The 71,164-nt window shown below is 43.7% G+C and overlaps 5 protein-coding genes across 6 annotated transcripts in view; 4 read left to right on the top strand and 1 right to left on the bottom strand.

The window, feature by feature from the left end:
• serinc1 (serine incorporator 1) overlaps positions 1-3,830 on the bottom strand; it is a 6,579-nt gene extending 2,749 nt beyond the window's left edge. Inside the window, exons 1-6 of the mRNA XM_023797175.2 lie at positions 3,693-3,830; positions 2,226-2,387; positions 1,283-1,476; positions 885-964; positions 248-385; positions 1-22 (exon numbers count right to left, since the gene is read on the bottom strand). The exon at positions 1-22 is cut by the window's left edge and continues 148 nt beyond it. Of these exons, the coding sequence (XP_023652943.1) occupies positions 1-22; positions 248-385; positions 885-964; positions 1,283-1,476; positions 2,226-2,387; positions 3,693-3,731 (635 nt within the window). The 5' untranslated portion in view covers positions 3,732-3,830. The remainder of the gene's footprint in view (positions 23-247; positions 386-884; positions 965-1,282; positions 1,477-2,225; positions 2,388-3,692) is intronic.
• A 7,740-nt stretch (positions 3,831-11,570) lies between these two features.
• On the top strand, positions 11,571-39,830 carry pkib (protein kinase (cAMP-dependent, catalytic) inhibitor beta). Of its 2 annotated transcripts, none has more exons than XM_072703032.1 (3): positions 11,571-11,778; positions 37,278-37,450; positions 38,812-39,830. In XM_072703032.1, exons 2-3 carry the CDS (start codon positions 37,306-37,308, stop codon positions 38,889-38,891), a joined length of 225 nt encoding a protein of 74 aa, XP_072559133.1. In that variant the 5' UTR covers positions 11,571-11,778; positions 37,278-37,305; the 3' UTR covers positions 38,892-39,830. The 2 variants fall into 2 exon arrangements, with proteins under 2 accessions (XP_072559133.1, XP_072559134.1); XM_072703033.1 differs by lacking the exon at positions 11,571-11,778 and adding an exon at positions 11,868-12,020.
• Positions 39,831-42,393: 2,563 nt separating this feature from the next.
• On the top strand, positions 42,394-44,355 carry fabp7b (fatty acid binding protein 7, brain, b). Its single transcript, XM_023797217.2, has 4 exons — positions 42,394-42,577; positions 42,800-42,972; positions 43,621-43,722; positions 44,098-44,355. The coding sequence occupies exons 1-4, from the start codon at positions 42,505-42,507 to the stop codon at positions 44,146-44,148; spliced, it is 399 nt and encodes a 132-aa protein (XP_023652985.1). The 5' UTR covers positions 42,394-42,504; the 3' UTR covers positions 44,149-44,355.
• Positions 44,356-44,893: 538 nt separating this feature from the next.
• smpdl3a (sphingomyelin phosphodiesterase acid like 3A) lies at positions 44,894-50,713 on the top strand. The gene is made up of 8 exons (XM_023797216.2): positions 44,894-45,097; positions 45,840-46,053; positions 46,739-46,883; positions 47,391-47,487; positions 48,405-48,568; positions 49,096-49,276; positions 49,473-49,597; positions 50,213-50,713. Exons 1-8 carry the CDS (start codon positions 44,902-44,904, stop codon positions 50,543-50,545), a joined length of 1,455 nt encoding a protein of 484 aa, XP_023652984.1. The 5' UTR covers positions 44,894-44,901; the 3' UTR covers positions 50,546-50,713.
• Positions 50,714-68,526: 17,813 nt separating this feature from the next.
• clvs2 (clavesin 2) overlaps positions 68,527-71,164 on the top strand; it is a 15,752-nt gene continuing 13,114 nt past the window's right edge. Inside the window, exons 1-3 of the mRNA XM_023797101.2 lie at positions 68,527-69,036; positions 69,351-69,889; positions 70,910-71,084. Coding sequence (XP_023652869.1) covers positions 69,501-69,889; positions 70,910-71,084 — 564 coding nt within the window. The 5' untranslated portion in view covers positions 68,527-69,036; positions 69,351-69,500. The remainder of the gene's footprint in view (positions 69,037-69,350; positions 69,890-70,909; positions 71,085-71,164) is intronic.

Genomic DNA, 71,164 nt, shown 5'->3' with positions numbered 1-71,164 from the left:
ACAGTCGTCACTGACAGAAGAGCTATAGATAAAAAATACATACATTATGCCACTCCAGAGTCAGCTCATTTCATCATGTTAATATAGAACAACAAAATACTGTCTATTCTTCCTTCCATCTACAGAGCAAACACAAGCCTAGATAGCCCAGAGCTGGTAGTCATCATGCTGTGTTATGATTACTTTCATATATACGCTTTATGAAGATATAGGATGCGTTCCACTTGCCCAGGGCCCGTCTGCATACCTGCATACCAACAGCGGGAGTTACCCTCCTCCATCTTCTCCACCCAGGACTCGTTCCAGGAGTGGGCGAAGTCGATCAGCAGTACCAGTTGAATGAGGATGAAGCAGAATGCCCCGGACATGCCCATGTAGAACCACACTGCGGCAAACGCAGAGACAGGTTTCAAAGCTTAGCCGCTGCGCGTGGCACAGCTCTCTACCTCCGAAAAGCACAAGGATGCCTGGGCTGGAATATGGTCAACCCCCCCCCCCCCCCACAAAGAACGGGGCATCAAGACTGCAGGCAGCCAAACACCTACACGTAACCCTCAAAAATACAGAAGGCAAGGAGAACTGCAAGCAGTCCATCCAGGAAACAATGGAATGTGGCCAAAAAATATAAAAACTAATTTAACAACCTGGGGGTGCTTGGTGGGGGGGGGAAACAAAATCATAATTAAAATCAACAAATTATCCCCGTCCAAATTTGCTTAATATTACTGGAGATATAGGTAAGATACACCTGCTGAAATGGGATCAGGTGTGGCAGCTTAATCCCAAATCATAAAGCTGCCACACCTGATCCCTGCTGCCTGCACAAAACCTAGGAGTCAGCATACCATGCCTGTAACCAGTGACCATCCCAGACGGTGCATTACCAGTCGTGAAGGGTCCCTCTGGAATGAAAAAGGCCCCAACGGTAATGGCGGTGGCAGCGGCAAACTTGAAGAACCAGAACCTGAAGGAGAGATCAAGCGTCTGACATGCAGAAAGCCCAGCACTGACTGACTGAACGGATTGCAGTAGCTACACAGTACATGCACATTCACAATACTGAATCTTTATTTTTTAATTCCTTAATTTTTTAAACCACTGATTCTCAATACCCCATAGACCTGCCATAACGTGTTTACTAATGAGCTTAAATCAATTACAAAAATTCCACAGAGTTCAACCTTTACGCAAAGCCAAGGAGCACAACAGAAGTAAATGTTTCACTGCCAATGACAAGCTAGAGGAGGCGTGACATCATCAGCGAGCAGGGCGCCCCGCTTACCCATTATGCACTGAAGCTCGGGGGTCTTGGCTACTCTTGACCTTGATCATAAGAAGCGAGAACAGTAGGAAGAACATGGCCATGCCGAAGCAGACGCGGTACACGGCCTTGTAGCCCACGAGGACGTCGCAGTTGACGTGACCCTGCACGCCCGGCAGGGATGTTCCCATCCCTCCTTCGCAAAACCCTGGAATCTGTAACCACGTACAAACATTCGTCACCCGTACCATTCAAATCAACGCTCAGGTCAGTCTGCACCTGTAAATACATGATTATTCATGCAAAATTAAGTTAGAAAAAAATCCACTTTATTTTTAAAAGAATGTTCTGCCTGGCCAAAAAAAGCCACACACTTTAATATTTCATAGGATCGCTTTGATCGTGGTGCACATTCCCCAGTGCATTATCTCCACGCGCTTATGCAACATCAACATTATTCCCCCATCCAGATTTGCATTTGCTTCTCGTTGAGATGTTGTATTGATGATAGGAGAGTTGAATCACTCCGTGAAGTCTTCCTCAGCACACCTAAGACTTTTAACGGGGTTATGGTCAAGACTCTGTGGTGGCCAAATGATGTGTAAAAACCATTCCTCATGCTCCCTGAAACACTCTGACAATCTAAGTCTGATGTATCTTGGCGTTATCGTCCTGGAATATGCCGTGCAAATTAGGAAAGAAAAAAATCCATTGATGGGACAACCTGCCATTCAGTAGATTCATGTAGTCAGCTGACTTCACTTCATCGCTGCATAATGTTGCTGAGCTGTATCAATGATCCAATCGTTGGCTCTTAAGTACTTGCTGATTTAAATTCAAATGGTAGCTTTTTTGGGCCAGGCAGTGTATTAGCCCTCTTTGAAAATAAAAATCATTTATATGAATCAAACACTGCCCTCTAAAGGGCTATGAAACTATAGCTGGACGTGACGCAAAGCAGGACCTTCTTGAGCTGCCCCTCCATTCCGGGCATGAGCATGATGCAGGCCACGGCCACTCCCAGCAGCATGAAGGCCGCGTAGATCAGCCGGGTCACCGTAGAATTGTTTCCGCTGGGGCAACACCTGCACAACAAGCAGGGGGCGCTGCCGCACAGGCAGGGAATCTGGGGCACAAACAGGTCACGGTTAACAGCCACAATAAATCCCAGACTTTGGCTACAGCACAATGTAGAAACATGTGACTAGAATAAAGCAACGGCAGGTGGGAACTGAAGTAAAGCACTGCAAATACAGAAATGCTATCTATGAGCACGAGGGTAGGGGAATTGTACAGATGCTGGGCCTAGTCACCTAATGTAATCGTTGTACATCTATTCATTTCAAGATGAACAGTGAATTTGGGACCCAGAATATTCAACTTAAATCTGCAATGATGTTAAGCAACTGCTTGTTTTTACGATCGTTAGCCAACAGTGGAAATGAGATCACTGTTAAAAGGACACTAATAGTAAATATAGGCCCACATTGGACGAAGATCAAACCCTGACGCAAAACAGTCAGTATATATATACACACCAAAAACACAGGTATATATACAGCCTGACACAGCAGCATGCTGTAAGACTAAATTAAGCACACAAGTGAAAGTCAACATGGAAAAAAAAAACAAGTTTTTTTTATCGCTTTTTTAAGCACTTATTTCGCAATGCCAAGTTGGATGACACTTGACGTCAGGCCTGAGCTCGCATCTGTACCAACAAGAGAAACTTCCCGAACATCTCAAGCAAGGGAAAGTACAGAGTACCTATAATTATACATTAAAAACACCATTAAAGTAAGGTCGACGGAAGCTGTGCTATGCTGCATCAAAAAAATAATCAAAGCCTCCGAGCCCGACCCAAGCCTTTACTGGAAACGGGGACCAAAAGCTGGTTTTCCTGTACGTCTGATTAGGTATAACCAGAACACAATGTCCCTTACTCTTAGGCACCATTTTCCACTTTCTGCCATTCTAACATATCGGGATGAATGCATCAGTCGTCAGTATATCAGTTTTTTAATCTTATCCACCAAGATGTCTGTGGTGATGCACAGCAGATAGCAGTGCGTCACTGTCGGCGTAGCGCAGCGGGGAAACACCCTGCTGCGGACAACAAGCTCACGATGCCACGGCATCCATTAGCGCCTTATATTACACCATGTGCATCGTAAGCAAGGACGCATTTTTGTATCTCTGAATCGCCATACAAACTACAGGAACATTTTAATATGACAATGACGATGTCAGATATGCTCTGCGAAAACGTCCTGGACATCGCCTCGTACGCAGCGAGTCTCCATTTTCATTTTCCCTTCGTCGTCACAAACAACAATCTTACAATGACTTCGCAATATACTACACTTGATAAAACAGGCGACGCATCCCGTAGCGTGTATCCATCTACCAAAGCAAGAATCATTTATCATACCCAGCTCGCCATAGAGCAGAGTCCGAGAACAGCCCCCATGATGGCTTGCTGTGCCGAACCTCTCTACAGAAATAAAGATGGATGCTGCTCGTCTGCTTATTGTTTACAGTCTCACCGCCACTTCCGGTGCAGCGCTTTTGGCCCCGCCCACAACGCGACGACTTCCTGTTTTATACACACAACGTTACAATTTAAATATGATTGTGAGGAGTATTTGCCACTGGGTAGCACAAACATATAATATTTTGACTACTTCAGCAGGACGGACACGTCACTTTCATACCTCACCTAGGTGTATATTCCTAACGCGATTCTTTATGTAACTGTTTTATTGGCTGATTGATTAACTGTGTTTGGCAGAAAGAAAAGAAGCCATCCATCCATGTTTGGGTTCATTTCGCATTTAATATGAATAATTAAAATCCAAATGTTTTTATATCATTTCATTAAAATAATGTGTGTGTGTGTGTGCCCTGCAAGAGACAGGATTTCTGTTCAGGGTGTATGGAGTTATATAGTACTGGTAGTATGTTATGTTCAGATGAGTGTTCCCCGAAGCAGGATTTCTTGGTTAGCTGGGTTACTTTAAGCTAGAAGTCATGATTGTCCAATAACAGCATCTCTATTGGACAATCACGACTTCTAGCTTAAGTTAACCCAGCTAACTGAGAAATCCTGCTTTGGGGGGACACTCCCCCTGAGGTATGCCTGTCACAAAGTAGGTAACGTGCCTCTTGTGATTAGACAATTTTATCTGGTTAAACATTGCTGAACTTCACACACGTCACACAGTGTATCGATTTGGAAGCATAACCTTGGGATTTCCTGCATTGAGAGGCTCTGTGTTGCTATGATTTTCTATACAATGAATAAGATATTTAGTTTCTGTGTACATTTTTTTTGTATTTATTAAATAATCTTTCATTTCTTCAGGCTCAATGAAAGTTATAGCCCATCTCAGGCTGCACATGGGCCTCCAGTTTTGGATTGGGGGTATACCTCAGTGGTAGAGTATTTGACTGCAGATCAAGAGGTCCTTGGTTCAAATCTCCTTTTTTCTAAGAATTGACATCTCATCATTAACTTTTGGTTTGAATGCCATTCCACTGCTGGGCATGCACATATTCTACAGGCAATTTAGAGACAATAACTTTTATAATTAATATTTTTGCACTATAGGCAGCATCCAAAGCACTCAGAGAAAACCCATTCATTAGAGGAAGGACATGCAAACTACAAACACAGACTGGTGGTAGGTGGTAGGTCTACCCCCTGAGCCACCATGTCACATAACGTTAGTGGAAACTTATGTCTCTTCTTTCAGTTCTACCTGCAATACATTAGATTATTTATTAACAGTTTATTGCTTCAGGGGCGCTGCATGCTGGCTGACCCTGAGCTGTGACCCCCTCGCTTCCATATGTGTCTGTGTGTCTCATAGAAAGCAAGATGGGATTAGCAAAAGGACAGTTTACCACTGGGGATCAATAAAGTATCACTGTTGTGTTCTATTATTCCATGCCAGGAATTTGACAAGCTGGATGCTCCCTTATACACATAAAATGCAGTATGACGTACTGAGACACAAATTAAGTAGTAGAAGCATTTTAAATATAGTGATGGATATAGCAGCAGCATGAAATATAAATAAATAGGCAAATGCATGGTGACATTACTAAATTACTAAATATATTACTTTTTCATATGTAACCTATTACCAATGCAGAGTGTTAAGAGAAAAATAATTACAATGTAGACTTCAGAGACTGATGAGTTGCCTCTTAAGGGAAAAGGCTATTTTTATGCCTTGTTGTTTGAGTTATAATCACTCTATATAGATTCCGTGTAGGGAGGGCGGAGAACATGTGATAGCTGGGGTGAGAAACATCTGCAATGATCGTTCCTGCACACTTGCTGGTCCTGGAGCTGCAGACCTCCTGGAGGGGGGGGGGGGGGGTTGCTACGCGTAGGTCACAGTCAATGATACTCTCTACTGACTGGATAATGCATTGTCATTTGGCCATGTACCATTAAGGATGCACTGCTGTTTGCCTGCAGTGGTGATTTTTTTTGTTAATTATTATTTACTGATGACTGGTCTTGTATTTATTTGGTATTATAATCTGATGGAGGTGCACAAATTAGAATTCCATTGCATTATTTACTTACAATAATAGCAAAAACCTGGTATATCATATGAGTTATTCATGTTAAACCACAGTATTTGATCATGGTCTCTACTTCTGATTTTCTGTAAATAGTTCGTGCAAAAGAGCAGCATTTAACAATAGCCTTTGATTTCAAGTGTACAGTATTTGTTCCTGTTGCATTCATCATCATCAGAGCCTGTGGGACCTAATGGGGCATAGGCTGCTAATGAGGTCTCTCCAGGCATCCAGTTGTACCGATAGTCCCATTTTCTTGATATCTGCCTCCAGGTCGCGACACAAAGTGCTTCTTGGTTGGCCTTGTTATCTTTTACCCGGCGGGTTCCAGGTAAGGGTTTGCTTTGCTTTCCTGGATGCAGGTATGCGAAGGGTACGGTCAATCCACCTCCAGGACCTTTGGAGAATATTTTGAAAGTCCTGTTACATTGTAAGAATAACTTAAATGGCAGGTATGTTTTCTGTAACTCCAGACTGCCACAACCCTGCAAGCGGAGAAGCGGGTGTAGAAGATGAATGGATAGATGGATGGATGGATAGATGGATGGATGGATGGATGGAAGGTTACTATAAATGTAGCTTGTTCTTCACACACTGACACATATGTTGCCCACCTCCAGCTAATGAGTGGAATCCCACAGTTCTGGCCAGATATCTAACACCCACACGGGCAGTTTGGATTCCTGCTTCGTTCCCAGAGCAGATGCCTCAGCAGAGCATGCCTTGTGAACAGAACTGGAGGACGACAGCCCAAAATGTAGAGGTCACTCAACAAGAACAGCACCAGAAGGAGAGCTGCCAGCCTGTTCTGGATAGATGGACACACCTGAACTGGGACACACTCTTTAACCAGTCAGCATCATGGTCACTGACCACAGTGCTTTCAACTTCCTGAAGTCCAGGAACCACCGATGGCCACAATGCATCGGCAGAGACTCAGTACAGTCACTGAGAAGCAGATCGTTTATGTTTAAGATCTTACACCATCATGTCTCTGTCAAAGAGGCCAATAAACGTCCTTATTAAAGAGCTTCCACGTCTTGCGGTGTTGTCACTTGTACTGGCAGTGCAGCAAAAACAAAATTACAATGGATAAGATTTACTGATGTAGCTCGTATCAGCTTTTACAGGTAATTGAATTTGGGTATATCACATATATCTGTTAAACAAATAAGCCATAAGAAGCTGTCACGTTAGCAAGCACGCCCAGTTATGTTAAGCAATGACATTTGTAATAAAATAAATATTGCTGTCCGTGTAGTTTTACATATGCATCAGGAATGTAGTATAAATTAGAATTTTCAGTTCTTTCAAATAAGGAGTTTTTGCTTGTTCAAGTCAGGTTCACATATGCTACCTTCAGGGCTGGGGGTTGAAATCCGACATCTGCTCCATTGGTGGAGGTTGTATGGTCTCCAAATTCAGTTCAATTCAATTTTATTTGTATAGCACAGTAATACATGGATACATTGTCTCAAAGCGCTTTACATCGTCCCTGCCCAAAGCCCCCAGTGAACAAGCTAGAGGCGACAGTGGCAAGGAAAAACTCCCTAGAAGGAAGAAACCTTAGGAGGAACCAAACTCAAAGGGGGAGCCCATCCTCCAGGGGCCGGCAGAGGAAGTCAAATGAGCAAGATGGCAAAACCCTAATTTATACAGTCCAAATTTTAAGATTCGAGTGTGAATGAGGAGGAGAGGAAATTGATGGTAGGCAGGTGATATTGCTGCTGTTGCAGCAGGATGAACGGTGGTACAGCAGGAAGGACACTGTGTGGTGCGGAGGGCATGTTGCATGGCTTTCTTTGTGCAGTCCAAAAATCATGCGGTATGGCTAGCAGGTATCCTTAAATTGCCAATTGTGTATGAGCCCGGTGGCGATCTGACATCCTAGCCTGGGTGTAGTCCTAGGGTGCCTGATAAGACGGATCATTCGTGGTAATAACATCAAGAAATTATTGATAATGCAACCAAAATGTACAAAAAACATATTGCTGCAATGCAATGTGTATAACCAAGATATTCCACAGCAAATAATCTTATTGACAATCATTGTCAATCCTAGTGGGACCAATCACATCTGACCCATCTTAAATATGAGACATTTGCATACATTGCATATCCCAAGTGTCCAGCTGTAGAGAGCAGAGGAATGTAAACAGCTCAGACACATCTCTGCAACTACAAGGTCATTTCTAGGGAATGGCTATTTATAGCTGTTGTCAAGGGGACCAGTAGGAGACTCCTGGAATCTCATTTCTTCCATAATAGAAAAGGTCCATTCTGTCACAGAAGACAAGACACATGTAATGGCACTTCAGATCCTCATAATAAGGTCATTAACCAATCTTCATAGGACTAGGAATTAATTAAGAGAATGCATGTATTTAACTAATTGTGCTACATTTCTATTATTTCGTAGCTTAATGACCTTGCCATGTTCCACCTTAATTTGCACAATTACATTAATCTCTGCTATGGTGAATATATGGTTACACTTAATATCATATCAAAAATATTAAAAAGTTGCCAGGGGAATATGAATATGCATGAATTTTTAACAAATTAAATAAAATTGGGTGCAGCAAGTAATATATGTGCACAGTGGTGGAACTTAACTATTTTTGCTTCTAACTATTTTTGCTTCTCACTATTTTTGCTTCTAGCCAACTGGGCCTGCGATGGGTTGGCACCCCATCCTCGGTTAGTCCCTGCCTTGCTCCTCTAGCTTCCAGGGTAGACTCCGCACCTCTACAGGCTCTGCATAGGACAAGCAGGTACTTGATATGGATGGATGGATGGATGGATAGACAGCCAACTGGGCTAGTTAAGCAAAAAATTTAGTCTAACATGCATTTTTTTGCCAGCCAGCCGGCTAGTGTTCGTTTTTTTGAAACTCATCCTCTGTCTTAGTGACTCACCTCAGTGAGCTTCATTTCTAGCCCATTATGCACACCATGCATTCATAATCGCGGAAACTGAGGGTGCGTTACGTTCCATGTCTTCCTACTAAGAAGAAAGGCTGTCCTGTTCTCGCCATGTTCCAAAACCCGCTTCCAGGCAACACTGCAATCGTGTAATTTACAGAATCAGTGAGTCGTGGCATAATTGCAGAATATCTACTTATCAAGAGGACAAAAATTATTTAATAATGGGCTTTTGAGCGCTAGAGTGTGAACCGAAAATTAAATTAAATTAGCTCAGATTACACATTTTTATCAGGCTGCATCAACAGAGAACGTAAGAGCAACATAAACAGCCACTTGCAAGAAAAGTAAAACACATAAAATGCAATAAAAAGGAGGCTTGCTGACCTGTCATAGTCAAGTATGCTTGCAACTAAACTAAGTGCCAATACATTATATGAAATATTATCACTCAATGAGGCCACAACAAAGAAATAAAATGGTCGTGACAGTGAGAATGTTTTACTATTCAGAAGCCTCAGACGACCCTTTTCTAATCAAATGTATAGACTCCACTTCAGCTCATGACAACTGCAACTGGTCCAATGCCAAATCTCCTGGAAGAACGCCCAGCACCTAACAATGCAAAAGTTTTCGACACCACATAAAGTTCACATTGAATTAAACTGTTGTAAATCATTTCCTGTCCATCTTCAGCTGGGACTGCTAAGTGCTTCAAACATAATGCTAATTATACTACTCAGATTAAGGTTACTAAAGTCTAATCCTGCCTTATGTATTATTTGTAAATTAATATGATATTAGGTCATTTTCCCCCCACCAAGCCACACCTTCTATAGATACATGTACAGAAACGCACAATTGTATGTAAGAGAACATAAGCCTTATATTAAAGTCCCAAAATAGAACATTTTCAAATATCCATGCACATAATAATGAGTAATTCACAAATGGCTGAGCTGAGTACAGGGACAGAAGAATGAAGGACAATAGTGAAATAAAGATGCAACCTTGTTTCATGTTTGCTGTGTGTCCTGGGAATCACTTTGAAAAAGATCCTGAAAAACGAAACAAACGACAACTCATAATTATTGAAAGTTACGTTTGTCTGCTGTCAGCTAGCTTGTCAGCTCTGTCAGCACAATCCCTTTCATTAGGCTCATCTGCCCACGACGCTGCCTCCATATTGATGAGCACAAGGGGTTTCTTTGTACTCGGGGGGGCTCCTCATCTTTGGGGAGTTTATACACAGCCCACTGGCAAGGGCTGATACGGAGGCTCGTACCCATCAGCCATGCCAGCACAGAAACACGGAGGGTTTAAAACAACACTTTCCTAACGGCGAAATGTAAGGGGCAACACCATGGTGAAATCTGACGGACATTGTGACCAAAATGCTATTTTTACCATGGACACAATATTTAAAAATGGAGCCTACATATATTTTTTTTGTACCACAGACACGGACAAATCTTACACATTCGTCCGTGTGCAGATGGATTGACAACCAATAGTGAAAAAAGATAATCGGAAGTAAAATATGTCTTAATGATAGCTTAAATATTTACTGTACATCTTCCATGTCTTTCTGGAAGCATACCACTTGCTATGAACCACCAAGGAATTTTTTTCCACTCAACCCAGAATACACTGCTGCGGACACTGAATCTTTCAATCACATGCAATACATAGGACAGATCTATGCTGTATTTCCACACCAGAATGCATCGCCTTTACGAGACAGAATGGCTGTATGTTTCCAGTATCATGGCTAGCAAGGATATATACTCAGAATATTTATTTTCTCTCAAAAATGTAATTCCACCAAAAGCCTTTAATCTCATTTTATCTTTCCTGACAGCTGGCAATCTGCTCTCCCAAGGTTAATTTCATGGTATGAAAAGCAAGAAATGATGAGGTAAATAAATTTTTCCACTGGAATAAGTCTGTAAAGAAACTGCAGCTTGTGTCCCTTTCCTGCGGAGGTCTCCCCTGCCTGTCACATTATGCAGCTTGGATTATGCTGGTTTGGTACATTTACTCCGTACTCAGGGACTCCTGCCACAATAAGAATTCTGCTCCAATGTGGAATGATAATCAGCATGGTCTGACAGATTTGGCTAATCTAACAGAACATTAGAAATGGTTTCTGTAAAATATTGGCCACCAAAATACTGTTCCCTATGAATTTATGCATTACAAAAACTTAAAATTGTCTCCATCTTCTTCACGCTGCTTTTCTCTGTGAGGCTTAATGGGGTTAGCATGTCAAGCAGGTCAGACCAGACCTCCTTCCAAGGCCATGGACTGCAGCTTGTTCTGGGGAATCCCCGCATATTCCCAAAACAGCTGGGTGATTTAATCCCTCAGTGATTGTACGAAGAGAGGCTAACACACCACAATATAATCAGGAGTAGGATCAAAACATTTCTTCAAAAAAAATAAAAATAAATAAATAATCAAAACCAGTTCATCTTTTTTTGTCAGATCTTTTTTTGTCAAATCAGGGCACATATGGCTCATGTGATTTATTAAGGACTGATGAAAGCCATAACATTCACATTTACAACTGAAGGCAAACAGATACGGCTTTTAACGTGAATAATTGTCAAAGCAAAAATAAAATCAAAATGAATATGTATTACCGGCACCAATCAGATATAGTGAAAATTACTATTATTCTGCGTTTTTTCAGCCTGGCATAAGCGCCGTTCTCGCGCAGGGTTCAGTTGCCACGGCGTACGGGAATCGCATCTCCGCGCGCCCTCCGCGCACTCGTTCGCGCGGTCACGGACACGGATCGTGCGTGCGTGATGTCACCGGCCGGGGGGAGCTGGGGGCGTGTGCACGCGCTGGAATTGGCGAGCAGCCCGTGCGTGGACTGAGATGAAAAGGATCCCAGCAAGTTCTCCCAATGGATAGACGGCGCATTCCCACATCCTGACCGCGAACTGCAGCACCTCGCCGGCGCCACCTGTTCCGTCTAGCGTGCACCGTGTAAGTGACCCATTCGTCATTCTCTGGCGCTGTTTCGGACCTAAATAAGGAGCCGGTGCTTCCAACTTCTTATCAGCTCCCGGGCAGGAATTGACGGCTGAGTTGCAATGCTTTGCAGTCGGCCGTTTAGCTGTTATTATCATAAAGGGCCGAAGCGTTGGGTCGTCGCGTTTAATCGCGCGAGTGACACCAGGGGACCGGTCACCGCCGAGCCGCAGCCCCCCGAAGGGTCTTACGGAGAGGTGCTGCACCGTTTCCCCCGCTTCGCAGTGCCGCTGCCCGAAAAGGGTCGCCTTGCAGTTTATTTGCTCTCCGCTGAAGTATCGTCTTGAATGAGACGAAAATGTGGATTTAATCCGGCAATAATTAACCGAAATTCAACAACGTCGACGCAGACGCGAGCTTCAGGAGGAAACGCCTGATAAGTCAAGGTTTTTGTGTAATTTTGCAGTAACCTTAATATATCCACCACACACGCAAAAAGAGTCGATAGTAAGGCAGTTAGACCATGTGTCCGTTTGAGGAAGTCTATTTGTTGTTTAGTAGCGTTCATTCCGGTGTATTGCATTATTATTTACGAAGGCACGACTGTTCAGAATTAAAATCATGATGATAATAATTGTAAGACGTTTAGTTATTATAAGCACATAAGATGTAGGTTATTGGTTTCTAGCTGCCCCTCGCAGCAGTCCTACTAGTATAGTATAGTATAGTATAGTAGTAGTCCTACTAGTGTAGTCGTAGTATGATCCAGTTACTTTACTGCTCAGATATTCACGTTGTTTTGATCAAGCAGACATATACACACCTCCGTAAATAAACACACACTCTAATAGCAGTGGGACTAGGCGCACAGTAATGGGAGTGGAGCTGTTAAAAATGAACACTTTTCCTGAAGAGCGGCAGGATTAGCGAACTGGTTAAGTATTTATTTCACCATTTTTGGTTTTCTGTGCAATAACGTATTATGAACGTAATAAGTCTTTACTGAAATACTTGTTACTAAGACCATGGGACAGGCTGTGGTATTGCTGTGGATGGTCTGCACAATGTTAAACTGCCCCGTTATGTCAGTGGAAGTGAGTGATTATGCTTGATGCAAGGTGGCTCTTCAGTTAGCAATAACTGGCTCACAGCTCCGGGGATTTGCTCTGGTGCATAATTGGATAATGCCCAAGTGGATAATTGTTTTCGCACTTATCACTAAGGACCCTGCTTTTTGGCACCCAGTGTGAAGGAATTCCTCTAATCTTTCCTACACCTGGTTGTATGGGGGATTTACCCCCCCCCCCCCCCCCCAAAAAAAAAAGAAAGAAAAGTTTCCAGCTTGTGATGCAGTGATTAAGCATCCATTGACCTCCCATAACTGCTAGTGTTACAGTAAGCTTGGTGTCCTACCAGGGGTCAATGCTGGGTCCACCCTGACTCTCTAAGGTGCTTTTAGAGATGGAAATGAACCAAAGAACATTTTTTTGACAGCAAGAGAAAAGCAGAACGCACAGAGGAAACCTACACAACAGAGAAAGCATGCAAACCCAGTTAATTTTTAATTTTATTGTGTTTTACTCGCTTTATGCGTTAGAACAGGGGTCACCAACCCTGGTACTGGAGGGCTAATATCCAGTAGGTTTGCTGTCCTACCAGGCTTCTGATGAGCCACACTAGTTCTCAGGTAAATACCAGGAGCAGGTGTGACTCATCAGAAGCGAAGTGGGATAGAAAACTTACTGGATAGTAGCTCTCCAGGACCGGAGATGGAGACCCCTGCGTTAGAACATGCTTTTATCCTAAATGCCTCACCTGATCATTTTTATGGTTTTTAAATGCTTGTGTATATTTCACAAAGCGATGATCTTGTTAAGATGTAGGTTGTTGGTTTCTAGTTGTCACTTGCAGTAATCCTACTAGTATAGTCGTAGTATGACCCAGTTGCTTTGCTGCTGAGATATTCACGTTGTTTTGATCAAACAAACATAGCTCAGCTAAGTCCTGGGATTCGAGCTTGCAGTGTTTTGATGATACATTGAGACCCCCCCCCCCCCCCAAAAAAAAAATAAATAAAAAAAAAATGCTACATACACCAGAACCATTATGGAGGGAAAAAACCTGCATGAGGAATGCTGGATTTTGAAATTTATTTATATGTTTATTTTTTTGCAGACTTTCCCTGTTTAACCCCATGTGCATTATTTGGGGGGAAAAGTGTGTCATGTAAGCCAAATTAGAGAATTCGGAGGATTTTCCAAACAGATATATTCCCCCAGTCCCTCCTTCAGCTGCCCGCTATCAAAACTGTCATCTTTGACTACTCACTCTGATTCCCTTTGATTATCACGCCTTCCTGTTTGTGTTTCCTTCATTTTGTGCCCTCTTCCATATCCAAGCTAAGAACTGACTCCGTTTGTCAGAATAATTAATTTGTTTTCCTGTTATGCTCCCAGTTAAAATGACTATGGGAAAGGAGATAATGATTGTGAAACACAATCTACAATCTCATGGCATTGTGTTCGTGTTTAATTTACACATCTGTCAGGACGGATATGCCGTTCCCTGCCTTTTACGTATCCCGTCGAATGCCTTGTTGCGGTTTGTCTCCGGGAAACAGCTGCCCGTTATAAAGCCTGGGAATTAGTCCTGACCCATTAACCTCCATTTTCTCTCAACAAAATGCAACAAGGCGAAACACAGCTGCGGTTGCCTGAAGTCAGAAAAGCAGTGCTCCCGCGGAAGGCGCTGCTCAGCCGGTCTCGCCACCAGTTAGCGAATGTACAATTAGCGATGTAATTAGTTCTTGGAATCCGAAGGTGCGCTGGTAATGGATTCATGTAATCTGTCGCCAAAGGTCTTCACTTAACCTTTTGTAGTCTGGTATACGGTCTCCAGTGAATTCCCTCACGGTGTCGGCTCATACGGAAGGTGAAGCATTGTTTTTATTTCTGCTCGGGTACGCCTACCTATGGTGACCTTCAGGAACACCTTACTCCCCACTGTCTGCTAGCTAAGCGTATACACACACACACACACACACACACACACCTTCACATGCAGGGAGCAAGTGGTATGTGCAAGAGTTTAATTTCCTTCTGTTACCCATGAGTTATCAGTGCTGCTGTGTAAAAGTCGGTATATCTGCCTTTCGAAGTCTCTTCTGTGCAGAAAATGAGAGATGATTCCGGCAATGCCTGACTGATTTTTGTAATCTACTCTGCCGGGCAGTTCAGTCTCCAAAGGTGAGCGGCATTAAAATTCAGACGGAGCTCCCCTGCCAACGCCCCACTGGGAGAATCCTTCATTAACAGCCAAATGTGGCCAACGGAAACGTGATGTAAGACTGCTCGGTGATGATGAAACTGAACCATCTGTTGTACTGAGGTGGCGCTGAACTGGCTTCCCCTGCTTCGGTGTAAACCAGCATTGCGGCGAGGTCTGATTTGATTTCCGACCTTTACCACGCGGCAGTGAAAGGTGTAATTATGGCTCGGTCCGTCTTGTGAATTAATAGCAACAAGCCTGATTCTTTCCTCCTATTTTCAGCTGCTGCAGCGAAAAAAAAGGAAGTCTTGGTGATATTTTTAGTCAAGACAAGGGGGCTTTATGGTCTTACTATGCATGTGCAGGTATAGAGTGACTTTGGATCAGCGCTTATGACGGATAATAAGCATGTGATTTTTGCAGCCTAAATCGGACACGCAGTGTTAAAGCTGCTTCCGTTTCATTGCGACAGCATTCTTCTCTGGATGTTACCCATGTGCGTTCAAGTGCATTATGAAGAGGATTGACAAGAATAGGGGGCAATTTGTATAATTTAATGAGCTTTTAGATGGTCATTATCATAGCTGTTGTTCTGATGATGATATGTTTTTAAGGCTTACAATCTCTTGACCTCAGAAATTGGCATTTAAATACACAAATAATCATCCAAATGGTACATTGTTATTGAATCTTAGCATCGATTTTATCCAATCATTGAATTCATTTGGCTGCTTTTTTTTGATGAGCGTTTCCATCATTCGTCCATTTTCTGTAATTGCTTATCTAGTACATGGTGACGGTGAACTTGGAGCCTATTTTGGGAGGTGCAGGGGACAAGGCAGGGGACACCCTGGATTGGATGACAGTCTGTCAATGCGCAATGATGCCTTGTTAAAATCTGACACCTTTGTCCAAGGTGACAAGGTGTTCCTTCACAGGCAAATGGCTCCCGCACATGATTAGCAAGTATAGTTCCCATTGTGCTACCAATATGAGATAATAAATCTCATCCATCCATGGCATTTATTTAGTACAGGATCATAGTGAGCTTGGAGTCTGTCCCAGAATGCACTGGGCTCAAGGTAGGGGGCACCCTGAATGGGATGGCAGACAATCACATAGCACACATTTGCACACATAAACAAGTCACATTATCGGCAGTTTGGACACACCAGTTCATCTATCTGCTTGTTCTTAGCCTATGGGAGGAAACCAGAGTATCTAGAGGTAATGAGTGAGACATGAGGAAGAACATGTATGATTCATATATGGGGGGGAGGGGGGTAACTGAAACAGCAAAATACCGACATATGAAGCATATACCAGTAACGACATATTGCACCACAAATGATTGTGCAATAGTGCAGCCAGTGACTGTAGCTATAGTCATGCATATGGGTAAAGGCCCCAAGAATTGTGTTGATGAAAATGCACCTGTAAAGTATCAGGAATGTGCACTGGTCGGCACTGCATTGTCTTTGTTTGTGTCACTGTTTTGTCTAATTGCACTGTCCTGCAGTGTTTGCGCATATTTGCACAGACATGCACTTTATGTCATTCTGTGTAGCTTTGTAGTCCTGTGTTGTTTTATGTAGCACCATGGTCCTGGAGAAATGTTGTTTCGTTTCACCGTGTACTGTACCTACTGTATGTCATTGAAATGGCAATGAAAAGCCGCTTGACTTGCCTTGAGGATGCTTCACGAGTAGTAATGTCAAAATACACACTGGGACTCATGGGAGAATTTCTGTCACGTGTGAGTCAGGGGGCCACAGAAATGCAGTCAGAAAGCGGTCAGAGTTCAGAGCTGTCCATGCACTCTGAAGACACCGGCGTGTTCGCGCTTCATGGGCGCCAGCTTCCTGAGGAGGAAGCAGAATTGTTCCATGGTTGAAGGGCAAAGGCCAAAAATGGAAAGACAAGATTTTGATTTCTGAACTTTTGCACCTGGCACTGGGAGAAGACGTAAGCTAAGAGTAGAGGCCTCTGTGCATAATAACCCTGCTTATCTCTCATATGTATTGCATTGGTCCTGTTCTTTTTTTTAAATTTTGTCTTATTTCAGGAGTTTAATTTCATCACATTAGGGCTGCCACTGACGACATTTTGTTTTACTGATTAATCTATCGACTATTTTACTGATTGGTCGATTAATCTAAAAGACCAATTTTCCTCCAGAAAACTAAATTTACTGTTCATTCAAAAAAATTATCAACCTACAAAGGGCTGAATTCAAACTGAAAAAATGATCTGGCAGGCTGGTCCATTTTGCCGAAATTTCATTGCAGCAACTCAAAATCGTACTCAGTAGTTTGTATTGTCCCCACGTGCTTGCATGCATGCCTGATAATGTCGGGGTATGCTCCTAATGAGACGACGGATGGTGTGCTGGGGGATCGCCTCCCAGTTCTGGACCAGGGCATCACTGAGCTCCTGGACAGTCTGAGGTGCAACCTGGTGTCGTCGGATGGACTGAAACATAATGTCCCAGAGATGTTCCATTGGATTTAGGTCAGGCGAGCATGGGGGCCAGTCAATGGTATCCATTCCTTCATCCTCCAGGAACTGCCTGCATACTCTCGCCACATGAGCCCAGGCATTGTCGTGCACCAGGAGGAACCCAGGACCCACTGCACCAGCGTAGGGTCTGACAATGGGTCCATGGATTTCATCCCGATACCTAGTGGCAGTCAAGGTGCTGTTGTCTAGCCTGTAGAGGTCTGTGTGTCCCTCCATGGATATGCCTCCCCTGACCATCACTGACCCACCACCAAACCGGTCATGCTGAACAATGTTACGTGCAGCATAACGTTCTCCACGACTTTTTCAGACCCTTTCACATCTGTCACATGTTCTCAGTGTGAACCTGCTCTCATCTGTGAAAAGCACAGGGTGCCAATGGCAGATCTGCCAATTCTGGTATTCTACGGCAAATGCCAATCGAGGTCCACAGTGCCGGGCAGTGAGCACAGGGCCCACTAGAGGACGTCGGGCCCTCAAGCCACCCTCATGAAGTCTGTTTCTGATTATTTGATCAGGGACATTCGCACCACTGGCCTGATGGAGGTCATTTTGTAGGGCTCTGGCAGTGCTCCTCCTGTTCCTCCTTGCACAAAGGAGCAGATACTGGTCCTGCTGATGGGTTAAGGACCTTCTATGGCCCTGTCCAGCTCTCCTAGAGTAACTGCCTGTCTCCTGGAATCACCTCCATGCCCTTGAGACTGTGCTGGGAGACACAGCAAACCTTCTGGCAATTGGCATATATTGATGCACCATCCTGGAGGAGTTGGACTGTGCTGTGCAACCTCTGTAGGGTGCAGGTATCACCTCATGCTACCAGTAGTGACACTGACTGTAGCCAAATGCAAAACTAATGAAAAAACAGTCAGAAAAGATGAGGAGGGAAAAATGTCAGTGGCCCCCACCTGCTGAACCACTCCTGTTTTGGGGGTCGTCTCATTGTTGCCCCTCTAGTGCACCTGTTGTTAATTTCATTAACACCAAAGCAGCTGAAACCGATTAACGATTAAAAAGTGTTCCTTTAATTTTTTTGAGCACTGTAGTTTTCATTTTTATTTCAGTTAACGTTTTTATTTATTTTTTATTAATTTACTGTCCGTTTTCCGTTCAGTTTTATTTTATGGTGGTACTGCTCCCAAAAAGGCCGGTACAGACATTCACACTGGCACCGTCAATCAAGGTAAAAAAAAAAAAAAAAACAGCCCAGATTTTAGGCTATACATTTTCTCAAACACTTATTCAATGGAGATTCTAAGGTAGCAGACAGACAGCTTTATGGCTTAAATAATGAGTGTATTTAGAAGCTACAAGGATAAAAGATGTTGAAAAGCCTTCCATACTAATGGAAATTTAATAAACATGAATAGACAGCACTTTGGCCTATGCTGGTAGCTCATCATCCAGAATAGTACCTGTGTGTTCTCTCTCGTGCATAGCGCTCGTGCCGCTGCGGTGTGCCATCGAACTTTGCACAGTGTATAAACCAACTTTTTGTTCTGCGATTATTTGAACTAGTCCCAAAGTTACATGGTGATATTGAAGAAAAACATTTCTTTATAATTTGAAGCATTTTAGAAATCATAAAAAATCATAAAATTTTTTAAACGATGCGTCAATTTAAAATATTGATGCATTTTCAGCATCGATGTCATCGACTAGGCTGACTAATCACGGTAGCCTTACATCACATACTATTGCAAGCTGTGACCTTGGCAAGGATAGGCAATTAGAAGATCGATGGATGGACATAAAGTTCATTTTACATTTTAGTAATTTTTATTTTTGTTTTTGCAGTGGATTACAAATTATTCCTGGTTGTAAATTATTCCTGCTGCTGTTGTCAAGATTTTCCTTTTTGTTAATTTGTTTTCTTCATTTTCAATTCCTTTTGGGTTTTGACTGCTGTGCTTACCTGTGTTGAATCTCCACATTTATTGCTAGGGATATTTTTAGCCCTTTGATTGATTCTTGTTTGGGTTAATCGGCTGACTGTGACGGACCTTCTTTTGATCAATTTAACTAGCGTCCGTTCTCGGGTCCGGATGGTGAACCCAGGGGGCATTCCTGAGCATTCTCTGTCATCTAAGAGGCCACCTTGTTCTGGGTCCTGGGTTCGAGCTGACCCCAGCATAGCCCCAGTGCTGCTACCGTTTAGCATTAATGAATAAAAAGCAGTGGGAAATGAAGAAGGATCCAATGAAGTGCAGCCTTTGCAAGTGATCCGGTAAGGGAGCTCATGTCACATTTGCGTTTAGGACCATAAAGAATTTAAGAATTTGCATTTAAACTGACTTGCGTAACAGATGCTTTTTGTCCAAAGTGATGTGCAAGTGAGGAGAGCTTTGGGTGGGAGGGCGGAGTCAGCTACCATCCAGAGACCCTAGAATAGTTGGGGATGAACCTTGCTCAAGGGCCTGCTATGTTTACCCTGCTAGTTGTGGGATTTGAACCAATGACCATCTGGACACAGGAACAGGTCGCAAATCTCTTGAGCTACACGCCACTCCTGACTTTTCAATCCTCTCCCACTGCTGCCCCCATTGTTTTTCCATCTTGCTTTTTTTTACCTGATGATATACAGAAGCAGAAAATGCTCAGCTTCAACAGGCCAATGCAGCACTGCTGCAGTTATCTGGAAGGATTTGTGTCTGCAGCCAGTGTGTCTAATTGCACACCAGGGACTAAGGCTGTGGCATGCAGCTGCACTTCATGCTTCCCACCACTAGGGTTCCCCCATTGTCACAAAGCAAAGTGTGCGTAATCAGCACAGCTCAAGGAAGGAATGCAGACCAGGTTATTAATAGTGTAGGTTTAATCCCAGCTTGCAGAAAGGCTTGACTCATGCAGAGGATGATACTTCTGAAGTAGACTTGTGTTCGTAAAATATCACCCAAATGACATTCCAAGTGCCCATCCACACGGTGAAGGCTTTTTGTGGTCTCCATGAAGATGCCTCGTTCATGTCCACAGCAGACTCGGAGTTTTGCATAGATAAGGGCTCTGGAGGATTCCACTCTCTTTTCTGTTCTACTTAACCTCTTGAAATCTATAATTGGCTCCTTTGATGGTGCTAGTAAGGCTTTGACAGTTTCCCAGGACACACAAATCAACAAGATTACTACAGAGCAGAGGTGGAGATTTCAGGTCCAGAAAGTACAAATCAGAGTACTCAACTGGTTGGTTGAAACAAAATCCTGGTCTGGATTTGTACTCTCTGGACCTGAAATCTCCACCCCTGCTACAGAGCTGATATATGCTTTGTCATCCGTCCATATGTTTGTGTATGTACAGTATTTTTTTTTACATTGCCTGTTAACTTAATGTTAATCTTCTTTTTTAAACATTGCTCTTTAATGCAGGCCTTAGGTTATTCTGTATGTATTATGCAACACCCCTTGTTCTGCATTCTGATTGGGCACCCAGGGTACTGTGAGACCTGGTACATTCCAGCAATCATGTCCTGGTTTGGTTACCTCTTCCTAAGCTCCTGTTCCACAATAGGACCGTGGACACAGGGAAACGCGCCTCATAACCTTGCCAAAGAAATCAGTCTGCCAAAACTTATCTTTGACATTCGTCTGAACCGCCGAGGTGTCAAATAAAGATAAGAGGGAGATAGAGACAGCAAGAGACTGAGAGATTAAGTAGTAAAACAGGCTTATTAAGCGCATGGTTATGTAACATGGGTACGCGCTGCCCTTTCATTAAAGGAAAGGCTGAATAGGGATCAATGCATTGACCTTAGTGAGCTGTTTGCTAATCTTAGCTCTGGGCCATCACTGTGTGCGTTTTTCAACACCCAGTGTCTTCAGAAATTCTGCTTTGTGTAATGCAGGCCAGTTTATTAATTGTCAGATGTAAAGGTCTGAAAAAAAGTGTGATTGGTTTTCTCTGTCTTCCCAGTTGGCTGGTTTTGCTGAAATTGTTCCAAATTGGTCAAAAGAGTATTGAAAATAATCCCAGTTTCTGTCTCCTTCAGTTGTCCAAATCAGAATGACTCTCAATGTAAACATTTGTGTGTATAATGCTAGAGATCAACACTAAATTACTTATTTTGCTTTGCTAGGTATGGGTACACAAGGGGGGTCCGGTGAGATCATAAAAATTAGACAAAATGTTAAATTCTTATCTTTAATACTGCAGATTCATTTTAAACAATGGTTCTAGTTAGGCTCTTTAAAGGTGCATATAATTCCATTTAACAGTGTATAGGAAAATTTTCTGATGGGTAGAATAATTCTTTAGAAATAATTTCCAACTATAGATTAATTTAGCAGAAATAACAAAAAAGATCTTTATTGTATTGTTTTCTTCACAAATATCACCAGCCTGAGACGAATGTTGCAATAATCATACTTCAGTCCAATCAGTTCGAAGCTCACCTGGAACAAACACTAATTCATTGTGTCTCCTCAAGGTTGGGGTCACAGTACGGTAATAAACCAGCAGTTTAGCTAACCTGCGTCAGGCCACACGACAAAACTATCGTACAAAGAGGTCCTTTTGGCACTGATTGCGCAGTGGGAGCTATGACGTTTATATCACAATGAAACAAATCACAGGATTTAATGACAATTCCAGCCAGTAGGACCTTAGTTCGCTCTGCTTTCATTAGGACTGCAAAGCTAATTATATGATATTATGTCATCTCCTCCGCCACCAAAATCATTACACATATCTGCCCTTCCTTGTTTAGCTCTGTGCATAGAGCTGCAGTAGCTGATTGTGTAGTCCAGTGCATTAATGCTGGTCTTTCTATTTTATCAACAAGCATGTGAGGGATATCTGACATGGTACATAGTGGATATTGTGTGCATGGTGTGCCGAGTGATGGATATAAAGCTGGTCCACGACACACTCCGGAGCTCTGGGAATGGATTTGACTGACGAGGCTTGAATAATCTCACAAGTCATATGAAGAACGCACACAAGTCACACACGTCATCGCCGGGCCTGCAAGCTTTGGCCGTACTAATGGTCTTCAAGCGCGACGTAAACACAGAGGGGACACGAGGCAGCCCAGCGGAAGATGTATGTCAACACCTATCATCTGAGCCAGGGACTGGTTTGGGAGGGAGTGGCTGTGTGTGGCCAACAGCGGACACACGTGGTTTTGCGTTTGCAGATTTGTGCATTTGGGGGGAATTCTCCGAGTCAGTAGACCAGGGTATTCAAAAGGCAGACATCCAGACCAAAGCAGGATGTAATTTCGATCTTGCAATCCATCCCCTGCCCCCCATGAAACTTACTGAGGGGGAACCCCCCACCCTTGAAATATGATGAACTATGGAAACCATGAAAAAATATCTGAGATCCCCATAAGTGGTGCAAGGCTTGGGTATCTAATTCTTCATACTGTCAAGCCATCAGGACATTATGCAATATTTTGACTGTGTGTTCAAAAGCAAACCAAGCAGGGTAGTCAAATTTTATTGTCAATGAGATCTCAGAATACTGAGAGATACTTTAAATAGCATGGTGTGTCGTGTTACCGTAATACCGCTCAAGTTTAATGTGTACTTTTTTGTAACTGTACCTTCTGCATTGTGACTCAGACCATAACTGTGGTTCTGCACAAGAAAAAACCCGCTGGACTCTGTAATGCCATTTTTACTGTACTTCTGTAGCTTGGGCACAGAACGCATGTCTGCAGTGAATGTGGAGAAAATTGCCCTGTGCTTTCCCCGCATACAGACTCACTGTTCTTTGTCACTCGGTGTCTCAGTGCCATCGAATTTTCCAGGCTGCCAGGCAGCCCTTGAAACTGGGTCTTGACGTGGTTCCTCGTGGCGCTGCCTGAGACAGAATTCTGCACTGTAAAATTCCCTGGGCAGCATTCTTCAATGAGGGTAAAAGGAAACCTCTCTGTGACAGGTCTTCTCGTGAGCATTACCTGTCAGGAACCCTTGAAATTATTCCAATATGTTATAAATGTGACCTGCTGCTGTCCTCAGAATATTTCTGTCTGGCCTTTAATGTCCTTTATTGCAGTACCATGAGCGGCCGTTTCTCCTGGGCTCGCACTTATACCTTGTGAGTGTACAAGTGCTTGTAGTTCATCTCCTACTTCTTCTCATCACAGATCCAAATGTTCTTTTCTGCTTCAGCTCCTCGGTCAGGTCAGGAGAATTGAAGTAGTCACCACTTGTCATTTCTCACTTTCTGAGTACGTATAGGACCGCATCAGCTGTCCTATTCTGATCGGACTGTCTGACGTAGTGTGTACCTTTATTCAAGATTTTGACTCTGGATCAGTGGGTTAAATTGACAGTTGTTTGGAAACAGTTTTTTCGTCCTGTACGTTTTCTTCAGTGTTGTTGTTCATCTCAGGACAGTACAAAGGCATTTTCAAACTGCAAACGTATAAAAAAAGAAACCTGATAGAATTTATGTTTGACAGCAAATAGAACTGTTCTTTGTTTATAACATTCTTCTTCTTATAGTAATACATCTTTATTGGCTATTGCAAGTATGAGTACAGGTACATAGGAATTTGTCTCTTCGCCCACCCCATCTTAATCTCCATACCTGGGGGAGGGTGCTTTATTTTAAGTGCTGATTTTAGCTTTATTCTAGATTGACAACATGAACAGTATATGAGATTTGGTAAGCAGTACTAGTGGTAACTTAAAAGAAGCTTTTTAAAGCCTTTCCCTTTAAGTGGTAGTGATGGTAGATCCCATCTTAAGCCGGCTGCTGTTTATTTCGCTTGCGTGTATCAACGCTAGGTTATGCTATGTTGCCTGCCACAGTAATGCGGCAGTAATGCGCGAAGCGGCGAGAAACTGCGCTAAACGAGAGCTATTTGTGGGTAATGGAGGGAGCGAGAAGCAGCTGTGAGCTGCGGCCGTTCAGCTGCATGCGACGATTTCGTCTCGATGGAAATGAAGGGACGGCTGGTGCTAGTTAGGATGATGGCCGCCTTCAGATGGACACCGAATGGAGGTGCGTCACTGAAATGACTAGAGGTATGGCCTCGTTCAGCTACATCCACCCATCTTGCTACGATCGACCTGCGCCGGTCGGGGTGGGGTGGGGGGGGGAGTGGACGTGGGGCTTATTCTAAACGGCATAGGACATGGGGAGTGACTGTACCTTGGATGGTCGGTCTGTCTGTCTGTCTGTCTGTCTGTCTGTAATACTACTTGATCTTCATTTTGGTGTCTTTCAAAGCGTGCCAGCTTGGCCATTTCAAAACCGAGCTAAAGTCACTCCAGTATTTGCAGCAACCATCCAATACACTGATGCATTTTTTGACCCGACCACTAACATACCTCGTTCGGGTGATCAGTACCTAATCGAGTTATTTAATCAATCAATCAATCAATTCATTAATAAATCTGGTGCTGAAATTATTTAATGAATCCATGGAATGGCTGAGGTGCCCCCGAGGAGAGGTTTGGGAACTGAAGCTAGCCGTCCAACAAGCCTTTTTGGAGAACAGAAGAAATTTTTGTCAGGTTTTATTGTTTCACTGTTAATTTGCATATATTCTAATGTTGTTGTCATTTTTGTTTGTTTATTTATAAGCAAATACACTTACTACCCTGTATATATACCTATATATTCATCAAAATATTTAATTCTCACCGTAATTTGACGATTGCTGGCCGTGGCACCATGGCTGAATGATTGGCATGGTTCCTCGCACCTCTAGAGTCTTCATCCCTGTTCTACGTTTGTCACGTTTGTTGTTTGTTCCGTGTCATCGTGGGGTATCCCTGGGTTCTCTGGCTGCCTCTCACAGTCCAAAAACATCCTAAGGTGATTGGAGTTGCCAAATTGTCCCTAGGTGTGAATGGTGAGTTTTCCCTGCGGGGGGTTGGCGCCCCACCCTGGGTTATTCCCTGGCTTGCACCTGTAGGTTCCCGGATAGGCCCTGGGCCCCCAGACCCAGCGTAGGACAAGCAGCTATGGAACATGCATGGATGGATAGATGATTGCTCTGTGGTAATAGTACTTATGGAAATGGAAAAATGGAACCAACATTATTGGTGCATCTTTTCACGGAATTTAGTAGTAATTTATGTGTGTTGACATTGAGCATGTTTGAATTGTTATAACCCTTTAAATAAAATGAAATGAATCCCCCTTCCCCAGTTGTCATCTTCCATGTATGACCCGCTGCCTGCCTTCTGGCTGCCTGGCGATTGGAGGGAGCGTTGGCACCGGCTTGTCATCTCCCCCCTGCTCCCCGTTTGTGTCTCAAATTTTACTGTATTTGACTCTCTCTGCTGGCCCCTGGAGGATGGGCGCCCCCTTGGCTTACTCACTGGGGGCTTTGGGTGGGGATGCTGTAAAGCGCTTTGAGACGATATAATGTTGTGATAACGCGCTATACAAAAATAAATTTGTTGTTGTTGTTGTTGTTTTAAATCCCTTTCTCTGCATCCATGTTTCAGGAGACCTAGCAGTAACTTGACGACACCCGTCATTGACTCTGCTCCCAGTGTCTGTCAGTGTCCTTGCCGCCCTCCGAGCTGACAGATTCTTTCTGGCCCCTGTTTTCGGGAAGCCTGCAGATCCCCTGTTATCTCCATACTGGATCACGTAGCCCGGGACTGTGTCCTCTTGGTGGACGGGCCTTGACCCGACCCGTGGATGGAGAGCGGAGAGCGATCTGCTGTCGAACAGTAAATGATCGGCGGGAGATAAACGGTCTCTTGTCATCCCGTCTGTCCTTGGTCGGCCTCGCTTGGGTTCTGCCCTCTCATTGGCTCTCTCCTTTCCACTTCCTCGCTTGCGTGCTCCGTTCCGCCACCCGCTTGCATGGCCCTCGCTATAAATAGGCAAAGATTAAAGGCCTTTCATCTGGCTAACCTGAGCTTCCTGTCCCACGGTTCCCGTTCCGCTGAGGGGCTCTGTGTTATGGAATGGCCATGGCATGTTCATCCTTCTAAATGTAGCTTCATGTTGTCATTGAGAAGATTTGCAAACATCATCGCCACCTTTTAAAAGTGCCTGAACCTTTGATGGTGCCACTGGACATGTGCTGGAAGGTCCTTTAAGTCCAATGCCAACTATGATCACCTGACACCTGTTAGGCTGTGTGCGAGATACACAGGGCAAACACCCCATGGCGTTTAGGTTTTAGCGCATGACGTAACCCTACCACTGTGAACGGTGAGGCTTTGCAAAGCTGTAAAAAGTGAAGGGGGTGGCCAGGTGACCGGGAGGATTGTGCTCATTCAGATCACCTGTTACCTTATGTGCTTGCACTATAAATAGTTGATGTATACGTTCTGATAGCTAAGCTCAGCTTTATTAATTTTTATTGGCTTTTCTTTGTGTTTTCGTAGTGATTCCGCGGCACGCATCTGTTCCACATGGTCCTGTTCCCCAGCCTAACTGGAGCAGGACAGTACTGGGAGTTGCAGCTTTGGGGACTCCTGATCCTGCAGCAGATTGCAGCTCGTGTGTATTCACCTCTGTGCCACTGTAAGGCTTACTGGGCACTGAGCCGTGTGCCAGCTGCCGGTTTAAGAACCGAAGTTGGAATCTAGTTGGTAACGGGGGGTAATGTGGGGGTAAGGGTGGATCTGAGGGGTAACAGGGTATAATGTGGGGGTAAGAGTGGATCTGAGGGGTAACGGGGGTAATGTGGGGATAAGGGTGAATCTGAGGGGTAACAGGGTATAATGTGGGGGTAAGAGTGGATCTGAGGGGTAACGGGGGTAATGTGGGGGTAAGGGTGAATCTGAGGGGTAACAGGGTATAATGTGGGGGTAAGAGTGGATCTGAGGGGTAACGGGGGTAATGTGGTGGTAAGGGTGGATCTGAGGGGTAACAGGGTATAATGTCGGGGTAAGAGTGGATCTGAGGGGTAACGGGGTAATATGGGGGTAAGAGTGGATCTGAGGGGTAATGGGGTAATGTGGGGGTAAGAGTGGATCTGAAGGGTAATGGGGTAATGTGGGGGTAAGGGTGGATCTGAGGGGTAATGGGGTAATGTGGGGGTAAGGGTGGATCTGAGGGGTAATGTGGGGGTAAGGGTGGATCTGAGGGGTAATGGGGTAATGTGGGGGTAAGGGTGGATCTGAGGGGTAACAGGGTATAATGTGGGGGTAAGAGTGGATCTGAGCGGTAACAGGGGGTAATGTGGGGGTAAGAGTGGATCTGAGCGGTAACAGGGGGTAATGTGGGGGTAAGAGTGGATCTGAGGGGTAACGGGTATAATGTGGGGGTAAGAGTGGATCTGAGGGGTAACAGGGTATAATGTGGGGGTAAGGGTGGATCTGAGGGGTAACAGGGTATAATGTGGGGGTAAGAGTGGATCTGAGGGGTAACAGGGTATAATGTGGGGGTAAGGGTGGATCTGAGGGGTAACAGGGTATAATGTGGGGGTAAGGGTGGATCTGAGGGGTAACAGGGTATAATGTGGGGGTAAGGGTGGATCTGAGGGGTAACAGGGTATAATGTGGGGGTAATTGCACAACTGAGTTGATGTAACTGGGTCAACTGTTTGTTAGTGCCATATAAGCCATATAGGCCCAGGATAGAATAAAGAGCTCATCTATTTATCTGTGTCACTGTAAGCTTCTTGAAAGGGCCCTACGCCTACAGCTCTGGCTAGTGAATTGTGGGCCGCTTATTATATGTCCATGTGAATGGACAGGCAGGGATGGGGTCGCCCTGCTGAATCCACGAGCTTCTACAACTCAGAGACGGGTGTAATAACTGTGGATTTTTATTTGTACTGTCTGGCACATCCTGCACGCCGCACACTGCACACTGCATGCTGACCACTGCACGCCGCACACTGCACGCCGCACACTGCACGCCAACTAGGCAGCAGTGATGTATCGCAGGGAAATTCGGCGACGCCTCCCCACGCTCCCCTCAGGAGTCCGGCTCACTGCTTGTGTTTCCACTCCGTTCTGGCCCAGTATTGTACTTCGGCTCTGGAATGACATGCCGAGAGAGAGCGGTGACCTGGTTGGCCTTGTCCCTCCCTGTGGAATGGAAATAGGGAGGCCGAGAGCAGGGCAGCGCCATGGCTGAGAGAATCATCAAAAATTTGCAAAAAAGAATTAGCAAAAAACTGATTTTTTTTTTTTTTTTTTTACCCAAACAACAATTAACAAGTTGACCATGTAGCTCTCAGGACACAATTGATCACCCCCCTCTTCTGATACAGTAACATCGCATTGCATACAGTCGTGGCCAACAGTTACGCTGGGTGGCCAAAAGAGAGTGACGCAAGTATCGGTTTTCTGCTGCTTCAGTGTTTGTAGATCTTTTTGTCAGATGTTTCTATGGTCTACTAAAGTATAATTACAATCATTTCATAAGTGTCAGGCTTTTATTGACAATTACATGAAGTTTATGCAAAGAGTCAGTATTTGCAGTGTTGGCCCTTCTTTTTCAAGACCTCTGCAATTCGCCCTGGTATCTTATCAATCAACTTCTGGGACAAATCCTGACTGCTGGCAGCCCATTCTTGCATAATCAATGCTTGGAGTTTGTCAGAAATTGTGGGTTTTTGTTTGTCCACCCGTCTCTTGAGGATTGACCACAAGATCTCAATGGGATTAAGGTCTGGGGAGTTTCCTGGCCAATTTGTCAAAGTTTTGTTCCCCGAGCCACTTAGTTATCACTTTTGCCTTATGGCAGGGCGCTCCATCATGCTGGAAAAGGCATTGTTCATCATCACTGTTCTTGGATGGTTGGGAAAAGTTGCTCTCGTTGGATGTTTTGGTACCATTCTTTATTCATGGCTGTGTTCTTAGGCAAAATTGAGAGTGAGCCCATGCCCTTGGCTGAGAAGCAGCTCTACACACGAATGGTCTCAGGATGCTTTACTGTTGGCATGACACAGGACTGATGGTAGCGCTCACCTTTTCTTCTCTGGACAATCTTTTTTTCCGGATGCCCCAAACAATCGGAAAGGGGATTCATTAGAGAAAATGACTTTACCCCAGTCCACTGCAGTCCAATCCCTGCAGAATATCAATCTGTCCCTGATGCTTTTCTTGGAGAGAAGTGGCTTCTTTGCTCCCCTTCTTGACACCAGGCCATCCTCCAAAAGTCTCCGCCTCACTGTGCGTGCAGATGCACTCACACCTGCCTGCTGCCATTCCTGAGCGAGCTCTGCACTGGTGGGTTTCCAATCCCGCAGCTGAACCAACTTTAGGAGACGGTCCTGGCGCTTGCTGGACTTTCTTGAGCACCTTGAAGCCGCCTTCACAACAACTGAACCTCTCTCCTTGAAGTTCTTGATGATGCGATAAATGATTGGTTTAGGTGCAGTCTTACTAGCAGCAATATCCTTGCCTGTGAAGCTATTTTTGCGCAAAGCAGTGATGACTGCATGTGTTTCCTTGCAGGTAACCATGGTTAACAGAGGAAAAACAAAGATTTCAAGCACCACCCTCCTTTTAAAGCATCCAGTCTATTCTAACTCAATCAGCATGATAGTAACCTCAACAACACGCTCACCTGTGTTAATGAAAGAATCACTAAAATAATGTCAGCAGGTCCTTTCTGGCAGGGCTGAAGTATGGTGGAAATGGGTTTTTTGGGATCAAGTTCATTTTAATGGCAAAGAGGGACTTTGCGATTCATCGCAATTCATCTGATCACTCTTCATAACATTCTGGAGTTATATGCAAATTGCCATCGTGAAAACTGAGGCAGCAGGCTTTGTGAAAATTAATATTTGTGTCATTCTCAAAACTCTTGGCCGTGGCTGTAAATGTTGTAAGACAGTATTGTTGCTGATAAGCTGTTCTGTCAATCATTAATACAGATGCTCCTCTACTTACGAATGAGATGCGTTCCAAACGGCCGTTCGTAATTTGAAATGTTCGTAAGTCGTTATTCAACATCATTTTAAGGGTATATGCAAGTACAAAGAACTAGGATGCTGGGAGTACGCACGCTACGCTGCTGCGCGGCAGGAGTAGCAGCCAGAAGTCGTACTGGGCAGAATTGACTCGCCGAAAGAAAAAAATGATGTTGCGGACAGGAAACAGGAGCCAAATGAACATAATTTGGACTTTTAGTCCTCTTCGTTCATATGTCTGAATGTTCGTAAGTTAAGTTTGTAAGTAAAGGAGCATCTCTATGTCTTTTTATTCCATGCTTTTTGTAATATTTTGACCTTCTGAGTATCTGTTAAGGATACCGCAACATTGTCTGTGTTTATGATGCTGCTAATGTATTTGCATGGTGTAGAGTTGATGCCGGCAGCAAATATTTCACCCGTAGACATCTGTAGCTGTGTCATTCCCATGGGAAAGCATTTTGTGAGCTCATTAATGACGAGTGCTCATGTGCACTGCTGCTGTAACGTAGCCTTCGCATGAATCACCGCTTTCTCAGGCCTCCTGAAACCTGTCCATTTCTGTGGCTCAGCCTAAATGAAGAGGCGGGGCGATGATGTCATAGGGACATGTGACTATGGCGGTGGTGATGTCATAGCGACATGTGACTAACACAGGTGTTCTCCCGTGAATGAAGGTCAGACCTCCACCTCTGCGATCAGCCGTTTCACATGCTACCGCTTCAAGGCATCGTCATCCACAAGGGGTCCGTCCCAGTCTTAGCTGCGGAGCGTCTCAATCCCCGCAGGAGTCTGCCCCATTTTCTGTGCTGGCCTGAGAAGGGAACCTAGTTTGTCTAAAACTAGAGAGCCACGTGGCGGAGTCCGTCACTGCGCTTTGCCGACAGACAGTTCATCCCTAACCAAGGGGGCTGTCTGCCTCATGGCACAAGCTGGGATACTGATTTGTCGACTATGCCTGGTCTCGTTTCCGTGACATCTGATGGCTTCCTGACAATATGCGCTATCCCTGTGGCTGGCGTGTCATACGTTTCCATCTCGCATCAGTGGCCTGCTCTGCTTTCGAAACAATTTCCATGTGCCCAAGCAGGAAGACATTTGAAACGAGAATATGAAAAATATAATAATAATTTGCATGGTGTGGAGGAGAGGCGAATCTGCCATTGTCTCCTAAGCATTGTGGTGCAGGACCACAATGGGCGGGCAGCATGTTCTCCGAGAGCCGGAGTCGGCCCGTGTTCTGCTTGTATCCAGCATGCTGACCTTTGACATTTCAGCAGTATTCCCAAGAGTGTATGTGTCGCTTATGGGCCGGAATCGGTTTCTGGAGTTGGAGCCCTCTGGTACAGCTGCTGCCACATTAGGGGCTAGCATTACAAGCGTTGCAAATTGGGCTGCAGAATATTGGGGAAATAACTGCGATATCTTGTGGTAAGTATATTTCTAAAAGAAACAGGAACTGAACACTGACCTGAAATAAACTGACCAAATAGGACTTATTGCATACTAACAGAGTCTGTCTAGTAAGTCGGTGGTGTACCTGTGAGTGAAACTTGCATCTATGGAATCCAAAATATTTCCATACAGCGGAAGTCAAATGTCTCTTGGTGACCAGTTCTTGTTTGCTTTTCTTCTCCTCACTCATCTTTGTTGCATTGCTCAGAAACGCACCACACCGTCTGTGAGTGAGCAGGATGTAAATGATTGATTGGATCGAACAGCAGAGCTCATGCAAAAACAGCGGCAGCAGACTCATTAAAATGTGCTAGATACTAGATAATTTTGAAAAGTAACAATCATTAAAATTGTAAAGCCTGCTAAGTTTTGTTTCCTGGGACAGTAAAAATGTTTCAGTGTAACATTGATGGTCTCAACCCAGCTGACTTCTGCGGTCCTTGCGATGTGACAGTTGGGTTTCTGTAACAAGTGATGTCGATTTTAAAATTGTGCATCATGCAGCTCTAATCGCAAAACATTTTGAACCTATAAACTCGTACTAACTAGGTACATTTATGTAAATTCATGTAAGGATGTAATTAGTCAAAATTAATTGAAGTGTTTATCAGCAAATTAAAAGTGGAATTCCAATTAAGGATATAAATAAATTAGCTGCTTCACTGCCGGGGGACTAAGGTCTGTCACTACAGGTGCAGTAGGTCTGTCACTACAGGTGCAGTAGGTCTGTCACTACAGGTGCAGTAGGTCTGTCACTACAGGTGCAGTAGGTCTGTTAAAGTCGCCGTTATCTCTTCGTACTTGACTTGTTGCAGCATATTCCTGCGCAGAAAATGGGCCATACACAAGATTGCAGAAGATGAAGCTGTTAATGGTCTCAACGACAAATAACCAGAAGATATTTTGGAAACTTTTGAACACCAAGACAAGTGTTAGTTTGAACTATCTATCAAACATTTACATGTATTCATGATTTTATCTTGTGTACAAGAAGACACTGAGAGTGCACCTTCGGATTGTCATAAAAGTAATTTTCTGTTACACAATGACAATAAAGTGCTTGAACTTGAACTTGAAGTGAGTTTCCCTGTTTTTAGGTTTTTCCCACAACAGTTCACTGCAGCTGCGATCAGAGACGAGCAAATGGTGCCGTTTTTTTTTTTTTTTTTTTTTTTTGGTTGTTGCTAATTCTGACCATTAATAGCTTACTTTTTGCAGTTTTTGTTTTGGCCCACTTGTTTTGCCCAGGAGTTTACATTAGCTTGAACTGTAAAGGAACCTAAACCCCATGTGGTCAAAGGGCAAAAGGCGCCTCAGGAACCCTCAGTGCTCCGTGGGGTTTCTACCCAACCAAAGCCATGAATGTTGAGCCCCGGGTACCGGCCCCGCGGACTTACCATGCTCCTTGGAGAGTTCCGTTGAGCCCCATGTCCTTCAGCTCCGGCGGTATGCATTGTTGATTTAAAATATTAAAAAGGTGCATTCAAGAGCAGACTTGATACCTTTTAGAATGAATCTCGATGGTGTCTGACCCGCTGCTGACCCTCTGGATAAAGGGAGCGTAACGACAGGGGCTCGCTGACCCTCTGAGCATAGCCTCTGATGGAAATGCATTCGGTCGGATGCCCCGTTTACTCAGCAAGACTCTTGGATCCTCCCCGGTCTGTTTGTCCCTGAGAACAGACTTCATTGGACATTAAGATTCAAAGCTGCCAGCAGCTTTTCTTCCAGCTTTCAGGCGGATGGTGAAAACCGTGTGCCATACACAGCGTATTGCCGTTCTTTAAGCCACTGTTTCTCAACCCGCTTCTTGGGGACCACCAGATGGTCCACGTTTTTGCTCCCCCCCAACTCCCAGCACAGGTGTACCAGGTATTTGGAGCCCTTGATTGGCTAGGAGCCGGGAGGGAGCAGAAACGTGGACCGACTGAGGGTCCCTGACGACCCGGTTGAGAAACTCTGCTTTGAACCATTGCTAGTTTCCCACATACTAGTTAGATCTGGCTTGATCTTTGGAGACTTATCCGCCACACCAGGTACCATACTTTTGTTACTTCATGAAAGTTCCAAAAGTATGGAACTTCAGGGTATTGGTTTTCCACTGACATAAAAACTGTTACGAGGCTGAATGACATCATAGCGCAAGGCGGAGTATTTTGTACTGTGATATATTATCAGGCTGGACAATGTGTGATATTAATACCAACATTGCCTGTTATGCACATACAATTCTTAGATCGCTAGTCAGCTGGATTGAGATCAGAGGTTTTCCACACCTTCATACTGTACAGACATTATCTGACTGGAGCTGATTGACCAAGATAAGTGTCCCCTCTGAATAGCACAGTTTGTAACCTTGAAACGTTGCACATCTGCTCCATTCAAAATGTTCCCTTGGAAACCTAAACAGAAAAGATGGCACAACGGTGGTGCTCTAACAGGTCTTGTGCATCTGTGTTTTAGATGATAACCTGTTCACACCCATTACAAGTTAAGTACGTATAGACAATACATGACCCAGACCGCACATCACAGACCAATCAAGTGATATATATATATATATATATATATATATATATATATATATATATATATAAAACTATAACAAAATGGATACAAAGAGAGATATAGTGACCAGCATATTTGAATCCACAGGAGTACTGAGAGCCTTACAAATGGAAAATGTACGTGATCATAATCTAAACAAATCAGTAGGCGTGCAGTTTGGAATGTTCTTACCAGTAAAGTTATAGCATAAGTTGAAGTTGTGAGATCCCACTAAACGGGAATAAAAATTATAAAAGGATAGAAGCCAGCGCCACCAAGAGGACACCTGCATAAATAGCCAGACGTGTTTTTTTTTTTTGCTTCATGTCCAAAGTTAACAACTTTCCAATTCTGGCCTCTTGGGTTCATGGATCCATTGTAATGGGGATGTCAAATCAAACTTTGTTGCATTGATCACATGTACAGTGGTAATACTGTTGTGTGTCAAATGCTGCTGAATTTGCAAGTACAAAAATATCACAGATCCCTGGATACCCAAAGCAATTCACCTAGAAATGATGGCTGTAATCCTCTAGCCGTTAATAGCAGGGTTTATGGAACGATCAATCATAAATGACCGTGTGCTCAAAAACAAATTAACGGTGGCTGTAACTGTCCTATCGGTCAACAGCAGGTGTGACTCGATGGTCGTTGCCTAGTTGGCTGCCAAAGGTCCGTGACATCGAGGTGATTATATCATCTTGCACAGATGCATGGGTCGGTCTTGGCAAACCATCTTGCGAAGGTAGGGAGGCTTCAGGATGCATCTTCATGCCACGTGCTTGGCTGTTCCTTGCCAGCCTGTAAAAAGCACGTTACTCATGCTTCTTCCTGTCAGTAATAATATTTTTATTATTTTTTTAATCAATGAGAAAATTATGAGAATGCAAGGTAGGATGCACTGTTCTGGTACTGATCTTTTCATGGATATCTAACATCTGACCAGGTGTATCCTTATTAAACAGCTACTAATTGTAAAAAATTTCCAATTGTACAAAAAAATCTGTGCATTTAATAAAGAAATGTAGGTTAACTTCTCTACTTACAGGTACAACGGGTTCACTGGGTCTTGATCAAGCAACCTTCAGGTCACGAATTAAATTCTTTACAGCTGTGGTGTCAGTTTCTGTGGGTATTGTCTGTTTAATATCCTCCTTATGAATCAAGTTTTTCATTTGATGATGTGCCAGAAAGTTCTCAGCATTGATCCATAAACTTCTACCATAAACAATCACCCACAATGCAGGCTTGGTGCTGCAGTTATTGTCTTTGAGAAGTAGACAAGTTGTTGTCCTCCTAAAGGAGGGTTTCAGATGGCTTAGAAATCCACTATGGGGAGTAGATAACATCCGATGTAACTACCTGTCAACCCCTTATCCTGGACAGGATCAAAGGGGGCTTAGAACCCTTTCTAGAGTGCACAAGACTGGAGTACCAGGGATGCATTGTGAGTCCATAATTAAAATTTTCTTTCATCAAAAATGGGAACAGTCTTTCGTTGCAGGATTGCCATAGTGGGGATTTGTAGTCAATTACTGATTTTTGCTGATGGCTGGGGTACTACATGGAGAGTTAAACAATATTTCTGTATTTTCCTTACCATCTAATGGTGAGCTGGATCTTTGCAGTCTTCACGAATGAATTTGTTCCACTTGGATACCTTCACGCCTCCCTTTGGAAATCAAAGTGGCACTTTGTAACTTGTAACAGTCTAAATCCATGTTAATCATGACTTAGCCTCTGTCATCTCCAGTTTATATTTCACTGCTGCATAGCCAGGCTCAGCGCTGGCCCATATCGCCCTTGTCATCGTTACGCCAATGCAAATCCAGCCCGAGGGAGCGATAATACAGCCAGAATAGACGACGGACCCGTCAGTCATACGGCTGAGGGTTAAACAGTCAGAAGTAATAACTGTGATCCGTTATGATACTCGTTTAATACATTTTTAAATTGATTATGTTTTATAATAAACTTGTGTGTGAATAATGTTATGCTTTGGTTACTTCTAAGTTACTATCCCTTTTCATGTGATTTTTCCATTACTTTTTCCACCCCCATTATAAATAAACACTTTAAATTCCTAGCATTGTGCGTCAGCTTGGCATTCAGCACGCTGTTATGTGAGGTTTCGCGGCAACACTAGGCCGGTAACGGAGTGACAGTGCTTGCAGGTGCAACAAAATTCGGCTCCCCTTCACACATCAGGTAATTCTGCAGTGTCGGGAATCGTGGTGGCATATGTTAAACACTGACAAAAGGCACCAGGGAGGAGAAATGGTGCCAGCAGGTCGAAGCTCACCGACAGGGATGGGCGAACACTTAGTGGGAGAGTCCTAAACACCACCAAGTGCAGCTTTGTGACCAGAGAACTGAACCAGCTGCTCTCAGAATAAGCTGTACATGATGAGCTTCACGAGGTTGGAATTTATTGGTTGGTTGTATCATGGCCTAGGGATATCAACCCATCTTACAGGACCCGGTGAATCTTACAATGCAAATACAGTTCCCTCATGACATGCCCATTTCCATATCTCTGTTAAATAACTTCAGAAATGGTCTCATGAAAGCCAGGATGAAGTCAGACACATTCTAGCCCCCCACCCCACCCCCAGTCACCCGATCTTTTTGGGTTCTAGAGTGCAAGTGTGAAGCAGATTTCCTTCTTCACTCATCCTTCACAGATCTGGAAGCTGTTTTCCTCACGAATGATCCCACCACAAACGGTTCAGGTCGCATGTGACTGGTTCCAAGAAATATCAAACTTATTCTGAAGGCAAAGGGTGGACCTACTCTTTAACAGGTCCTTGACATCGATATATTTTTAGGTCATTCCAATATTTAGTCGCCCTATAGTATAAAATGCTGTGTGCGTGTATAAAATGACACACTGTCCTGTTACTGTTCAACGCCAAAATGAGGAATTCTTTTGGTCTTTCAGACAGGGCTATGCAGACTCGGACTCAGTGATGACGGACGTGGAGCCTGTTGTCACCGACTTCGCAGCGACGGGGAGGACAGGTCGGCGGAACGCGCTGCCCGACATCCTGGGCTCGGCCTCGGGGGCTGGCTCTTCCGACCTCCCGGAGAAGCTTGCCGAGCTCTCAGTCAGCGGTAAGCCACAGCGGCATCCATGGGCATCCATGGGCACATGGCAGTGGAGTGCCCTGGATGGGATGCCAGGCCATTGCAGAGCACATACAGTACAGTATGGTAGTGACCAAAATGATGCTTCCTGAACCATTTGCTCTCTTTTTTTGTCCCCACTAGATGGGGCTCTATGTTCAAAAAGGGGACTCAAAGCATGCCCAAAAGGAAGCCAAGAGCACCATCTAGTGGGCTCAAAAAACACTGCAAATGGTGATCATTTTGGCCAATACTACCGTATGAGCACCTTGGAGATGCCAGTTAGCCTAACTGCTTGTCTTTGGGCTGAACGGTGGAAACCTCTACGATACCTACTGATTATAAGGTCATCAAAGTCGTGGTGAGCTGAGGAGATCCGTGACTATTGGCTGATTCCAGTCAGACTCACCTAAGCTTGGGTCTCTTTAAAGATATAACACAGAAGAACTGCCACTTAGACTCGAAAGGAGGCTGCTGATTGGATGAGCAAAATGGCTGCTTCATCTCATTGCATGGACTCTAAAACGGTCTTTTATTCTGACCCTTTGAAAGCTTTGACGCCAGCAGGGAGTTCCCCTCCCTGCCTACATTGAATGTCATAAGGATCGATCGAAAATGTCAGTTACAAACACTGCTTTGAGATTCTCTGTGCCGACCCCTTCACTGCTAGACCTGCCTCAGCGTGGCATCACTGGGTGGCATCACTGGGTGGCATCACTGGGCGTAACCATCGTGAACCTAAAAACATTAGCTGCCTGGGAACCAAAACATACTTAAAGACGCCATGTTGTCTTAACGTTTTATCTTTTAAGTTCTGTATTGAGTGTTTTTGTTTGCTATAATATTATAAAACACTTTGTATAATTATTTATAACCTGGAGCATTTTAGACCTGGAATAATTTTGAGAAGCATTACAGTGATCAAATGGTAAGTGGACTGTAAAAATGTAATCTGTATCGCAAATGAAAAGCACAGTTAGGCTGTCATTCTCAACCTTTGTGTCACATGCTGGGTTTTCTCAGGTTTTTCAAAGGTGTTAGTCGGTGCCCATGAGCTGGGGGGGGGGGGGGTGGGGGGCAGGATGAAAGTATGAGGAAACATGTAAGCTTCAGTTATATGTCACATCGGGGAGTGAGCCTGGAGAGGGTGCAGTAATGTTTGGAGGTATGGAAGGTATGATCTCTGGAGTAATTTCCTCCACCGTATATTAATAGTAACATGGGCAGTATAATTTTACACCTCAAATTAAACAAAGGTTAAAGAAAAACTTCCAGTGAGGGTCATTCCAGTACCTGTGGGGGGGGCAGGGGTAGGGCATGAAGTGAAAATAATGCTTCTGTCTTTTCAGAAAATGATGAAGACCTAGTGGAGGACAGCTCATCTTCAGCCTCAGCGAGCCCCCCAGAAGACAAGGCAGAAGGCACATAGAAGGGAAGGAGAGAGAGAGAGAGAGAGAGACATTCAAGGCGCGCCTCTTTCAGAACGTGATGACCAGATGACTGTAACGGAAACACAGCGCTATGCAACATCACTACATCTGCAGTGGGAACTAAAGCTTGGGGTGGCTTCTCTCTGAGGGACACCGTTCTCTTTGTTAACCCTAATTTTGCAGGCTGCCTGAGTTACCCATAGTTAATACATGTTGCTGCTCCCATCCTTGTACATTCCTGCCCCCTAATAGACACACCAATCAAATGCAGAGCTGCGTGTTGAAAGGGTGACTCATCGGGACCATTTCTCCTGTCACACAGAACACCCCCTTGTATATGCAGACATGTCTCTTTGCACGCCACACGTATAAACATTCCATTTGTTTCCGCAAAATCGGTTATGTGTTTGACATCTGTGATCGGTCTCTCAAACCTTGTGTCCAGTGTACTTAACTGAATAACTATGTGAAAATAATACATGGCAGTATGCGTGTGGAGTTTTCCTTTTGTGTGACGATACGTTTTAGTGCCCGTCACGGCTGATGGAGAATACTAGTCGAGCATATTGTCCTTACTAGTCGAGTGTTACTGTATAAACCTCAGTTTACATGTACTGGACCTACGGTATTGTGCTGTTTTCATGTAATGCCCCATTTGTGAGGTCCTCAGTGACGATGGACAGCCACTTTTTTAAAAAAAGATAAAAATGAAAATGGGGGGGAGCATACCTGGATATCAGCAAAAGTGAATGATGTGAATTTGTACAGAAACCATTCAGCTAACTGTAATATTTTACCATTACTATTGATTAACTATTTTTCCAGTTTGTTGAGCATAATCATGCTAGAATTAGAATGATATAATCTGGTAATCTATATAAATCACACGTCAAATGCCATTAAGATGTAAACAAATAAAACCTGTATTTAGTTTTTTATGTCTTGTGTCTATGTTCACATGAGCCTTCCCGCCAGAAGGTGGCAGTGTTCATCCGCATGTCACGCTTGTTGATCGTTCTAGATACTGTAGCACAGGATAAATCTCAGGACCGTTGCCAGAAATTTCGTTGGGGGGGGTTCACCAATCCTTCCAATAGGTCCCGACTGGGGGTTTCCCCTGTCCTGAGGGCCCTAGGTAAATTTTTCCAGTCAGGGGGCTAAAGCAGATTTTAATCTGGGTTCAAACCCTAAATTTAACTACCTGGCTATATATGTGCCTGATGGGTAACAAAAAAACGTCGGGGGTGGGGAGGGGAGGAGAGTTCAAACCATCTGTTTCACTACGTAGCTGAACCTTTAAACACCTGTTATTGAATCGGGGAAGGTCGGGTCTGGGAGGATGCACTAGTGCAGCGCGTTGCCGCACCCACCAGGTGAAGAAACACCCGCCCCCCCAGGCCGACACGCGGACCAGTCCCACTCTCCGGAAGTGACCATATATCTGCCGCCACCAGGTGTTACGTGGGCGTCCCTTTGGCCTGGTCCTCAGCAATAAGGATCCTGCTACACATGCTGACAATTATAAAAATAAGCAACTGACAAGCGAGTCAATTGAGAAGCCAGCGTGTTGGTTAGGACCTTGCCCGTGACTGGAATGTTGCTGGTTCGAATCCTGAGGTCGGCAGGTTAATCATAATCCCATTCTCCACGGGCCCTGGATAAATAGCTAACCCTGAGATCAAGTCCGGGCATTTGCCGTGATCCCTGAGTAGGCATGGTCGGATATCCGAGGACCGGTGTTATGCCGAAAAAGGCATGCCTGCCGGTGTATTGTCGAGTTAGGCTACCGTAGTGCTAATCGATAGCTCTAACCCTAACCCCCCAAAAAAACCTAACCCTAAACCCAAGACGGTGGAACTGCACATGCACAGAAAGGCTCGATAGCACGTCTCGATAGGTAGCTCAACTCGTCAGAACACCGGCTTTAGCCGTAGCCTACGTGTACGGTAATAATACGGGTATTATCTTCTCTATAAAAACAAAGCACTTACAACACTGATCAACAGGGGGCAGCAGCTATCTCAGCGCGATTCCACTTCAGTGTTAAATTCCCCTTTGGATGAATGAACAAGTGATACAATTCTGTACACGGCTCTAGGCGTTGCCTCTGGAAATCTACGCAGAGAAATCGAGAGAAGACTATACTTCTTTATCCTTCCAACGACTTATTCAGTACATTGTCAGTAGCCTACATTGTCATCATATGATCATCTTATAAATAATAACGGAACACAAATCATATGCTCTGCTTCCTTTTTCAGATTTACTTCCCACTAAACTAAATTGACATTATATGGCAACAAGCACATTTAGGCACGCTAACAATAAAATGGAGTTCCCCGGTTTTTTTCCACCCCGCTTTGATATCGGCTCCAACCTTTTCTGTTCTCACTACATACGCCAGAATAACCCTTTTAGCTATAACCTATAAAACCACTTTAGAAATCAATAACAATGGGCCTGTCTTTTCATTATTAATAAACCCATAACTGTTGCTGCCTGGTGACACCAGTCCGCAGAGGTGGTACACGCTTGCTTTGCTTTAGCCTGAACCAGTCGGTTTTAGTAGGCTCACTTAATGCATCATTTTATTTAAATGCATTTTAAAACAAACGATATTGTTTCCGTAAGACGCCCTGTTTTCATTGTATTTACATAAAATACGTGAGTTAACTCCCCAGAGAATCCGTGAGAAAGATTCACGTTTCTTTTATGTGGGTGACGCGCCGTTATACATGACTGATGTAGCGATAACTTAGTGGCGTCGGAAGGGAGTTTGACATGGGGGGGATGTGCCCACGTGCAATCGTCACATGGTGAAAGAATGCGCTTTAAGAAAGATGTTTCAATGAAGTAATATTAAAATACAAGTATATCATCTTTTAAAATAAGACTGTTTAGGGCACAATTTCACAGCTAAATATAATTTTAAAAAATGACTGATCCATATGATTAATTTGTCTGATAGGACTGTAATCTTCATTGGGTAGGTTATGTTTCGTCCTGCACATCGAATAGGAGTAACGTGCACATCTGTAATGAAAGATAAGGAACGCGTTGGTAATTCGTCTGATATGTTTCACCATTATCATCGCAGAAATGCGTTAAATAGCAAAAGGGAATGTAATGGGGGAGTCATCCGACATTGGGCGCCCCCCCCCCCCCCTTATTTCCGACGCCCCAGAGTATGGCCACTGTTAATCGAGGTTATACGTCACAGTACTTTCATGTGCAGCCCGTTCAGCTCAAAGCGCCCACAGACATAGTCTGCAATTCAAACCGCAGATTATTCCCGTGTGCACACATCTCACTAATGCAAATCCAGTTTAATAAGGACACGTCGCATGTAATGCATCATTATTGCCATACGTGGATGCACAATACCATGCCTTTCACATATCCAAAAAGTGATTAGGAATCAGGCTTTCTCGCACCAGCCAATAAGAAGGTTCAGTCTCTGTCCCGTCTTAGTCTCCGCCCCCTCACCAGAGTATTAATTGTTCCTTGCAATCTATGCCAAGTGCACTGGGACCCTTGGGAAGAGACTTCGGTGAAAGCCAAACACTTCATACCTCAGTTTCCTATTTCAGAAAACTCCGTTAGTTCTTCATCATGGTCGACGCATTCTGTGCCACATGGAAGCTGGTGGAAAGTGATAACTTTGATGACTATATGAAGGCTCTGGGTAAGTTGTCGCCATAGTTTAATTTTGTGGTACCGACGTGTATGACTTCAGAAGTCTCCGCTTGATGATCCGTTATATATTAGTAACCAGCAAGAAAAAATAGTTTAGCAAAATATATCGCTTATTTTATTTTATTTGAAATGTTACCCTTTCTTTGATCTTGATAATACAACATTGGTAGACGGTCTTTCTTCATTTTCTTCTGATCTCGTTCCTTCACAGGAGTCGGCTTTGCAACAAGACAAGTCGGCAATGTAACAAAACCAACGGTTATTATCAGCCAGGAAGGAGACAACGTGGTGGTAAAAACCCTGAGCACCTTCAAGAATACCGAGATTTCCTTTAAACTGGGAGAAGAGTTCGACGAAACGACAGCAGACGATAGGAACTGCAAAGTAAGTCACGATGAGCGACCAAGGATAATGTTGCGACATCTGAAGGATTCAGCTGGGAGTTAATTGACTTTACCTCATACTAACTGGGCGCGCACTTTTATTAGGAGAAATCTAATATTTCGTAAATCGTTGTGATAAAATACTCTATATTTTGAAAAGTATATGCATAATACATCTTCAGTATTGCATTTGAATGGTATACCTTAATTGGCAAGACGAGAAACTCACTGAAAAAAAGGCAATATCCAAGTGTCCTTCAATTTTAGGTTATTTGTCTTTGGAGGAAATAAGACATCTTTAGATTTAGATTTTTTCAAATTTATTTTTATTTTTAATTTCACAGCATGTCCTCTTTAGTGCACAACAGGAATAAATACGTTTCCTTACATCAGTGAAAAGATAGATGGAAAAAAAATTAAATGTCCACTACAATGGACATACATGAATGGGTGGGGTCTCCGGAGGATATAGCACTTCTCTGTGAAGGGTACATCGGCTTAAGTTTGCATCAAAAACAGAATTTATATGTTCCAGATTTTGTCAAGGGAATCATGCGGTTGCACCACAAAAACCGAGTTTCCTTTTGGAAACTCACCTTCGGCCTGTTTTATCGATAGTATCTTGAACCTTTTCTGCTCTTGGCTGCAGTCCGTTGTGAGCTTGGACGGCGACAAACTGGTGCACGTGCAGAAGTGGGACGGGAAGGAAACCAAGTTCGTCCGAGAGATCAAGGACGGCAAAATGATTATGGTGAGAAGTGGATAGTTTGGCTAACTGTGTAATTTGGTGACATTTTGCAAAAGAAAGGTCACAGGCGAACGCTGCCACCCATTTTATTCATCCATCTGGATTGTGCTGTAATATTAATCCGCTCCGCTCTTAATGCCTGTGAGATAATATGAGAAAATTGGGAAACAAGTGTATAAGAAACCAACAAAATCGTAAAATGTAATTCGCCAAGCTTTTCATTCAATTCCATATAAACGCCGTTTGTTTCCCAGCGTACTATTCATTCATACTATTCATTTTAGCACATTAAAAATGCAGCAATAGCTATTATTTTCCCACGATACTTGGTATCCAGTAATCAGTGAATTTTGATTTCCCCCCCCCTCTTGTTCACAGAAACTTACCTTCGAAGACATACTGGCTGTGCGCACGTATGAGAAGGCATAGACTCACCGGCTCCCCTTTCTCGTCGGATCAGCTCAGTTCTGTTTATTGGACTACAGACGAGTGTTTTTGTATTGTATGTATAGAGAAGCACTTCAACCACCAAAATGCTGAATTTTTGTAAGTGGACTTTTATAAGTGACGCAGATTCTTTAAATCACCATTTGTAAACCTGTGCAGAGCATAACTGAAATAAATGACATTAACGGAGCTCCTGGGGTTTCATTATTGAGTTGAGATTGCTTTGCTTAGAGGCAGGTATACCATGGAGTCCGTGACGCCCACATCCAGCATCACCAAGCTGAAGGCCAAGATGCATCTGCGACCCTGCAAGGCGACTCGAACATCACACACAGAATCCAGTTTCATTATTTCCAGTGTCACTTAGAATATTTAAAACAATATATACGGCTATATGAGACGTATAGGCGTTTACCATATTGATGTGCACTGGCTTTAAAACGGCACCAGGGATCGGGGATGGTAGTTACTTTAATTAAAGGTCGAAAACACTTAAAATTTCAATCGTGTTTTGTAGCTTAATCCTAAATTAATGCATGAGGTGATATGCTTGAATATCACAAGTTATCTGCGCAACAATTAAATGTGAAAGGCGGTATCATGTAATATAACCAGTGATGCTTGTTACAGTTTATTTGGACAAAGCACAATTGTAAATCCACCCTGCGACTTTCTTCTTTACAAGCGTGCTCACTTCCAAAAATCCCGTTTGCTGCAAGCGTGCAGTGCTGTCACATGACTACAAAACACTTCCTGTTTGTGACAAAGGAGGCGATTGATCGCTGGTGTCTAACCAACCTGTTGTGGTTTTTAATAGTCATGGATCCTAAAGCTTGGTTTTATATATGTGCGCTGATTGTACGAGGTTATCTCCCACTTTCCGCTCTTCCGATCGCGGATCGTTCATGGCATGTTAACACGGCCGTCGTCGGTAAGTGGTCACTATGGTTTAGTGACAGATCTGCATCTACAGTGGAGCTAAATGTAGGAAACGAAATGTCACGATTGAAGAACACATAAAAACCAAAGGACAATGACATCTCATGTAGATTTATTGCAAATGCGTGGATATAACATTTTTGTAGTGTTTACAATAAAGCGTAGTACAGTAGTCTATTGCTGTAATGCAGTATTGATTTTTACATTTGATTTGATTAGATACCTTTAAGTCGTCTTGTACAATTGAATATTTACTTAAATATTTACTAAGCAGCAGAAGTGTAAAGACTTAAAACTGGAATTCAGATTTCACTCGATCATTCTGGCACATAAATAAGTTTTCCACACTTCCTGTGTTTAAGCTTTGATCGCCAACAATATCAAGTCATTATAATAAGTTGTACACCGAACATTTTTTTCAATATCGACCGTATGCAGTTCAGTATGTTACTAGATCAGGTGTGGTAAGTCGTTTTGGTCACAGTCACCTTCAGGTTATGTGTCTAATAAATTTAACTGCGATTTCAACTCAGAGATAAACGATAATGTTGTATTATGTAGCTTAAAGCTATGAGGCTCCGTTTTTCAATGGTCATATTGTGTTTTATGCACAATACGTACTTGACATAAGCTTTGTTCTTAGCAAACTTCTTTGTGATATGCGATTTAGAAATGCGCACATTAACTCGGATATTTATATTATTGTTGTTTTGATTCGATTTTTTTCCGGGCAGGTAAATTCTGGCACATTTCGGATTTGCATTTGGATCCAAGCTATCACCTCACAGAGGACCGCACCAAGGTCTGTCTGTCCTCCAAGGGCTATCCGGCCTCTGATCCTGGCGACTTCGGGGACTTCTTCTGCGACTCCCCTTACCAGCTGATCCTGTCGGCTTTCGATTTCATGAAGCAACAGCCCCAGCAAACGGATTTCATTATATGGACTGGGTGTGTATTATCAAGAGTCACCGAGACTTTTGACACTCTAAAGTTATGTTACATCCATTGCATTTTTTTGTCCTGCCAAATTGAGCAGCTTGTGGCTCTGTGATTTAGGAGTGCCAATGATCGGAAGGTCACTGGTTCAAATCCCAGGGTCGGCAGAATGATTTCACCATTGGGCCCTTGAGCGAGGCCCTTAACCCCTGGCTGACCCTGCTTCTTCAATTGCTCATCACTTTGGATTAAAGCATTTGCTGAACAAATAAATGTAAAAGTAAATCGTATAAAGAGAAAACCAAATGTTTCCCTGTGAGTTTGCCAGAGTCACTCATTCAAAGGTCTTGAGAATGTTATTTAAAGCTGGAAAACCTTGTCTGTAGTCAATAAGGAAATGACCTGAATTGAACAGTATATTTAACCAATTAATCACCCCTTCCAGTTTATACCCATGTGTGTCCTAATCAGCTTTCACAATCAATATTTAAGCTGAGGAAAATCAATTAAGATTTAAATTAATTGGCATGATCAATGCTTATTATGAAAAATGTATTAACTAAGACGTGGTTTTCCCATTAAGTAACAGCTGGAAGACTTTGAGGGCAGATTATATCTGAGGGTATTTTGGTTAATTCAGTCTTTAGCTTTTGAGTACAGTGAGATTGACTTGGCGTGATGCCCCTCTGTTCCCCAGCGACAGCCCCCCCCATGTTCCTGTGGACGAGCTCTCCACAGACCTGGTCATACAGATCATCAGGAACATGACTGACACCATCAGGAAGTTCTTTCCAAACCTCCCTGTCTACCCTGCTCTTGGTAACCATGACTACTGGCCTCAGGTATTACACCCCATAATCACGGGGACAGAATCCGAGCAGCTGATTTTCCACATGCAACCAGGAAGTACTTGCCAAACAAACATCAACTTCTGGTGTATATTCAGTACATTTTCTTGTATAATACATTTATTTTACATGATACCTAAATTTGTGCATGTCCATTGTCAGAGTTAATTATACCACAGTATGTCCCCCGTCCCCCCCACCCAGTTCTTGTGGGGTATTTCTTGGTAACAGAGCAGTTTTGCTTCTGCATTGTACTTGTCATATTGAGAGAGCCGATACTACAGACCGTGTCAGCAGTTGCTGTGGTTATGCTTTCACTTTTTGTTTCAAAATTGACAGTTTTTTTCGGAATGATAAATGACAACTCTGATAAATGGTAAAATCCCCTTTACATCAGCACCAGTAAATTGACATCTGATTAGCAGGATAAGTGTAGTGGAAATGGCTCTCCACATGTGGACCAGACTCTGCATTTGAGTGGTACGGCTTTTTTTTCTGCAGGATCAGTTGCCAGTGTCCACTAGTAAGGTTTACCAGGCTGCGGCTGACTTGTGGGAACCTTGGTTGATTCCAGAAGCTTTAAAAACCTTGAGAGAAGGTAAATTAACTCCTTCCAGAACAAGGTGCTAATGATAGATTTTATTACACCAGATTGGCAGGTCATTGAGTCTTTGTTACTGACTTTTATTGATTGATTTGTTTTATATTTCATTTTATAACATGGCTTTGGTAAAAAAATTGGTGCAAAGATGTCACATGGGTGTTCATTATTTTTGTTTAACTGCACAGGTAGTTTGGCAGCCTAATAACAGTTCTGTATTAATGTGCCTAAATATTTTATTCAGTAAGTTAATTTTAAAAAAATTGTATGGACTTTTTACTCATAAATAAGTAGTCATTCTTATCAGCATAATCTTCCTCGGTTATCAAAACGCGAGCGTCTGTCAGATACATAAGGGGATTGCTGCTTCCAGCGACCAGACATTCTATCCTTATGGGGACATTGGAACATTATTAAATGCGAAGTGAAATAATTTTCCTTTGAAAAATTAACAATGACTTTATTCTTTTATTATTGTTTGTTCATTAGCTGTGGTGTAAGCTTGATAAACCACTTTGAGGTGAGCAGTTATATGAAAATAATCACCTCCAGCTTGGTTAGCAGCCCTTCGATTCACGACATGCTGCTTTACACCAAACCGTGGTTGATTATTTTTGTATAACACTTCATCACAGTTTATTCCTTCTACATATTCTTGTGCGGCCTTGCAGTGTCACCCCACACGTGTGCCAGCCATTACATAAGAAATAGTCCATCAGTCCATCTTTTGAACTTGTATCCTAGTCAGGGTTGTGAGCCTGAGACATACAGTTTGTGTTAAAATAAACCCCTTTGACATGCATAGTGAAGGACCATTAGGAAAATGTCTGTTGGAGGCTCATGACTCGTCAGTCTCCGTCCCAGTTTTTCCTCAGCACCGCTCATCTCTCTGCTCTCTGCCGCCGGCCGCGAAGGTGGCTTTTACTCCCAGCTGGTCCAGCCCGACCTGCGCCTGGTGAGCCTGAACACGAACCTCTACTACGGACCCAACAAAGCGACGGTGAACGTCAGCGACCCGGCTGGCCAGTTCAGCTGGTTGGTGGAAACCCTGGAGAGATCTCGAGCAAGCAAAGAGAGGGTGAGGAGACGTGGCTCAAGATGAGCATCACACTCTTTAGCCCTTTTAACGTAGCGCTTTTCACGTAGCGCTTTTAACGTAGCGATTTTAACGTAGCGATTTTGACGTAGCGTGTTTAATTGCATAATATAGAATTAACAGCATCACTAAGTGGACTTTAGGTTGTGTTGAAATGTATTTCCCCTTGCATCGTCTGGGACCCCCTCCTCCCAGTACGGCTAATTTTATTGTGAAAGAGGCAACCCTACTGGGGTCCGATGCCCCCTAATGGTCAGATCCTAGAATCGCCCCTAGTACTTCCCCCTTTGCTGTGGCCAAAGATCCAAAAACGTATTGGTGAATCACTCAACTCTTGCATATATAAAGGATCCCACTGGCTGTGAAAAATGATTTAGCTGCTGGGATAAATGAAATACTGAAGATTTGTGGCCTGTGGCTTTCTGGAGGGATGGTGGCGTCCTGATACCCCGATCCCGATCGCTCCAACCCCCCCGGATAACCCCAGTACGCTGTCTATTTTGTGGAAGGTCTACATCATCGCTCACGTTCCGGTTGGTTACCTGCCGTACGCCATCAACACCACCGCCATGCGCGAAGTCCACAACGAGAAGCTGGTGGAGATCTTCCGAAACTACAGTGACATCATAGCCGCTCAGTTCTATGGCCACACCCACAGAGACAGTGTCATGGTCCTTCAGGATGACCGAGGTGATGGAAACTCCATGCATGTTCTGTACTACTTTATTTTCCGGTGTTTTGCATCCATCCAGAAAACAGGCAGCAAAAGATCTCACCACACAATAGTATGGCGTCTGATTGTATATATGGCGAAACTTTAGTCTTGGTCAATATTCTGCTAATCACAGATGTTTTCAACAAGTTTTGGTCCATGTCTACATTTTAGGGAATCCCCTGAATTCAGTCTTTGTCACTCCGGCTCTCACTCCGATAAGAAGTGCAGCAGAACCTTACTCAAACAACCCAGGCTTGCGTGTGTACGAGTATGATCCGCAGGAGTTTACTATTGTCGTAAGTATAACTGCAGAACACTGGAATTCAGCACGCTACACTGAATTAAGTTAACTGTTGAAAATTCTAGCCTCAGGAAGTGGGCTTTTGACCACACTGGGTCTTAGACCGCAAACGCCTTAAGTAACTGTAAAACAGTTACTACATAAGAGCCTACATAAGAGGGTCTTGTATGAGAGTAATGCTTTTTTACTGAGCGATGTTCGCACGCTAGAACACACCAACGGACTTGGTTGTTGTTTTTATTTTTTTCGGCATTTAAGCCCGAATAATTAGGCGGAAACTGGACAATAGCCATTGTTGTAATCTGCCTGGTAACTTTCTGAAATGTAGCCCCTTGTAAACATTGGGCGACATTACTAAGTGCGTGTACTGCTTCAACATTAGTTACACTTAATTTAATGTAATTTTTTTTTTTTTTTTAGCAAAGTGGACAGAATGTAGAGACTTGCGTTATTTTTTTATTCTGTAAAGCAAACCTTTGGATATGTAGTGGTTACATGTAGAATATGATTAATTGTAGATGTAAGAATTACAGAAAAAGGCTCTTTCATCGGATCGCTCACTCCAGCATTCTGGCGACTGATCAACGCTTTCGTTTTTATTTCCCCCGAGGATCTCTTTCAGTACTTCCTGAATCTCACAGAAGCCAATCGAGAGAAACGGCCAGACTGGAGGCTTGAATACACCATGACAAAGGCCTTCCACATGAAAGACGTCCGGCCACAGAGCTTGCTGCGACTCGCCGAGAGTTTCACGGCACCGCAGAGCGACGCTTTCGACAAGTACTTTAATCACTTTATGGTGAGCTACAATGACACTGTTGTTTGCCAAGGAATCTGTAAGATAATTCAAGTGTGCTCTGTGCAGTTCTTGGACCAAGCCTCCTACTCTCAGTGTATTAAAGGCAAGGCGAAAACAGAAGGAATAGATTATAATGTTTTGTGATAAAGGACCAAAGGAGGAGTGGAGAAAAATGAACGAGCCGCTAACAGAATAATGATTTTAAAGTTTCTATTTTTATAGCAGAGGGGAATGAAATGCATTATACAAGATTGGGAAATCAGAATTGTCCATCATCCAAGTGAACATCTTGGATGCTTTGTGGGGCTATGCTGGGGGGGGGGGGGGGGGGGGCACACACAGACCTCTCCCAGACTTTTTGGGAGGAAATCACAGGACATGTTGGGGAGGGGTGGGGGGGCACAAATGAATAATTTAAATACAAAGGTCTGCTTATTAGGGGGGTGGATGAAGCCAAATGAAATACTGGTGGGTGGGGTACATCCCTCCAGCCCCCCTCTGTTCCTACACCCCTGTACACAGAGTCGGGTTGAGATTTGAATTTTTAATTGTAGTATTGTGTGGTAAGCATGTTAGCCCTGAGCCATGTGTCCCGAATCAGGATCATCGTGGGTGTTTTAGCATCATAATTAATTATTTCTTGATTGTTAACATTTTGATTATGTTGTCATGCACTAAACCCGTCCTTCGATGCCATATTACTGAAAATGACATCTACAGCTGCTAAAAAATAAAGTCATATGATGAATATCTGCATTTGTGATGGTGCATCTCATTATTCTTATACATTGAGGGAAACATCCAAATTATACAGTACATGCTACTGCGGGGAATGCAGCTCTGTGGCACAGAACATGTTCAAGTTAATCTCCTCGAGGTTTGATTGGCGTCTGCGTTCACCTGTAATGCTGGGTCATGTATTTGAAGGAGGTGCCTCGTCCCCTTGCCATATGGCTCAGTGGGCTAAGCTACTGTGCCTGTGATTGGACGATCGCTGTTTCAAGCCCCTCCCTTGCCAGAACAGTCAAGCAAGGCCCTTTACGCCCAGCTCCTGGGGTGCCACATGTTGGCTGACCCTGCGGCGTGACCCCGTCAAGCTATGGAGAGCGAAGTCAGCGAAGAGAAGAATTCCAACATACTTGTGCAAATGGCCAACAAAGGATTTTTCCTTTTATCGTAATTTCCGGGCGCCATATAGAAACTGGGCCACACGTCTCAGTCCTCCAGCCAAAAGGTTGATGTGATGTTTGTGCTTTTTCAGCAAATGTGCATCCATTAAATCATTTAAATTATAGCTTAAAAGGCAGCGTGCATTTGCAAAGATGCTTTTTCTGTATGCAGTGCCGCTGCCCCTCCCTTTCTCCCTCCCCCCTCCTACCCAGAGCCAGTCTAGTCACTCTACTGTATGTCTCCCCCCCCCCCCCCCCAGCTTCCAAACACTTTCATTATCAAAAGCCTTTCAGCGTGCCCTCTTTGTCTTGTCAACTCCGTAGTGTAACTTTTTTTTTCTTTCCACCTGCATGGCGCCATTGAGCCACTGTGGGAGAGGTTAACTCATGACCTCAGTCTGAGAAAAGAAATTCACTGAAATCCTTCCCGAGACTAAAGCCGCTCTCTGCAAGCGGTGGCGTGAGGAGTCAGACGCCCGGCCCCTCCCCCGTCGGAGGCCCCCCCCCCGAGCCACTCTGCCCTTCCAGGGGCCCTATTCCTTTCACGCCACAGAGGAAACCTTCCAAAACGCAAACACTGCCGAATGCTGGTGGGCTGCATCGGTGACAGTGGTGCATGCGAGTCAGGAAGATGACGGACTGGTGCACGTCCCTGGTGCACGTCCCTGGTGCACGTCCCTGGTGCACGTTAATGAAGGCTCACTGCAAGGCTGCCGGGGAGCCCAGATTGACCGACCAGCAACGTGACGAAAATGGATCGATATTTGATGTTTCCTCCTTGCGTTACTAAGGAAGAATGATTAAAAGAACAGGTGTTTTTTTTAAAAAAAAAAAAAAAACAAACAGCCTCTGTGGCTTTGTGACCTGGACTTTCACTGCAACAAATAAACCTTATCAAAGGACATGGATGTTGTGGCCCCGTCAATATTGGCTCCGCCCCCATCAGCTCCGCCCCTTAGCCACGCCTTACATTCAGCCATACAGCACTGGGCACCGATGGGTGTCTGTTTGGGCCCGTGGCTCTATAAATAAATCGCTGAAGCCTTGCCCTCACATGCTCCTGACTTGGACTCAGCAAGGCGTCAAAAGCCTTCCCCGAGGGCTGTGGCGAGATGGTGAAAACGTGGCGAAACTTGCAACATCCTACAGTGCCGCGTGCGTCTGCGGGAGGCACTTCTGTACACGCCTGCTAGTTCGTGCCAGGCGTCCCTGCGAGAGGTGGACAGGAACGGCCTCGCTTTTGAGGCAGCATTATTACCAGTCAGTGGTATTACTCTTTTAGTCTATTGTTGGTATATAAATCTCTCACATCGTGAAATACCTGGAAGCCCTGACACCTTGTAAAGCAGACTCGCCGTTAAACTTTACACTTCAGCGCGCTTATTGTATCGTAAACAGGCCGTTGCGAGCTCCACTCAGCGCGACTTGTGTGTAGCTCCTTCAAGGGCCACTAATGCTTTTGACGCGCATCCAGACCCGTTCTGGTGGTCTGCAGAAGCGCAGTGTCGCCCAGAAGAGGGATTGACACCAGCAGCCGAGGATTATGGGATATGGTGACGGGGCTGGACTAGCCCTCGCTAGGCGCCAGCGCCTCGTCATCCTTCTTGTTTTGATCACGTCTCTTAACCATCAGTGTTTAATCTCAGGATTACCGTTGAAATTGTGCAACTGTGCTTGCTCCGGGCAGAACTACCATTTTTAAAATGTCTTTATGCATCATCTTCATGGTGTGGCAGACTGAGGGGTTACTGAGGACATATACACAAAAGGGAATATTACCAATTCTTTCAATTTAACTAGAGGCTACGATATTACAAAATGCTGCGATTATGCAATCAGTTAAGAGTATGAGCAAGGTAGCTAACTTGTGCCCAGAACTTGTGGAAACTCCTTCAGGACTGTTGGAGCAGCATTCCAGGTGGCTACATCTCGGAGCTGCGTACATTAATGACAGGAGTCTACAAGGCTGACATCACAGCCAGAGGGGGCTATTTTGACGAGTTTAAAATTTGAGAAAATTTTGAGGTGTTGAACCCCTCTGTTGGTTGTTGCAATATTTGATACGCATGACTCAAGCCCTTTTTCTATATCCTCCTGAGACCCCACCCATTCATTTATGTCCATTGCAGTGGACATTTTGTTTTTGCATCTATCTTTTCACTGATGTAAGGAAACATATTTATTCCTGTTGTACACTAAAGAGGACATGCTGTGAAATTAAAAATAAAAATAAATTTCTAAAAAGATGTCTTATTTCCTCCAAAGGCATAGAAAATCACAATTAACCTAAAACTGAAAGACGCTTTTTTCCTTGGGTCTCAGGAGGATATGATGAGTAACATAGTTAAAACAGAGACAGATGCATTAAAATCAGGTGTGTGCCGATGTCTGACTAGTACTGTATGGATGTGTAGGTTAATGAGACCCGGCCATGAAAGATGAGCTCTCCGGGTGCCCTGAGTGCCAAGCTTTATATCAGCCTTCATACACAGCAATCCACCTTCATCCACTAACGTCGTATGCATCATTGGTGCAGAGCCTGAGATCAGGCAGGCAGGCCTCCCCATGACAGTCACAAATCTGATACTTTAGCAACCCTAAATAATGACCCACTTCATTATTTTTTTCCCCCAAGTTTTATCTAGTCTGTAGGCTTTCACAATTACCTCATGGGTCGATCTGTTATAAAAGCTAAGGGGAGGGGCTAGCGGGCAGCAGCTGAGCATTGTGTCCTTGTCCAGTGAATCCAGGCAGCGTCTCCGAGAGACTGTTGGGTTGCCGTGGTGAGGAGGAATGACCTGAGGTAACCTCGCATGGACATTCAGCAGGCCTGTTAGGGAGTCTAGCTCCGAGTGCGTTTCCAGTAATCAGGTTGTCCTCTGCTCTCACAGCGTCCTGTTGCTCTTCCATCCTCGGGATCGATCTCCTTCCAGAGCCATTTTATTAAACCCCGGTCCAAACTGTATATTTTTAATTTATTAATATTTTAAATTACATAATCGATATTACTTCTATGATTCAGGGCAAGATTCTATACTAGTCTGACTCTTTCATGGAATTTTTAAGTTTTATGTTTAATAAGCGTAAGCTTTAGAATTGTACTCTGGTTAAAATAATCCCGTTTTATTTTAAGAATTAGGATAGTTCATCTATTCTCTATGTTTCTGCATTCTGTGATTAAACTGGGAACCGGATTTAACTGCAGAAATTGGGCTATTTTTTACTGATGCTTTCCCCAGGGATAAATACGCTTGGCTGATTGCCATCAGGGGACTAGTGCATCTGTAAGTCCATTTAACGAAAACCCTTTTAAACTCCATTAGAATCCTGAGTTTTGTGGGAGGGGCTTTGTTTAGATTTAAAGTCACGGCGCACATAAATTCCCAGGGATGGCCTTGGTTACATGTGCCCTCCATTGTGGTCTGGGTTCTCTGTTCCCTCATTACCTCATCTTGCGTGGTGCACTGCTGTCCATCCGCATGTGTTACCAACAACAACCGGGTCCTCTGATGCCATCCCAAGCTGATGCTGGCGCTCTGAATATCTGGTATTTTAAATGCAGAGATCTGGTGGCTTTGATTCTAACATCACATTTTAGACAGAAAGCTGAAACCAGAGAAATGGGTGCATAAGGATTCCTTGTATTAATGACTTTAATATCATTAGGGCATAATTGTGAATTTGAAGGAACTTCTGTCCAATGAAAAACATTGGGAGAACCCAACCAGTTCTTTCTTAGGTGCTTATTGTGACATGAGATGCCACCGTCACAACTCTGTTTGTGATATGAGTGACATCAGGAACTGGCTGTAGCAGAAACAGCTGCTCACATATCACCTTTAGGTCCCCACCGGGGCTCTTTTTATTGACACTCTTCCATGCCATACCACGGTATTTAAGCGTGAAGGTTGAGCAGCTTCTATGAAAAACCTGAATACTGTATTAACAAATATTATAAAATCATGTAACATGTTTATTCCATTTGATGCATCAGGTAAGCAACTTCACTGAAGTATTGAAATAACTGTTAAAATCATTTTATTTAGTTTTTGTTTTTTAGTTTTATCCACCAAAATTTAAATTGTGCCATCAAAATTCTCTCGCCTCTTGGGGGGGAGGGGTAATCTTATTTGCTGGCCCTTGGGGGGCGGGATCTAGGCTGGTTTGACCCGCCTCCTTAACGCTGCCAAGTTGGGGTGCAGATCGCTTTGTTGATCCGGGGCAAAACTCCTGGTTTTTCACTGGAAATCCTCATTAGAGAGTCTGTTCAGCTGTAAATACCCATTATTGTTGTGTTGAGTCGCTGTTTTTGGAGAGACTCCTTCTGTCTCACACATGGCTTTCTTCCAAAATTCAACATGCCGCTTCTTGTGTACAAATCATGTCTTCCTTTATAATTGACATATTTGAAATTAAATGCCTTCAGGCTGAGATTTGTCTAATGTTTCTGATTCACAGAAGGGCATGCAAAGATGGTAAAGCATGAATCCATCCATCCATCAATCCATCCATCCACTCATTCCTCTAATAAAACTGCAATCTCGGTCAGACTCTCTGGGAGCCGGAAGCATGTCAAGTCAAATCAAATTAAATCAAGTCAAAGTTTATTTATCAAATACACAGCAGTACAAAATACAACAGGAGACGCGGGAAATTAAATGAGTAAACATTTACCCTGTCAAATGAGGCACAGGATATCAGACAGAATGCCAGTCCGTCATACACCATAATCCTTCTAGTAAAGATTCTTGGAATGAAATAACTACATAAATGGTTTGATTTGGCATAAACGTGTGTTTCAGTTTCATTGTAAAATGAAAGGTTTGTTGTGTTTGTGACACAAACATGTCCATTGCACTAGGGAAGGAAAATTCCCATGCAAGATATGTACAATGTTCCATTCAGGGAGTGTACCATTTCAAATAACCCCCCCCCAGAGAATAAAGCGCAGAATGGTACAGCTCAGGGCCAGCATTGGCAGAGAATTTTCTCTGAAAGCCTGCTTCATTATAACAGTGTTTCCCAATCTTCCCCCCTCCTTGCACCCCCAGCTTGTTTTCCATATTGGGCAATGGTTTGGGGGTGGCGCTGGGGGGACAGGAGGGAGGAGAAGAGGCAGCAAACTGAGAGGGTTATCCTTTGCTTTCATGCTTCAGTGGAAATTTGTCAAACAGCATGAATGCCTGCCTTCATGAAATTCCGCGAAGACGGACGGGGTTTCAGACTCGACTGAGTTTTAAGCTGATTGTGTCCCCTTTCCATTGTAGGCTGAGCATAGCCTGTTTACCGACAGCCAATCACCTTTGAGCTCTGGCATTACATCACTGTCAGATGATGTCTTTGCCAAGCATCCAAGAGAAGCTTTCCTTCTCGAGTCCTTTGTGAAGGAGCACAGCACTCTGGGAAAGATTGGTGCTCCGTTTCATGGGAACAGCCGAATTGAGCTGAATTTTAAGGAAGAAAAAACTAATTCTTTTTGGGGGGCACTGCCAGACATAGGAGGTGATTTTTATGCTTAGGAATAACTCATTTTTTTGGGGTACAGTGGAATTGCCTGCTGACAATTAAAATTGTACATGCAGGCATTGGTAAAACGTGAAACTAGGCTCAATCTCAGTCGTGTTGAATTGGGTGAATTCTATCAAACTTCCACAGATACAATTAACTCATCTCCAGTTAGTTCTTGTAAATATTACATCTGGACTAATAATTTGTGAAACATTGACACATTTAATGTCTAGCTATTGCAAAAACCAGAACATTGAATTTGAATTTCAATAATTTTTTTTATGTCTCCACAAAGTGCTCTGCATGGGTATGTAATCAATTACTGTATTAAACAATGCAATTAATAATGCATTTATACTGTAAGGCTTCTGTAAGAATCAGGATGGCAGAGAAGGTTTAAAAAATTAGTTGCCAGTAAGACTGACAGTGTTACTGGAGTAAATAAGAGACTAATTGAAGTGGAACCTAGACTGAAACTAGACAGCCCCGGAGGTCTGGAGCCAGTCTCAGTCCTCTAACCCAGGATGAGGGCGCCAACCCATGGCAGGGCACACACGCCATTTACAACAACAACAACAACAACAACAACAACAATAATAATAATAATAATAATAATAATTATTATTATTATTATTATTATTATTATTATAGAAGAAGAATATACTGCAGTTGTGCAGGACTTAAATAATTTGACTAGCTCAATACAGCCAAATATGTAGTTATGTATTTGCTTCATATAAACTATGGCAGTGGAAGGTATTTATAGACATTGCTGGACCTCTGGAACCATATTGTTCTTCCAAGTAGGGAGAAAAAAAAATCACATTTTTTCAAGCAGATAAGAATCATTATGATAAACCACGTTTCAACTGCTTATCCAAAATGTGGATATAATGAAAAATTATCAAATGTTTTACTGGGATGAGAAATGTGTGAGACTTATTGTGACGTTATTAATGGGTGGTGAACCTTCATTCCATTTAATCCATTGCACACATTATTGCAACTATAAGCATGTGATCTGCATTTAAAATACACATTCGGTCTTCTTTGCAGGTGCCACGTGGAATTCTTTGTGCCCCCTGATTTGCAGTCACATTAGGTTTATTTGCTGAAATTTAATAAAAGCGTAATGTGTTCCGTGGGGAGAGGTGAACATCTGCTGAACAAAAACAACAGCCGTAGCAGTGTTCATGCTAATGAACTCATTCATTATAACAGTGCATTCATGATCAGTGCAGTTGTTGTTACCTTAGTAGAGTGAAGTGCGATTACAGGTTTTTTTATGAGCTTAGTTTTGGTCTAAATAGGTGCTTAGCCTGAATTACTTCAGTTAGAAGCGTCGAGCTGTCTGCGTTCTGAGAGAAAAGCAGGATCATTCGTATCGCCACCTTCCAAAACACGTTTCAGTCACTGGAGAAGAATGAGGTTCAGCAGCGGGGTAGTAATCATCCCCCAAAAATGGCTGCTCAGCTTTGCTAGTCTGTTCCAGTTTGTCATAGTCCTCGGGGACTAATGCTGCATAGTCAGGGGGCGTCCCGGGTCGAGGTGAGCGGGGCCGCGCTTTGATCATAGCTGAGTCGCGGGTCAAATCCCCTTTTATTCCACATGAACTGTAAGCGGCAGGTTTTATGTTCATGGCCCATCTGATGCACGGCGGGGATACATGGATTCATTAGCTTTTATAAATGCATTTTCGCCCAGGCGCCAGCCTGCATGTTCGCAATGGACTATCGGCCACAGTCACGTGTCACTTTGGAGAAAAGCGTCTGCAAGATATGTTTAATTGACGTAAACGTAAATGTTCATGCCCAGGGACGGCTCTAGCTAGGGGCCGAATAAGCCATTGCCAGGGCCCCCCAATTACCTGCCCTGTGATCATCAGTTTTCTTGGTAGGGGGGCCTCGCAAATAAAGCCTCTGAAAAGGTTACAGCGGCCCAGCTAATACCAAAGGACATTTAAAGGTGAAGGGCAAAATCTGGCGGGAGAATGTAATTCGTCACATTCAGTGTCAAAATGATATTTTTTCACAAATCAGTGTGTCACTCTTTATCTCTCAGTTTGGAAAAGTAGGAGTTTAAAACGTAATACAAGCAGGGACTCATGTATGATTTCAACACTGGTTCGGAGCAAACAGCCTGGAATCCCCTTGAATTCGTAGAATTGGATGTGGGAGGGGGTGATATTTTGCCAGGTGGGGCGGAATTTCTAGGTACAGCCCTGCCCCCTCATGCCCCTAAACACACACTGTACTCCCGCATGGTACCAAACCCAAATCTCTACCCTTGGATACCAGATATAGTTGTGGGTAAAATTATAGAGGAAATTGCAGGCTTGGTTCTGATTTTTTCCTGTTTGTTGCCGGTTACCATAACTGCTTAAGCATTTATTGAGGAATGATGGATGGATAGATGAAGGAATGGATGGAGTGATGGATGCAGAGCTCAGATGGGTGAAAGGGTGAAGTATTCCACACAATAACGAGAAGGCGATGTGTCTCTTCTCTGAAATCCCATCACACCATCTGGTCCTTGCCTTTACAGTACCAATGCAGGAGATACGCTTCGAACGTTAGGCAACGATCAAGGCTGATTTCTTCTCTTTCTCATGTGTCCCACATGAGTGTTCGATCCCCTCCCCCTGGCAAAGCCAGCTTCCCTTTAAAATCCTGACAAATGAACAGGCCTTTATTTTCACTGCAGCCAAACGCATGTCATCTGAAAGTGGTTCCGCTGCATTCGTTTAATGTCAACACATTTTGTCCAGGAGGTTCCGGACCACATGACTGAAACTGGTCTTATTGGCAAACAGTTGCCACAGACAGACAGTGTAGCGCCTTGGTGGGGAAGCCACGTCTATTTCGTCAGTTAAAGTACAGAGCTGTATGTGATTTTACTGAGCTGTGTAATCTTCAGTTACGGAAGTAACTGAAAAACGCGAAAACTCCACCAGCCTAAAACGTACGTGATGTATTTTTTAAAATGCTGCATTTTCATTCCCTGTGCCATTTTCCGGCACTTTCCGCCAGCTCCAGGACACGCCCCCCCCAGCCACACATTGGCTTTAATAGACATAAAAACCTATTTGCTGCCAATATTTTCTACATATATTCTTTAATTTCATCAGACTCTTACGACATTATAGGAATAACAGAAACATGGATGAGTGACAATGATGGTGATGAATATAATATGGATGGTTATACGTTGTTCCGTAGAGACCGAATAGGCAAGAAGGGAGGTGGTGTTGCAGTATACGTAAAAGAAAACTTGCAGGCAAGGGATCTCACTGATAAAAATAAAAGTACAGAAGCTGTATGGATAAAACTGGATGCTAAAGACTCGAATGGCCTAATTGTCGGGGTTTGTTATAGAGCACCTAATGTAGCTGCAGAGGAAAGCAGAATGTTATATGATGATATCAGGATTATGAGTAATAAAAATGATGTGGTGGTTATGGGTGATTTTAATTTACCCGGGATACAGTGGGACACAGTCTCTGGCTCTTCTGTAAATGAACTTGAGATGGTGGAATTAGTACAAGATTGTATTTTTACTCAGTTTGTTAATACCTCTACCAGAGGAGAAGCCCTTTCTGATCATGTTTTGTCTAAGAACCAGGATAGGATTGGAAAATTAGAGGTTTTAGAACCACTGTGCAGTAGTGATCACAACATGGTTAAATTTGAGGTTAATTTTAGTGTCTGAAGAGCAAAGTCCAAAACAAAAATATACAATGTGAGGAAGGCTAACTTTAATGGTATGAGACTGAAACTAGAAACTGTAAACTGGATGGAGCAACAACAAACAGCAAAACGGTTGAAGAGGCATGGGAGTTTTTTCAAAGCACGTTGTTGCAAGTGCAAGAGGATGTCATACCTGTTTCCTGGAAAACTAAATCTAGGAAACTGCAGCCAAGGTGGTTTACTACGGAAATTAAGAATAAAGTCAGGAGGAAAAGGGCTCTGTTTCACAAATGGAAATTAACTAACGATTTCAAAATAAAGCAGGAGTATCTAAGTCTACAGGGTGAGTTAAAAAATAACATTAGACTCCATAAGAGGAATGTAGAAAGGAAGATTGCATTGGAGGCTAAGGATGACATTAAAAGTTTCTTCCAATATTTTAACTCTAAAAGAACTATAAAAGCTGAAATCACTAATCTGCAAGATAGTAAGATTCTTATAATTGAAAATGAAATTGATATTGTAAATGAGTTTAATGATAATTTTACATGGTTGTTCACAGTAGAGAACACAAGTAACCTGCCACCATTTAGTACAAATACAGCGTTGTCTATGACCAATATATGTATAACTGAGGCTGATGTGGTACTAAGCCTAGCTAAGCTAAAAATAAATTAATCGCAGGGCCCTGATGGCATCTTACCAATAGTTTTAAAAGAGATGAGGGATATTATTAGTCAACCTTTAACATTACTATTCCAGAAATCGTTATCTGCGGGTGTGCTACCTTCTGATTGGAAGCATGCTAATATTCAAAAAAGGGGATAGAAGTAATCTAGCAAACTATAGGCCAATCAGTTTAACTTGCATAACTGGAAAGGTAATGGAAGCTATAATCCAAGTGAAAATGGTAGATTACCTGGATTCAAATAACATTCAGAGAGATAGCCAACATGGATTGGTAGATCCTGTTTAACTAATTTACTTGAGTTCTTTGAGGAAGCTACAAGTGAAATTGATCACAAAAAAACCCTACGACGTGATCTACTTAGATTTCCAGAAGGCCTTTGATGTTGTCCCCCACAAACGGCTCTTGCTTAAGATCAAAGCTGCAGGGATTTTAGGAGATGTGGCAGCTTGGATTGAAAACTGGTTAACAGACAGGAAGCAGCGAGTAGTTATTAGAGGCACAATGTGGCAGTGGGCCTGCGTTCATAGTGGGGTGCCGCATGGTTCAATTTTAGGACCATTATTGTTCCTAATTATAGGATTATGAGTTACATCTCTAGGTGTGTGGAGTTTAAGGCAAGGGAGGTAATGCTAAGATTATACAATTCCTTGGTAAGACCCCACCTAGAATAATGTGTGCAGGTTTGGTCACCATACTTTAAAAAAGAACTTTGCTGCCTTGGAAAAGGTTCAACGTAGGGCTACAAGAACGATTCCTGGCCTTAGAGGAATGTCTTATGAGGAGAGGTTAGCTGAGCTGAATCTGTTCAGCCTCGTGCAAAGGAGACTAAGGGGGGGGGACATGATCCAGGTCTATAAGATTCTAACAGGTCTGGATGCTGTTCAGCCAAGTGGCTACTTTAATATTAGTTTAAAAACTAGAACTCGTGGCCAAAGGTAGAAATTAACGGAAGAACATTTTAAACTGAATTTGAGAAAACACTTCTTTACACAGCGTGTAGTTAGAGTATGGAATAGTCTTCCTGCTAGTGTAGCACAAGCTAAAACCCTGGGTTCCTTTAAATCAGAGCTAGATAAGATTTTAACAACTCTGAGCTATTAATTAAGTTCTCCCCAAATGAGCTTGATGGGCTGATTGGCCTCCTCTCGTTTGTAAATTTCTTAAGAAGGGCTTTCTTGATTTTAAATCAGTGGCATTATGAAAAATATAGGCTATAGTTACTGCTTTGACTTTAGATACAGTTTGCTTTGTTCATTAATTGAAGCACCAATAAAGTAAGTGGTGGCACTTTTTATGTGATATTTTTCAAGGTATATTACTGTTATGAAATCTAACCTGGTTAAAATAGCACCGTGATTCGGAGAAGCAAAGAACACCACTGTTCATTCTTTATGTATTTAAAGATCAATAACTGAGCTGCACACTCATTTTCTGGCTTTGGTGATTAGTGTTTATCTATAAATCAACAGAGACACTAAGTGGCATTACATCCTAGGGATGGATGGATGCCTGTAACAGATTCTACTGGTGTTATATTGCCACCCTCTGGCCATATGGGTTCATTGCATTACAGCCTGATTTATCGGTGCATTTACTGGAGTCATGTTTGGGTCATTTACCTCGCAACTGTACAGGTAAGGCACTTAATTCGGGATAGTTAATTCTGCTTGGGTATATTATAATTTATTAGACAATCTAATATAACATTTCTCTATTAAAAAAATATATTGGAAACACTTTACTTAAAGCTGTCATCAATAATGCATTATGGTGGTCGGTATAAGAATTAATAAAGCATTTCAGCATCTTCTATTGACAGTCATAAGGCATTATGCTGTTGTTATGATACTTCAGAAGTTTCAATGAAGCTCTCATCTATAATGCACTATAGATACCTTCATAACGCATTATAATGGTCGGTATAAGCATTAAGGATGCTTCATACTGCATTAAGAAGGCATCTATTGTGCATTATAGATGACAGCTACATAAAGCGGTCATAATGCATAATAAACACGGCTATAATGTGTAATGCCTTTTTATTAATATTTATAGCCATGTTTATAATGCTTTATGAATGCATTATAGTGTGTTATGAATGTGTTCATAGATTTTTATAGACATTCATTCATAGAAAGTGTTACTGAGATACTTTTACATTCCAGGCCTTGATCCTGTGACACCTGTTACACCAATATGTGTGAGTATAGGAAATATCTCCCAAAATCTCTTTACCCAAGGAAAAAGTGTCCTTCAGTTTTAGGTTAATTGTGATTTTCTATGTCTTTGGAGGAAATAAGACATCTTTTTTCAAATGTATTTTTATTTTTAATTTCACAGCATGTCCTCTTTAGTGTACAACAGGAATAAATACGTTTCCTTACATCAGTGAAAAGATAGATGCAAAAACAAAATGTCCACTGCAATGGACATAAATGAATGGGTGGGGTCTCAGGAGGATATAGCACATCTATGGTCACCTGGAAAGTGGTTCCTAGAGAGTGACACATTAAGGGCAGAGGTTCATTGTCCCCTGGCCATTAGCCGGTCCCAGCTGCCCCCGTAACACCGCACACAACCCCCCAGATGTCGGCGTGAGTGGGTGGGCTGGCCATATGCTGCAGTGGCCCCAGTGCATGGATAACGCCATCATTAGCCTAGCACATGTGCAGTGACTGCATTAGCGACCGGGTTTAGCGGCCGTGTTTGGGAGGGGGCGGGGTAGCTCTCAGAATCACGCACTCCGCACGTTTCCAACCAGCAGCTGAAAGCAGGTTCCCGCGGCCATCTGGCGGCCGAGATAATCCCCGGGGGCAGCGGACCGATTCACATCCTCACCGCTCAACGCCGGCAGGTCGACGGCCCGCTCGCTCACTCGCCCGCACGGCCACGGGGAAGCCACCAACCCGTGTTAAGGGCTTCACGTCACTCGCTTATCACATTCAGCTGGTTCCTCTTAAAAAAAATTACAGAGCAGCCTAAAAAATGGCTTTTAGTCTCAGAAGAATGTGACCATGCGAATGCTTCAGTAAAGTAGAAAATAATGCCTATCGGGATACAAATCAGAGATCACAAATGTAGTTGTACTGCATGCATGAGAGACTCTTGATCATAAACGATAATAGCGAAAGGTTATGGATTACCAGGAGGTGTTGGCTATAATTGCTGACGGTGCACTTGTTGGTTATATATAACACCTACCACTCCATTAGCCCTTCTTAACTCTGCACACCTCCCTCTCTCTGCCTCTCTTTCAAATGATCTAAAGTGCAGCACATTTTTTTTCCCTGAATTGTTGCATATGTGTGATATAATGCAATAATAAAAGTGGTAAAGATGAAAAATAAAATAGGGCAGAATCCATGGCTGGGAAAGGTGATGGACGTCAGAAAGGACGTCCTCTGGGGCCACCTGTGCCTCCTGTCTCCAGGGGTAGGGATCCGAAGGCTGTTCCTGCTCTCTATTTATATTACATTGTGGGGACCAAATGTTCCCCACAGTCTAATAAAAACCTGGTATTTTGACGTTGTGGGGACCATTTTTCGGGTCCTCGCAAAGATCTGTGAAATCAACCGAAAAACTAAAAATGCCAAAAGCCTTGTATTTTTTGTTTAGTTTTCCCCAGTTCTCCTCATATAAATCAAATATATTTTTTATTATATACACAAAGATATACATCTGTGTGTGTGTGTGTCTGTCTGTGTGTCTGTCTGTCTCTTTGTCTATCTGTGTGTGTATCTGTCTTCTCTCCATGTTGCCTGGGTTTCCTTATGCAGACTGAGTACTTTCAGGCAGGTGAACTGACATTTCTAAATTCTAAATTGCTCTTTATACAGTAATCTGAAAATGTCTTAGGGCAGCCAAAGCAAATGATGTTTAATTGATCTTCATGTTGGTGTAAAACTATGACTTTATGTCCGTCAAAGTGAGTTAGCTTAGTCGTTTCAAAACCTAATTTTTTCCACTTACCATTCAAGACACCCATATGTTTTTTGACTCGAACACTAAAAGAATAGAACAGAATAGCCTCTATTGTCATTGCACAACATACAATAAAATTTAAGTACCCCAGTGAGTTATTTAACTAATTAAATGAATCAATTAATTGAGTGCCCTGTGATGGGCTGGCGCCCCACCCTGGGCTGTTCCTCTGGGATAGGCTCTGGACCCCCCGCCACCCTGAACAGGATAAGGAATTTGAGAAAACGGATGGATGGAATGAATTGAGCGGATGGTGAAATTTAAGAAACACATGGAATGGCTGAGGTGTCCCTGAGGAGATGTTTGGGAACTGAAGCGTGTTCATCTAGCCGTCCAACAAGATAATCAGTAACTTTTTGGAGAACAGAAGACATTCTTGTTAGTTGTCATCGTGTTAATTTTAATTTGCATATGTTCTGATGCTAAATTGTGTTTTTATTCTGAACAGATATACAGATAAACAGGCTAGTTTAAGACAGGTGACGTTTTCCACCAATTCTGAGTGCTGAAAGGACCCCAGACCACAGGACACTCTGCTCAGGTACTGCCCTTAAAACCAGAGAAGTCCTGACAACGCCTGCTGGTACAGTTGAAGGTGGTGCTCCTGTGTTGTGCCTCCTCGCTCTGTCTTGTATGTTAGGCGGTTGGGGGGGGGACATAGCTCACAAAGGACCAGGCTCCCCATCCTGCCACAAGTGTAGAAGGCTGAGAGTGTTTCTCCCATAACTAGTGGGAGTGCAGGAGCTGAACGTGGCCAGTGTCTGACTGCGAGCAGCTTCTCACCAGCCGATATGATTGCTTTGTTAGGGTTGGACCTCCGGTAATGGGTAAACATTCAGTCAGTAGATTGTTCTTCATTTTTCCATGTGTTCGTCCATCCAACCATTTTTACTTAATTTTTCCATCCATCCATCCATCCATCCATCCATCCATCCATCCATCCATCCATCCATCTATCCATCCACCATCTAACCCCTAATCTTGGTCTGGATTGCTGGGTTCCATCATTAACATGAATAACTTGTAGCCATGTTGTTTCCTGTCACACCAGGCTTGTTCACCCCCATTTTTTGCAACTCAGCCATTCTTCGGATCCTGGATAGTTTCTGTTCCTCTTTCCACGCCACTTTTTCTCTTCTCCCACTCCTTCCATGCGCTTTAGAGGATGGACAGCATGAGGTTCTATGGCGTATCAAAGTGATGCCTTTAAACATGAAGATATCAGGCTCTGAGGGTTTATACAACATAATGGAGGGGGGGGGGGGGGTGTTCCTGATGGTCATACTCCTTCATCAGCCGCCAGCGAGATTGCCGCGCGCTAATGCACGATGCTGCCCTTTGTCACACCTACAAATAACATTTCCAGCGCTTTCTGCGAGCGTGCACTGGGGAGATGAATCAACCAGAGACCCGTTTCAAATGACAGCTGCCTTTTTTTTCACCCGGAAAACCTAATTTCTTATGCAAAAAAAAAAAAAAAAGCCATTTGTCTGATTTCCCTCCCCCTGGCCCCCTCTCCAAAGAATGTGCCGTAATTATCGGCTCCCCGTTCCCTGCTCCCCTGGGGGAGCACTATAATATTCCTTTTGGTGTTCAGCTGTCTTGTAGGAGTACCCCGCTGGCCTCTTCGCATTCGCACCCACCCAGTGCCCCCCCCCATTCCAGCCCTTTATCTCCTCCACAGACTCCAAAGCCCTGGGTGGCTGACAGAGATGTTTCCTACCCATCACTTTTGCATTTTCCACATTTATTTACGACGCTTTTATCCAATTCGACTGAGCATGCAGGGCACGTCGGTCCCTGTGGTTCACTGGCCTTTCACTAGGGCCCAACAAGCAAATCAATCAGTCGACCATGGGATTTGAACCTGCAATCTTATGATCACAGCCACAGGGTCGTAACCCACTGAGACCCCCCCCCCATACTACGTGCGAACACCGGCCTCTAATATTCACAGACAGAGCGCGCAGGCCCGACCCAGAGAAAAGTCACGGTCCGAAGCATCAGCGAAAACACAGAGCTATTTCTGAGAAATGGGCCACCCAGTCCGTCCAGCTCAGTCCGGGCTCAAAGCGCGCAGAGGGCCGGACTCAAAGCGCGCGGAGGGCTGGACGGAAAGCGCGCGGGCGGCCGGACTCAAAGCGCGCGGAGGGCCGGACTCAAAGCGCGCGGAGGGCCGGACTCAAAGCGCGCGGGCGGCCGGACTCAAAACGCGCGGAGGGCCGGACTCAAAGTGCGCGGGCGGCCGGACTCAAAGCGCGCGGGCGGCCGGTCTCAAAGCGCGCGGACGGCCGGACTCAAAGCGCGCGGGCAGCCGGACTCAAAGCGCACAGACGGACGCTTATCGCTCACCGATTTGAACGTTTCCAGCCTGGGGGATTGCTCTGGGCTATGGAGAGATGTGACACTTTTACAGGTGTAAAAAATGTAGTACCCAGGTTATACCACTCCAAAAGACATCAGTCTCAGATCACGTTTTTTTTTTCTTTTTTTGCATTTGAACACAGAATTGTGCCCTTTTCCTTATTCTATATATAAAATATGAACCTATTTATAGGGATGTGTCTGTGTGTGTGTGGCTGTATGTGTGTCATTCCTAGACCCCTCTCTCCAGCTGTTGACGGGCCGTGGTGACCTGTATTGTACAGCATGGGATCACATTTGTTTGTCCCAAGAGGTGGTGCTTGGGGGGGGGGTTTGGGGGTCGCATGTGTACAACTTGGCTGAACAGACGGCAGACTTGTCTTGAGCTGGTTGATCTGTTGAACGCATATTACATCTTCCTGTTTCCAATCTGGCCATATATGTACTAGCAAAATTGACTAATAGCCTATGTTTGTGTGATGCCACATAAAAAATAATGGTTGTAAGGCTGCTTGGTTTTTAATATCATGGATTATATATACAAAGGCCTAAATTATGATACATGTGAATCAGATTTGTAACCTAAAAAGACTCAGTGCCTGTTTAAGCTTTTATCAACAGTTATAGGCTTCCAAACAAACGTTTTAATCAATCGCGGTTTACTCTGATGGCTGTGCATTTCGGAGCTACCTCACTTAAGGCAAACTCCTGGCCGGTAACGAAGACGGTAGGCGGTCTGTCCGAGCTTCCTGAAAAGCAGTATATTGTAATTCAAATTAGATGCATGAACAGGCAGCCGCGAGTGAAATATGCGTTGGAGCTGCAGTCACAGGGCAGGTGTCAGGATGCGATGAGCAGGGAGTGAGTGAGTGACTCTCCCCTCCTCCGCCGTGTGATGACGGACCGACTGTAGCACCGGAGCGGCGGCTTTGAGTCACTCCTCAGGAGCAACAAAGCGGCCACGGCAGCACTGACGCAAAGCGTCCGGCGGTGCATCGCGGCGTGAGGCGACCCGGACCTGGGGACTGAACCATCGCCTGAATTAGAGACGCGGACGACACCGGCAGCATGAGAAATGAGCCTCGATGAGGAGTGAAGGGTGTCGGCGGCATCCAGGACTGCGATCCGTAGCATCTGGTCCAGAGGGATTAGCAATATTGCTGCGCTGAGATGAAATTGTGAAGGGAGTTATGACAGGAGTTGCTGCAGGGTGCCGCATTGCCTGGCCGCTTGATGGTAGGATAGTGTAATACCTGCATGGTAATTGTGGTGTTTGGGTCTGTTGGGTGGGGATGAATGAATGATCGGCCTCGTTATTATTGTGTATAGTCAGTGCGGTGTGGGTTATCGGTGCGCTGGATATTACTGGGAACTGCTACCTTCCGTACCGCATCCTAGCAAACGGGGGCCACGGCCAATTCAATCGTGCATAGAGGTTGCATGGATTCACATACATTTATGTCAAATTTGAAAGCGTGTTAGATGAAATATATGATGTGATATCAATGCCTGCAGAGTAAAACCCACCTTTCAACGTGTTTCATTCTCAGGAAGACAAAAATACAGGTCCTGATCTGAAATAGTTCTGGTTTGGAAGGGTCCAAATACGTGACGCATTTATTGCTGGGGATCATTTCTGGCAGCTGTACCGGTTCGATCTGTTTAACTCTGCGAGGCAAAAGCTTTAAAACAAAGGGAAAATGACTCATTTACAAGCGGGGCTGTCCCCCGAAACGCTGGAGAAAGCCAAGGTGGAGTTAAAGGAAAACCCCGACACCCTGCATCAGGACATCCAGGAGGTGAGGGACATGATCATCACCCGTCCAGACATCGGCTTTCTCAGGACAGACGACGCTTTCATCCTGCGATTCCTCCGGGCGCGGAAATTTAACCACTTCGAGGCGTTTCGCTTGTTGGCTCAGTACTTCGAGTACCGACAGCAAAACCTCGACATGTTCAAGAACTTAAAAGCGACCGATCCGGGCATCAAGCAAGCCCTCAAAGACGGATTTCCGGGGGTTCTGTCCAACCTGGACCGCTATGGCAGGAAAATACTGGTCCTCTTTGCCGCTAACTGGGACCAGAGCAGGTACGGAGATTTACCATTTATCATTATAACATTGCGCTTTAAGTGCGGCGATTAGCGCTGTTCTTTCAGAACCACAAACGCGGATTCGAAGCCGACACGTTTCCAGCTAAAGTGTGGATTTCTGCGAATAGACATTAACAATTTGTGTTGTTTCACGCCGAAAATGTATATTTTGGGGTATCTGTCACAGCACATCCTGTTTACGGTAACACTTAAGCATTATTGATCACGGAGAAGTAAAGTTGACTCACCACTGCTCCCGCCCCCAAACACCCCCAGCACCCAGAAGATGTTAAAACCCGTGTTGTAAATTACATAACTGTGATAAATGTGCACGGTCTTCAATACACCAGCAATCCAGGGATGTACGGGGGAGTGGGTGGGGGTGGATGATGGTAATAGGGGCTTTTGAGAATGGGTAGAAGAGAGGATGCCAATTAACACGTTTTGCTTGTCATCTCCCATTCATTTTAGCCATTAGAGGTTAAAATGAATAGTTTACATTTTTGTTTTAGAATTCAAGAGCCCTGTATTTATACAGATAGCTACAGTAGTGTTTCTGTTACGAACATTAGGGTATTTGTACCACCGACTAGCAAGCCTCCTGCAAATAAAATCAGCTGCAGTTGTAGTCCTTGCTGGTGAGAAAGGCCAGATGTCTGCTCATTTGTTCAATCAAGCAACCAAAGCCAATTGAATTCAAAGAATTGCTTTATTCCTATCTGGATTAATTAATAAATCTCTTGCTCCAACAGATAGACGTTTCATCCATTATTTATTGTTTAATTGACTGAAAAGGCAGTTTTTATGGCCTATATATGACATGTTGAATATCCATCACTGGATAAACGACTTTGAAATTCAATTTACTGCACTGACTGGTCATGTATGGTCTAAATGATTTTTTCATAAATTCTATCAATCTGTAGCCTACTGTAGATATTGATGGACCAGACAGAAAAGTAGAGTTCTACAGTAAGGCTCTGTAGGGTGTGTGCTGATGGCTTTTATCTGTCGCAGGTATACATTTGTGGATATATTGCGGGCCATTCTGTTGTCTCTGGAGTCCATGATTGAAGACCCTGAGCTTCAGGTGAATGGATTTGTGTTGATTATCGACTGGAGCAATTTCACCTTCAAGCAAGCGTCAAAGTTGACTCCAAGCATGCTGCGACTGGCTATTGAAGGCTTACAGGTGAGCAATGCAGCTTCACTGTTATTTGTTGAGCCCTGGCTTTACGCTTAGCTCTGTCTCTCTGGCTTCCAGTCATGACA

This window comes from Paramormyrops kingsleyae, chromosome 19, assembly GCF_048594095.1.
Source record: "Paramormyrops kingsleyae isolate MSU_618 chromosome 19, PKINGS_0.4, whole genome shotgun sequence".
NCBI classification, from domain to species: domain Eukaryota; kingdom Metazoa; phylum Chordata; class Actinopteri; order Osteoglossiformes; family Mormyridae; genus Paramormyrops; species Paramormyrops kingsleyae.
This window is presented reverse-complemented; position numbering and strand designations above follow the sequence as displayed.

Bases quoted from the DNA above. Each gene is read 5' to 3' on its own strand.
- pkib (XM_072703032.1), top strand. From the start codon at position 37,306: ATGACGGACGTGGAGCCTGTTGTCACCGACTTCGCAGCGACGGGGAGG. The intron at 37,451-38,811 runs GTAAGCCACAGC...CTGTCTTTTCAG, and splicing joins TGCCGAGCTCTCAGTCAGCG to AAAATGATGAAGACCTAGTG.
- fabp7b (XM_023797217.2), top strand. From the start codon at position 42,505: ATGGTCGACGCATTCTGTGCCACATGGAAGCTGGTGGAAAGTGATAAC. The intron at 42,973-43,620 runs GTAAGTCACGAT...TCTTGGCTGCAG, and splicing joins CAGACGATAGGAACTGCAAA to TCCGTTGTGAGCTTGGACGG. The intron at 43,723-44,097 runs GTGAGAAGTGGA...TCTTGTTCACAG, and splicing joins AGGACGGCAAAATGATTATG to AAACTTACCTTCGAAGACAT.
- smpdl3a (XM_023797216.2), top strand. From the start codon at position 44,902: ATGACTACAAAACACTTCCTGTTTGTGACAAAGGAGGCGATTGATCGC. The intron at 46,054-46,738 runs GTGTGTATTATC...TCTGTTCCCCAG, and splicing joins GATTTCATTATATGGACTGG to CGACAGCCCCCCCCATGTTC. The intron at 47,488-48,404 runs GTAAATTAACTC...CCGGCCGCGAAG, and splicing joins TTTAAAAACCTTGAGAGAAG to GTGGCTTTTACTCCCAGCTG.